This window comes from Sinohyriopsis cumingii, chromosome 17 (assembly GCF_028554795.1).
Source record: "Sinohyriopsis cumingii isolate HCF-2022 chromosome 17, ASM2855479v2, whole genome shotgun sequence".
Lineage (NCBI taxonomy): Eukaryota > Metazoa > Mollusca > Bivalvia > Unionida > Unionidae > Sinohyriopsis > Sinohyriopsis cumingii.
The window spans coordinates 71,259,751-71,331,839 of record NC_142977.1 but is presented as its reverse complement, the minus strand read 5'-3'; the positions used below and the strand labels follow the sequence as shown (position 1 = coordinate 71,331,839).

Here is a 72,089-nt window from a genome sequence, read left to right as displayed (position 1 = left end):
ATGAAAGTGCTGGTATCTTTTTTCAGCCACTCCCCCACTTATCTCGACATGTGCTTATGTTGACAATATTTCATTGGGCACAAGGATGTCGACATAAACGGGTAGGACTGTTAACAAAATTCCATTACTCTTGCATGTAATAAAAATAAAAAGATTTAAAAACTTACAAACAATTAAATTAAATTAAATATAAATTAAATATGCATAACACTTCCACCATAAAGAAAAAGAAAGATTTATATGAGTAAGCTACCTTTTTACCTTAGATTAACTGTACATGATGTTATAAAGAACTCTTATAAATTATATAAAGTGTACATGAAATAATACATTTCTGTATCCATTTATTCTTGACTTGTAGTGCATGTTCTTAAAAGCAGTCTCTTTTTTAAATCATAATGTTTGCAATTTTATATCTGGTCATGTGGATCAATATTGATTTAAATGACTAAACAAGTTAATAGGACGGAATCTGTGAAATAATTGGAACTTTAAAACTTATATATTTGATGCAAGGAAAGTTAAAGAGAATTAAACTAATTTTAATAAGGCTGTTCTATATGAATTTGCTGGTGGTAATCAGGAATGTTGTCTAAAGAACTCAACAAATTTGAGAGTTATTACGTGTCAGCATAAACAAAGAAAAATCATGCTGAAAGTTATTGCATGTACCGTTTGATACTTAATGTTTCAAAAGATAAAAGAAAATGAAAAAAAAAATCCACACAAAAAACGTCATTGGGCATGTTATTTAATCTGAATATTGTATGATATTTACAACCAAATATGAATAAATATTCCGTCTGCATTAATTACACTCCTTTATCTTTATGATAGCTTATGTAATTATTGCTTTGTTAAGTTCCTTTGAATACATTAAAATACTGTGTTCCATTTTTATTATAAAAAATCTTTTCTGTTTTAAAATATTCAGCATTACAAATCAGCTGACGTATCGAATTCGTGTTATAGTTTTCTTATCGAACTTGTGTTATAACTTTCTTGACTCGTGTTATAAACAAAATATTAGTCTTGCGAAAGTAAGTGAGAAAGAAGGATATATCAACATATGAAAAATGCAAATTGTTGAGATTGTTTTCGTTAAAGTTATATCGCCAAAATTGTGCAATAAATGTTTAAACTCGGAGAGCAAAGTAAAATATTCCTACAAATGTATCTGAAATTATGGATAATGAATATATAATATCATGTATGGACAGAGTATTTAATTTAATTATTTGATATAATTTAAGTATGGAAAGTAAATATTATTTAATTATCTGATATAATGTACTTATGGACACTGAATCTAATTATCTGATTTAATGTGTATATTTATTCTCCTAGTATGAACTAAAGATGTTTGACATATGTAATTGATTCATTGGTTTAAGCATAAATGATCTGTAGTACAGTTAAGATTCCTTCCTTTGTTGATCTATGTTTCGCTAACCAAGTGTAGAACGATGAACTATCCAGAACTGAATTTGTTTTGTGGGCATGCGCATTGGAGCTAAGGAAGGTAATTTTAGACGCTACGATCAGTAGCTCCGTTGCAACCATGAAACCCCCTATACTTATAGTTCTTTTATTTATCTTTATTTTTTTATATATTTATTTTTGATTATTGTATCTTTGATACTAGTATCTTTTTTATTGTTTTAATTCTAGATATTCATCATTTTCAAGAAAATATTTCTGCATCGTCCTATTGTCTTCTGCGTCTTTTTTCCTCTTTTCCTGAGTTTTTCTTTTCCTCTTCTTCTCTTCTTTTCCCTTTAGTGCTGTGTTCTCTATTTCTCTCCATTCTATTTGTGGTGTTCTCGTTCCTTGAGTGGTTTCTTCTAGCGGTTTCGATTCTTCGTTATTTTTGTTTTTCTTGGTTGTTCTTGATGGTGGCATTGGTTTCTCGATCATCTGCAATACTGTTTTTGTGTAAGATTCTCTTCTTGTTTGTCGTGGTGTCATTATTGTTGATGTTGTTGGTGATGGTGTTTTGTTCAACTCTGTAATCGATTCTACTCTTGTTTGCGGTGTTATCATTTTTGTTGTTGGTAGTGGTGGTGGTGTTCTATTTAACATTTCCTGTACTTGTGTTGTTATTATGGCCTCTGTAGCTGTTTCTTGTACCTCTTGTGTTCTCAGTTTCGGCGAAGTCCTTGTTGCTGTTGTTGTCATTGGTGCTTCCTTTAACTCTTGCTCTAATTCTGGTGCTTTTATTCTTGTACCTTTTGCCTTTTTTTTTTCTTCTCTTGTATGCTAGTTTGTCTAGTTGTTGAGCTTGTTGCTTTCTTGCTGTTTTAATTTGTCCCACTTGTCTCTGATTGAAGATTCTGCTGTACTTGCTGCTGTTTTACTTGTGATTTTTGTTTTTGTTGATCTCTTTGTCTTTGATTTGAATAGTTCGTTGGGCAGTTGTGTGGTGTGTGACCTGTGTTCCCACATCTATTGCATTTCCTCTGGTATATGCAGCCTTTATACCACGACTTGGCGAGGAAGCCAAGTAGGAAAATGCTGGTTTGATCTTCGTTATGTCCTTCTTTTCTATCTTTAAGATTCTCATACCGTTTTTGATGGGAGTGTGGGGGATGATGTCCATTTTTGCGTTCATCACCTTTACTTTCATCTTTTCTTCTAAACGTTTAATCGTAACCTCCAAGGGGATCTGCATAGTGATATCAGATAGATGTAGTTCTATTGTCCTCTTTTTAATCTTTCTTAGTACTGGTTCCGGTTCTTCTATGAGCACCTTCTCTCCTCCTATTTCCATTTCGAAAAATGGTAGTATGGGTCTGTTTACCTTGGGTCGTAGAATCCATCCTTTAAAACCTTTTATATTCAGGGAGTCTGCTAATTCTACGAAGTCTTTGTTGAACAGTTGAAGTGCTACCGAGATACGTGACATACTAGGTCTGTTTTTAATGGGAATTTTGGATACATCAATCTCCTGCGTACCTTCTTTGCATTCATACTTTAAGAAATCTCGATTGTCTATCTCTATCCGCTTTGTATTGAACTATTTTTCAAGTTCTGGAATTTCCTTGTTGGACGCTATTTTTCTCGTGCAGTGCTTGCTGCTCGTGCAACTCATTAAGATGTTTTACAAACCTGTTGCAAAAAGTGTAATTCTATTTGACTATTTGTAGATTGTCTTTGTAAGTTTTGTAGAGTAAGTCTTCAGTTTTCAAATATTCATTCTGGTTCTTTTTACGTATATCTTCACTTCTTGGGTAGGGTGGACTTTCTTGCTGTTTGCTTTGTACGTGCCATTGGAGATGATAACGGAACGGAAGATAATGGAGGACAATACTTTTCAAGAAGGAGGATCATAATTGCATCATAGAAGGAACCCCATAGTGCCGAAAGTTCAAGGATTGTATGTGTTGTTTGTATTAAGTTTATTAGAATTTCATTTTTAATTAATTTTGATCTAGGGTTTATACACCACCCTACTCTAGTGTACAGAATATCTTTGCCCCTGGCTGGTCTTAGAGCAGTATTTACAGAGATCGATCCTTGCCAAGAGCAGCAGAAAGGGTGAACAGACTACTTGCTGGAAGGTCCATGTTTGAAAAAAAAACTTCTTACGTAAATACAAAAATAAGGTCGATAACGCCAAACCGAAGCCTGTAACTAAAACCGAGAGTTTCTCTAATTGGGTTAGTTTATTTTATTGCTTTATCTTTGTCGTTTGCGTTTTTCAAAATTTGTATCTGCTCTGTTTACCCACCCTGACACTCATTTGTGGTCGAAACCTCTCTGCTGCTGTATTGTATGAGTAATTAAATCATTATTATATCAATCTCTAAACCAAAGATTTTATCAAGACCTATACGATATCGTGATCGAGGATCATGTACAGTTATCGTGATAAATCCACGTGGGGTAGATTGTGCTTTTGAAAAGAAGTTTTTGAACTTAATCATGTCCATATCTCCTGAACACCAATTCTGACGAATATTTCGCATAGTATGTGTACCAACTCAATCAAACACAACTAAAATAATGCAGTTTTTTCTGGTCACTTTAGGTATTTGTGTATATCGCTGAGTAACATAAATCACGTCTGTGTTTTTATGCCTGCCTCGAGAAAATATTCGAGCTGGATTTGATTTTTTTGTCCAGCATCACATCATTGTATGCTAAGAGATTATTAATAAATCCACTGAGATCATCTACAGATGGGGCTTCATCAATATCGGTGATAAAATCAATAATATCATAGCCGTCCTCGTGCAACGATCATGCGTTTTCATTAAAGTCTTTAAGTACATCGCAAAAATCTCTGATCATCAACTGACGGAGCTAGTAAATACAACTTATCCCATTTCAGCCATCTCATTATCAGATTAAGCAACAACTGCGTCTAACCAGACCCAGATGGACCTATGATAATTGCATAAGATTTTGAATGTTGGCCACACATGAGATTTACCGTCGTTACTAAATTCTTTCCTGGCGTCATGAATACTCTTAATCAATGTTTTATTCGTCGGATCAGCCAGAGCTCGCATCGGTAAGTCAAAGGATATTGTCAAGATTAAATTTATCTTTAGAAGGTTTAATCTTAATCGTGGATAATATCTCAAACTCATTCATCTTATCATTAAGACAAATATGTAAATTGAAATATTATATATATATATATATATATATATATATATATATATATATATATATATATATATATATATATATATATATATATCGAACTATCTTGTAACAAGGCCTGCGTAAATGAATTCTGTGGATATCATTACAAAGTGTACGAAGAGGGAGTTTAGGACCAAAACTATGTTTGAAGTGTGGTGTTGGAGTTAGAGATGAAACGCAGATGTGTGTGCAATGTGGTGGACAGAGAACTAAAAAGATACTATGATAAAAAAATAACACCGACAATGATAAAGTTATAAGAAACGCTGAATTTCAAAATAATAATTTAGACAAATAATTATTTACACAATTAATATTATATATAATTGAACAAAATTAATTTATGAAACATCCTGTCATCAAAGATTATGAAGCATCTCGTGATAGTATCATCAGACACTGCCAACTAAAAGACTTTAGTCGTTTATGTTAATAATTTTGCTTATCTAAGATTTACTGCGGGGAAATAAAGATATTTCTGACATAAATTTATTTACGAGAGTTTCCATGGATTAATCGAAAAAGGTCTTCTGATCGATCTTATTAATTCAAATAAGATAAATAATTAGTTGGATAATTTACGAGTTGTCACAGAAAGTCAGAATTGTTAATTTGGAACTGCTAGTTATCATGATAAGAGCGCAAGATCGTTGTATGTGTAAATACAGAGACTGGCGAAAAAATAATATTTTCATCAATATATACAGCCGGCAAATATTTTGATGTTTACACGAGTTCAATACATTCTGTCATAAATAATATAACCAAATCTGCTTTTTCTAAGAAATATAAATAAGAAATTACATTTCATTATTCTGTAAGGGAGATAACTCTGTCAAGCTAAGCTACCTCCAGTAGAGTAATTAAACAGTTACCTCGCTTGTTACTGCGAATGGCCTCAAGAAGGGAGTTAATGCTGTTACTTATCTTTCTTCGGTATCTTTTTTGTCATTGTAACTAAACATTAACCATGTGCGTGATAATTAATATCAGTGGAGTAATATAATTTTGTAATAGTTCAAATTAGAAGAAGGATATTTGCACTTTCTAACATATCGACAAAATCAAAGCTCAAAACAGTGGTCACACGCCCGCTTATATGCGCAATACAGTTCCAGACACTTATACTTACCTTGTCAAGTGTAGAAATATATATATGTTTCGAAACAGAAAAAGAACACACCGTGGTTATTATAATCATCATTTGTAGGAATCCGTCATACCATCATAAGTAACTTTATAATAATTTCTGAAACGTATGTCTGTAAGATGTGTGCAATGCTAGCGCGTTGAATTGTCATACTCGAAGTTTGGCGTTCAAATCCTGTGACTGACATAGTGTCCACGGCGGCCTTAATTGCGATTTTTCTAAAAAAAAATATAGGGGCTTCAGCAGGAAGGTATTTCATGCACACCTCCTCACCACGTCGAACAACGTGGTGAGCGCCGTTTAGCATTCTACCCGGGGTTTGATATTGGGTGTGTGTGCATGAAATCGAAAGGCAAAGTCAACCCTCTGAATCTTTTAAACTTTGTTTCGTTTAGGGATTCGCTGGGGGTGGGGGTGTGGGTGGGGTGTGTGTTTATGCAAGAAATTATTGAGCCTCCTAAAATAAACAGTAGCGTGATGTGAGCACGGATGGGTTCCGCAATATAATGAACTACGAAAATATTAATGCTATTATTTCTGCAATTAAATAATTAAAATGTAAAGGTTTAAAATGTTTGATGAACTTAATCAAAAAAAAAAAAAAAAATTGTGATTTTAAATCATTATAAACACGACAAGTCGACTATACACACTACCAGCAGAATATAATTCAACAAGTTGTGTTCCAATCCTTGGCTGCGGTCAAGGATGAAAGATATAGAAGTTGAAAAATTCGTCTTGTTTTCATGCTCGATCAAAAAAAAAAATTAGATTAGAATTGTCTCACGAATACGAAACAAACAAAAATTATGTGCACATGTGTGAGACAATTAAGAAATATTATGTCAGATCGTGTAAATGACAGTAGTGACAAAATTTCTAAAGACGATAATTAAAGTGAAAGTGAATAATTATCCTTAACTTTGTTAAGGGATTTATTTTTGTATTCTGTCTAGGAAATCTCGACGAGAATCAGTACAAAAATAATTTCTGTCAGGGATTATTATATAACTTTTTCTCGATGAAATTGTTTAATAATTTGAAAAAGTATGATAATATACCAGAAACCGTTAAGAGGTTTTTATTCAAATTTCATATCTTAAATCAAGCAAATGTTCGGATTGGTCAGTAAGTTTGAAATGTATTCTTGATAATAACGGATTATGTCCTCGCAGATAAACATGATTAATCGGTTCTTGTACAATCAAATATCCAGGAAGCACTTGCGTTGTAAATGAATATAAAATATATCCTTGTTGAGCTTGATTTGATTTTTCAAGATATGTTTGAAAACTGACATTAATTGCATCACATCCAAGGTTAACTGCGATCATTGAAGTTACATTTAAAATTCCTGTTGAAACATGACGACGTTCACCGTACGGATGATTGTTATGTCTGAGAATATATGCCAGTGGATTTATTTTTCTCCATGACTCAATGATTTTAGGAAGATTTTCATTGATTAGATCGCTGACTTATTTTTTAGTTCGTCAGTTTTAAATTATGGTATTAAAATGTTGGTAATTCCGATTAGGTTATTTTATAATAATTGAGGAATTCGTTTTAATGTAGTTATTCTTTCAACCATCTGTTGATCTTGTTCGGTGACATTTTCAATAAATATTTTATTAAGGCAATCGAGACCTGATACGAGCTGATTTGAATGTTGTATTGTTTCAATGATCTGTTGTTTTATATCGTCATTATAATAAAGTGTAATACTAGAAAATAAATTTTGTAGTTTATTAGTTGATTGTTTATGATCGGATTTGATCGGGTCGGAATATTTTTTAATCTCTTTTTCGTTGACGATCCAACCACTAAGAGAATCAAAAGTATACATCTTTATAACTATCCATCGAAATTTTGTATCATCAGATTTAATAAAATATAAATCTATTTCATCAGTAATTGGATTACCGATTTTATCTCTTATTGGTTCAACCTTCCTTCGAAAATTATTTCGATATGATGCAAGTTTTATAAATATTTTATATCTGTAGTAAAATCATTAAGTTTTGGTTCTGGAGGTCCTTTATATTCTGGTGGAATTTCCGGCCATCCTAAAACACTTTGGATTGATGAATAATATATATCAACGACGTAATCTTGCGAATTTATTTCTATCGCAGCTGATAATGATGGTTCGTGAACAGTTATAGCTAATTTTGATTCACTTTCTCTTACAGATTTGATTCTGTGCTGAAATTCATCATACATTTGTTCAATCTGATAATTGCCTCCGGGAATACCAATAACTTGCCAATCGGAAGTTACATCTGGTTTATTTTTATACGAAAATACAAGCGAATTACTTGCTGGTAATCCACCAAATGATTTTGATCTAATATTTGGCCAACTGCGATATACTCATGATTGTGCTAGCGCTATTTCTTTTACTGGAATTGCAGTTGGAAAATTAACGTTAAATTCAGTATTAGTCCAATTTGCTGATACACATCGTTGTTTTAGACGGAGTTGTATTAGCGACAATCTGTTGTAGTAATTCGTTCGACATTGACATTATTATTATTATTTCCTAAATTAGACGTAGATTCTATCACAGTCATTACCTCTTTGTAAATTTTAGTCATCTCCATGAACTCAAAATCTGATATTTTTCCATCACTAAGGTTTGATGATATCAATGAGGATAATTAAAAGTATGTTAGCGTTGATGCGTGTAACTTTATTATATACTCATGCAATTTCGCATTTGTGTATGTACGTATTTTTTTCTCGATGATATTAAGAACACCGGCAATTGTTGTTGCAACTGAAACACAGATTGTTACAGCTGCTGGTGATGTCATTATTATTGCAGATACTAATACAAAGGTTCTAGCAATAACGGCAGACGCCGAATACACAATTATGTCTTCAACAATTTTACGTCTGCCATGTTTTATTTTTACTTTTACTGTATACTCGTTAACGATATTTTTCATATTTGTTTGCCACTCACATGCTTGATTGTATATAAAACGCTGAAGGCTCATTATATTTTAATTACTAAGTAATCAATTGACCTGTTTCAGCAACAAACTCCAGACACCACCAGTAAGACGGTACGGTTAATTTTTTATCAGATGGTTCCTGCATAAATATTTCTTCGTTTCTTTTATTTAACACAATAGACAATGTTCCAGAAAAATTATCGGTTGAATGACGCCAGGGATACATAGTAACTATACTAAATTTTGCACCGCTGAACAAAGACAGCCTGTACACACCAGTTACGTCCGCGGTATGTTAAATAGTGTTATTTTGCTGTGACCACGTTGATGATTCTGATGATACTGTGTATACCACGTTGAAGATCTGGCTGTCAGGAATTTTAATCAGATTAATTTTTTTCAACAATATCAAGGATTCCACTGATAACATCTTCTAGGTTTTTTTCTTTTTAATATAATCGATATTACTCTGCGCTATCGTGATTAACTCTGAAAATGATTTAGGATCTCTCATAACACCTGATCGTTTATTAATCGTTTCAATGTCTGAAATAGCTGTTTTAATATTGCCTAGTTTTGTGATAATTTCAGAGCGTTTTACGTCAGCAAGTAACGGACTTCCAAAGAAATCATCTGCGATTTTAATGAGTTTTTACAAAGATTTGAAAACATTTACGTGAACGTCATACTCAGCTCGCAGCGTGGTTAATTTGGTATATACTGTAGTATAGTTGTTGTCTACATATTTTTGTGTTGCGGCATCTTCATCAGATGTTGGATCTCTTAAAACAAACTATTCTATTTCCATTCATGCTAAGTTCACCTCTCATTGTATCACCGGTTGATCGTAAACGATTAACAACACTTTTTGCAATCTAATGTGTAATAGTTGCGATTCATATACTTGAATCTCTGATTCTACCCCAGTCAGGAAATACTGGAATGTTATCCGCATCAGCACCAAGAACTCTACGAACTATGTCATTCCATTTAATGCTACTCGTCTTTAAAACACCGTATTTATCCTGAAAATAACAACCTCATCTTGAACAACACTAGAGAGGTTCATGATATCAGCAAGTTCATCTTCAGTTTCGTAATTCGACAAATCAATATCTTTTCTTTTCTTCCCTCCAGTGATAACACTGGTAGAAGATTTTCCGTAAATATCAACCATTATATTTTCAGATCTGTTTAAAACGGCTACTTGTATACTCATGCACCACTTTATTAGGTGGTCCTGTTGATGCAGATACAGCGTCAAGTACAGAAAATGCTTCACGGCCACATATTGGCGAATCTGTTATTGTTTGTGTTGGTAATGTTGATTACCAGACTAGAGTTTGAAGTCCGCCAACATTTTTTGAAAATTCCTTTGGTGGTGCCAACCCATACGAATTCAAAATAAATCCAGGTGGATCAATCGCCTATGCAACCCAACGATTTCCTGGACCAGAATTGTTATCAAGATTAATAATACCGGCTTCAATATTGTTTGGTTGTTTTGGTAATTGGTCACGCATAAAAACACCTCTGAAACTTTTTATATTTAATTTTTAGCAGCATTAAGTAAATCAAAATTGGACATAGGAAGAATCAGTGAAGTATTCCTGGAAGTCTCTGACCTTTCTCGTACCAATGAGGAATTCCTGGTAATCTTAGACCCCTTCCCTTTTTTAAAAAGTTTTGAATCACTGTCCTGTTGCTTTCTTTAATGCCATTCCAGCAGCCGTTCCAACAGCACCAAGTGCAGCTGCTTTTGCAACAGCTGGGGCTTCAGCGGCTGTTAAAGCTGGTATAGCTGCAATAATCGGAAATAGACCACCCGTTTTAATTGAGTCATTAATGGCACCCGCAGAAAGATTACGTTTAACACCGGTTTTTGATTGTTTGGCTTTATTGAAGTGTTTAATTTAACGTTCAGTCAGTAATAATTTATTCGGACCACCTGGGATTTGTTCTAATTTTAGTGATATTTTTATCCCACAGTTCTTTGCTGAATTTGATTGTAGCATTTTAATCTGACGAGGAGTCAGACTGACACTAACATGATGATATGACATTATAATATCATGAGAGATTTAGTTACATGTTTTCCACTGTGGCATCAATAACTCTCATTCGTCCACGAACACCTTCAAATAACATTGTTTTGTCGCTAAGTATAAAGGCAATTTCTCTATAATTAGGAATAGCTCCCTTATTCACATGAGCTCGAAAATGAATATCAACGACAGATTGTCTAACTAAATCTAAATGTCCTAGTGAAAAGTAATAAATAAATTTGTAAAATCTAATTGTGATATTTGTAAACCAGTATCTATATTTTGATCACGTCCCATGAATGTCATCAGACGACGATATGCACGCACTGCATGACTGAGATCAAAATTCAATAATATATCTTCAGATCGTTCTTGAAGTCCGTTGATTCCTAAAGAAACTTCACTAACCCCAAGTTTATAAAACATCATTTGACTATTTATTTGTGAGTTTATATATGTCGTGCTGCAGAAACACCTTGCTGTGATCTATATGCCATGTAAATAAACCAATTACATTACTTTGAACACTATATCTAGTCATTTTTAGCCATGATAATAACGATTTACCACCTGAATTCATAAAAGAAAGTTTTTGTTCTTCGGCAATCGTTGGAGTCATTACTGGCATCCACAGTGTCACTTGTATCAGTCTTACTTTTCCATAAAGTGCTATGGTTGCGTTATCATCAGCTCCTACAAGATGCCAGATCACATCATCATCAGTAGCTTTTCTTACAAATACAACTATATGTTTAGCCCCAAAAATAATCTTTCTAACATTTCTGCAAAATCCAAAGATGTGGGATAGTGGAATTGCACACCTAAATCTGCAATTATCTTTTAGCATTGTTCGACGTGTTGCAAATCCTAAATTGTAAGTTGCATTAAGTGATATTATTGCAGGTGTTTCTGCAGCTCCTGCAGATTTTCTTACATTACCCACGACTTCCCTGACGTGCTCGGGATGATCAGTGATATATTTTGCAAACATCATTGACGGACCAGCTGATCTTGTGTAATCATCACTATATCGAATAAGGCCAATTACCGTTGTGGCAATGGCAACATCTTTTTGAACTGATTCAATATTTCTTCCATCCATAATGTATGTGGCACTGTCAAATAATGGCATGATACCATTATAAACAAAATCAAATTTAATATCATTACGGTATACTGAATCATCACTTCGGAATTTCTCTTTCTACTTCAATAAATGCTACAGCGGGTAAGAAATATCTACTGGTATCCTGAACTTGAAGTTCGATTCTTCCTTGCCGATTGGTTCTCTTCCATCGTAAGAATAATATTGATAATCACGTATCGATTAATCTTTGAATATGGGTGCGTCCATGTTAAATGCTGGATCGGATATACGTTTAAACATTTTACTATAATTGTTATCGTCTACAACGAAGACCACTTCCTGCTATTAGACTAGCAGTTATATTTTTTCTGCTTCACCAGCCATCTCTGCTAGTTTTTGTTCTGCAGCTTGATGCATTATTTTACTGACATTTGCACGCATAACTTCAGTGCTGGGTAATTTTACTGGCTGAGGTTTTCTTCGTATTAATCGTGCTAGTCTATCCTTCATTGCTGAAAATGCTTCACCAGCAACATTACCAACAGCACCAATACCTTTATCAATCAATAGATTTCATTCCTAGTTGTTTTGCAATAGGTATTGCTTTTGGGGCTATCCTTCTAAATAGACCCTGAACAACATCGTCGAGTCCATCTCCGTAGGTAACTTTATATGTTGGTAATCGCGAATGTATTACTCTCACCATAATCGGTGGATGTTGAGCATTATGTATGGTCATTTTATTTTATTGTCAATGATTTTTATTACTGTGATAATCATCAACAATTTCATCAATGAGAGACCAATAAACATGATTGTCTCTCATACCGCCTGTAAATAATCTTCGACAAATATCAGAGATTTCATTAATAATTTCTAGAGAATTTTTTCCAGCACGTTTTCCTCTAATCAGAATTTCTAATCTATTTACTTCAGAAATGATGTTTTCAGAACAAGTAATAAAACCACTTCCCTGTGCAGAAAAAATTTCTTCCTGTGGTTTCTTTTTTGTCTGATGAAGGATTTAGAAGTTTTATTTGTGCTGCTTTTTTTCTTGTCTCCTATTTCTCCCTCTTTAAGTTTCTCTACTCGCCTTTTGCATATTTTTAAATCACGTTTAAATTCAATAAAACTCTGATCATGACATTCGGCAAAGTTATTTTACTATATATAGAATATATATATCCCTAGCCCAATCCCTTTTGCCTTCCACGTAATCAGCAAGATATTCAGGTTTTCCATGTTTTATTAATTCAAATTCACTATATGTGGCAACATCTAATAATCGTCTCTGGTTTAAATTAGTAATTTTTTCGATACGTTTAGGCTTAAATTTATTTTTAATATCAATTAATTCTGACTCTTCTTCTTCTTCATGCTGAGAAGATTGTTGTCTAGGTTATGTAAAAGGTCTTGGTAGGGATTGAGGAAGTTGTGGTTGTTGTTTTTATCGTTCAGTTTGTTGCTGCGGTGGAGGAAGTGAGAGGCACGTTCTTGCTGGGGAGGTTGTGCTTTTTGTTTTTGGGGAGGTTGTAGTTTTCGTTGTTGAAGTTGTGACTCCAAATAAAATCTATTTATGTCGTCAGTATATTTATTATATACTTCATCACATCTAGCCTGGCCCTTGTTATAATATACACGATATAACCATTTAAAATAACTCAGCATTTATGTTAACATACTTAGGTTTTAAAGTTTCAGATCTTCAAAATAACTATCCTTTGTAACACGAGCAATATCTTTCTCTTCCTCTTTTTCTTTAAGTTCTTCAACATCACCTTCTATGAACATTTTAATAAATTCAATATTTTCTTTTCTTACTTTAGGTTTGGGTGCATTTTTTCTTTTTTATTTCACCTATTTCACCAGCTTCAGCAATATCTTTAAGTAGTTCTTCTTTTCTACCAGGAGACTGAGCAGCAGCTATTTCAGTTGGAAGTTCTCGTAGAATCTTTTTTGCTCTTTAAGTTCTTTCTGCTATTTTCTAGTATCCATAGCAGTTTGTTCTGATGTTGGAGGAAGACCTTCTGTAGCTTCCTCAACGCTTTCGGTAACTCTTTTCACAGGTTTAAATAACTGTTTTGATCCTTCTGCAAATTCAACTTGAGATTGGTGACGTTCTTGTAATTTTCGTCTGACAGAATCACGGACGGGAAGGTATTTTTGATTGCTTCTAATCGCTCTCTAGCTAATCTAGCTGTATAAGACTATAGCTGCCGCCATTCTTGATATAATAATGATTTAATTACTCACACACTACACAGCAGCAGGGTGGGTGCGACCTCAGTGAAGCGTCCGGCGGAAGAACAAAACGCGCATACAAATTTTGAAAAGCACTAACGACAAAAATAACGTAACAAAATAAACTATCCCAATTAGATAAACTCTCGGTTTTAGTTAGAGTCTTTGGTTTGGTGTTATTGACCTTATTTTTTTATTTTTGTAGGAAGATTTATTTTTCATAAATGGACCTTCCAGCAAGTGGTCTGTTCACCCTCTCTGATGCTCCAGGGATCAGTGTTGTCCAATGTTTGCTATATGTATGTGCTATTTGTTTGCAAGTTATCCTGTGATTTTGTATGGACTGGCTATTATACATTAAATTCTTTCAGTTGTTATTTACTAAATGGTTCCGTTATTACTCGGGAAGTTCGGCGTTGACGTGTGGTAATTGCATATAGCTCTTTATGTCGGTATCGTGCTTCCGGGTATTTTGGAACCTATAGTATAGTTTAGTATAATTTAGTGTATGCGCTTATGTAAAGGAAAGAAAGGTAGAAAAAGATTGAATTTAGTATTTGCGTGTTAGGTGTGTGCATGTTGTGTGTATTTGTATCTAGTATTGTTTACTGGTTTATTCCCGTGTTTCTGTTTTCGTAATGTTCTTGTTGCTGGCCTTGCTTTTGGAGAGATCTGGTACGAGCGTGAGTCACGTAGCATAGGCATCGTACCGTCAAATGCTCCTTAGTCAGCAAGGCCATAGCCCTGTCCCACTGTATGTGTAATTGTTGATCCTATTAGTGGTAAATAACGTGATAATTATACGAGGTATTTTTTAAAATAGTTTGTTAGTTAAGTACAAGGACCTCTAAGGTTCAATATTATTAAAGATTGCTTTGAAAGTATATATTATTTTATAAGTCTTCTCTAACTACTTTCATTATGGAATTAATATAGGTTATTAATTCATTATAAATCTTTCTATCGTTGATATTGTTTGTAAATAGTAGTTGCTTATCTTCTAATACTAAAACAGTACACTATATTTGTTTATACTTTTATTTTTTAACTCTTATCTTTCTTTATCTAATTTACATCTGAGTATTAGGTGATCCTTTGAATTGCCGCATAAGGACTCACGGTACTAATTCAGGTCCCATAGTAAACCTATGGAAACACCATGATGTTAAAAATTCAATAACTTACAATTTCTCAGTGCTCAAACCTATATTTGTCAGTATAGATGAAATCTGGATGTCAGCTTCTGTGTAGAAGAAAGGATATTAACCGCGGCATTTTCTGGATCTGCATGTATTTAAAACACATGTTTTCAATTCCGCCTCAAAGAATCAGGTGCTAATTTTATAATGAGTCTTCCAACTCATGCCATTTATGGGACTGAAATTCCACCAATAAAACAATGTTTCTATTTTTTCAATTACAACTAGGATAATCTCTTAAAAGTTTCTTTTTCCTAAAATATAACTTACATTATTAACCAATCCTGGTCAATCCTGGTCATCCAAACCCACATATACTCTTTTTTATGTTCACCCATTTCTAGGCTGGTTCCCATTTTTCCATATCATTAGTACCGTGTGTCCATAACCTACAACGCGGTATAGAACTTACAATGTGCCTCTTGAAGGCATCCTCGCCCGTCTACGTACAAATTCATGTTACTTTGATGTTGTATTCCGGCGACGCTATCGGCCATCGTACCTGTCAGCCACTTTTCGTGCAGGCATAGGAAGAGCTTACTTTGTATGTAGGCTGATCCTATACCTGCCCAATTTTTACATATGGCCGACCAGTTTAGACTTGGATAACGAAATTCTATCTCTTGTTTTCCTTGGGAGGTCACACAATTTAATGCAGTATAAATATTCTTCTTTCCATCCCATATTTCTAGGTTATCCCTGTATTTAAATATTAGTTCACTGATTCTCCCGGTGGTTCTAATAATTTAATTAATGTATTATTCTTGTAGATAGCAGTGTTAAAACGACATAAGCAACCATATATATAAATGTAAATTTCTTCCCATGGTAATTTGGGAGAGTTATTCCGCTGTTTAAATCTATTTAAGATATTGGATTTTTGTTTTCTGCTTAAGTTAGATATGGCTAGCCCTCCTTTTTCTTTCGGTCTGCATATGTGTTTTCTCTTTAGGTAGTAGATTTTGTTGTTCTAAATAAAGCTCAATAGTTTCCTTTTAATGTTACTAATCATGGCTTCTGTAAGTTGCATCGTGTTCATTATATAATTCAATTGGCTATACATGTACGTTTTATTAAGTTGACCATCGTGTGCGCCCAAGTTTATATTTGCGCTTCTATCTTAATTAGTAATTCACGATAGTTCTTGTGAGTTGAGTTCTTCCCATATGTTATTCCTAATGCTTTTACTTGTTCCTTAATCAGATTAGGGGGTAACCAAGGTGGTTACCTCTCCAGTTGCCTATTAGCAAAATTTCTGTCTTGTCATGGGATTGTGCTGAGCCAGAGGCTTTTCTAAATTGTGTGAATTTATGTTGTAGACGTTTAAAGGATGATCCATCTCTGGTAAAGTTTGTGCAGTCATCTGCATGTAACATAGTTTTGAAATCTTGTTTCAAATCTGGTATTTGTATTCCCTGAATGTTAGTATCTTAACATTTATATTCATGGATTTTATCGCTATCACATATAGCAGCATATACAGAGGGCAGCTGTCTATTACCAATCGTTGAATCTTTATTTCTCCTGTGAGAGCTCCATTAACAATTATTTTAGAAGTAGTATTATTATACATAGCCGTAATCCAGTTAACAAAGTTTAAGCCAAAACCGCACATTTCCTAGGTTTAAAAAATGAAGTCATGCTCTCTCCGATCAAAAGCATTTTCTTGATGGAATATAAACATGACTCCTTTCTAGTCTTTAATATTTAAGAAATCAATTATGGCAGATATTGATATAGTGTTATTTATAATATTCCTCCCTATCCACCACAGCTTTGATTTATATAAATTATTGTTATCTAAACAATTTCTTATTCTGTTGGTTATTATTTTACTTAAAATGTTATAGTCGGTATTTAGTAATGTTATAGGTCTCCAATTTTTTAAAATTCTTTCTTATTCCCTTTCCCTTTATAAATTAGAGTGATAATCCCTTCTCTTAAGCTTTTTGATATTTCCCCAGTTAAACATGTATTATTAAGTAATTCTAGTAAGTCCACTAAATCATGTTGAAACTTGATATAAAAATTTTATACACTATAGTATATCCTTTTTATCCTTATAAGCTGTATCATTTGATTGAATTGTCTTTATTTTTTATGTTCCTCTCTTTTAATGTCCATTCTTGTATAGATCCCCCTACTCTTTTTATATAGATACCCATAGTTCCCTGCCGTAATCTTTATGCCCTTAGTAGTTTCCTTTTCTATTTCGTCCCATTTTTTAATTAGACTATCTTCCAGTTTTTTTAGTGCTCCATTTTTGGTTCTAAGATCGAAAAATGTCTCTTGAAACCACTGTTTATGAAGTCTTTAGCTTTACTAAAGTACTACGTTATACGTTTGATCTCCTTTTTGATTAATTCCTAGTTGCTCATAGTGTCTTCAGCCGGTTTTGCTTTTAAGTTATTTAGGTGAATGCGATCATTGCCGACATACTCGCTGTCGAGCATGAGAGCACTGTTCATTTTATACACACCCGTCCCCACTTAATTGTGTGTATGAGTAACAAGTCGAGTGAGACCAGATTGTGATCAAAGATTGGTTCCTGTAAAATAGCGCATTTTTTAACTGCATTAATTTGTCCTCCTGATATGTAAAATGTGTCTAAGGGATTTTCTTTGTTATTATCGTATGTATACGTATATTCCCTGCACTTCTCATTCAGTTGTTTATAGGCATCTATATTAAGTTGTTAGTTTTTATAAATATTTGGATCCATTTGTGCAATTTTTTATCAGACTCCGTGAGTTTCTCGCTTTTATCTAGTTCTGTCAGTATCCAGTTAAATTCGCCTTCTATTATGCAGGGGTCTAAGACATTTTGTTGGATATTGTGATTTGCGTTGGTAATGAAATTAGTTTTTTCTGGGATTTATCCCTCCTGTAAGTATATAAATACATACATATATATATATATATATATATATATATATATATATATATATATATATATATATATATATATATATATATATATATAGAACTACCGCCAAGTTTCTAATCTCCCATTCATATAAAAAATCTTAGAAAAGGTTGTTCTATCCCAGCTTGTATCTCATCTGAATTCAAACACTATTTTTATCAATGTACAATCTGCATATCGCCCTTGCCACAGTACTGAAACTACTCTTCTAAAAGTAGTTAATGACATTCTCTCTGCTGTGGGTAGCGGAAAAATTACAGTCCTAACCCTCCTTGATTTGTCTGCAGCATTTGACACAATAGACCATGATATATTACTTCACCGTCTCCAGCATGTATTTGGCAATCATGATACAGCCTTACTGTGGTTCAAGTCCTACTTGGTCAACAGGACACAAATTATGTATGCAAATGGAATACACTCCAGACCAGTTGGTGTCCCACAGGGGTCTGTTCTTGGACCTGTTCTCTTTATTATATACACTCAGCCACCCACAAGTGTCATATATCATCATCCAGTGTCTCACCAATTATACGCTGATGACACTCAAATATACAAATCTAGCCAACCAACTGAAGTTGATGGTACCATCCATGGTGTAGAGAGGTGTATTTCTAATGTGAGATCATGGATGACATGTAAGAAGCTGCAGATGAATGATGATAAAACTGAGATCATTCTAATCACAACACAAATACTTTCTCATTCACATCCTTTACATCAAACAATAAATATCAGCAACACCAACATTAAATTCACACAATCAGTACGAAACCTAGGTGTTACTATGGACAGTACTCTCACATTGCACCAACATGTCATGAACATATGCAAGGCTGCATATCTTGAGCTGAGACGCATCAGCTCCATCCGCATATATCTTTCAGTTGATGCCACTAAAACACTTGTGTGTTCATTGGTACTCTCAAGACGACTATTGTAACTCAGTTCTGCCTGGTTCATCTCAATATCTTCTCCAGAAACTTCAAAAAGTTCAAAACACAGCTGCTCGGATCATACGTAGAGTACCACGATCAGAGCACACATTCCCGCTTCTCTGTACTCTACACTGGCTATCCATTCGATCCAAAATCAAACACAAAATTTGTTCTCTGTGCTACGTTTCACTGACAGACTCTAGTCCAACATACCTATCCGACCTCACCCATGTGTACACACCAGCAAGATACTTATGCTCCTCTTCCGACAATCGTATACTCATTATTCCCACTATGAAAACAAAGTCATATGGACAGCGTTCTTTTGCATACCAGGGCCCAGCAACGTGGAATTAATACCCACTGAACTTAGACACAAAGACACAGTGATCCCATTCAAGAGTGCTTTCAAAACTCACTGATTTCGACTGCAAGAACAAGCTTAAAGACCTAACAATGTTCCCTACCTTAAATATTCTCAGCATGTTTTTTTATGTTTCCTAATTTCATGGTGTTTGTTTTTGTAATCATATCATTATATATGTTTTTTATGTATAGGTGTTGTCTAATGTTGAAAAGCTCTCAGAACTTTGAAAGATTAGGCGCTATACATAGTCCTCATTATTATTATTATTATTATTATCTATATATGTATATTATTTAATATATATATATATATATATATATATATATATATATATATATATATATATATATATATATATATATATATATATATATATTAAATAAGTTCCATCTATTTAGTTTTATATGGACTAAGCTTCCTTGTAGTTCATTTGGTACTTTGTAGCTTTCAAGGTTTAAGTCCTTGGCGGTATGCCGAACAATTGTAGCCACCCCAGCTTTAATTTATGTTGGGTAGTTACTGGTGAAGACTAAAGTTTGAAGATCTTTTAGTTTCCTCGCTACATGCGATGTAATTCTATGTGTTTCTTGTATTAGAATTATGTCATAGTTTTTAGATTGTACTATAATTGTATCCACTTTGTAATACCATTAATGTTCATAGTCAAGATTTGCAGGTTTAATCCCTCCATCCTGGCTTTGTATTGGTATTAAACTTTATTTAAGGTAATTAGACATTGTGTAAATCTGCAGGTATTTGAAAAGTTAATAATTGGCAATTTGTAGTGGGCAGGTCTCTTTGCTCTATATTCATCTACACCGATGATCCTTCTTTTGTCACCCCTAGTCAAAGAGACAGCACGTCTAATTTGTTCCTTCCTTAGATTCCCGGCGAGGATTGTAGTCACTCTGTATCGCATTTGATTAGTTTTTACAATACGAGGCATAATCCTCCAGTTAGAAGTAGGCAATTATCAAATGTGTATGTGTGCTATTAATAATAATTGCTGTCATTGCAAGAATTAAAATAAATGAACAAATTGGTCGTTGTATTGTAATTTGCTTTAGATTGGAAAATGAGCCTAGAGGGAGTAGTTTGAACGGATACATTCGGGATCTGCGAGAGACTGTGACGGGAATTATCTTTGCTAGGTGAAGGAATGATGTTGATGATCAAGTTAAGTGGTCCTTTTTCTTCCTGTAGTGTCAGATGTAATCGGCCCCTAGTTTTATGATGCGCGTCAAATCTAAACAGGCCTCAAATATATTCAGGCCATAGTTTCATAAAGCGTGTGAAATCTACTCAAGTCAAAGTTTCACTAAGCATGCGAATTCTTATCAGGCCATAGTTTCACCAAGCGTGTGAAATCTAATCAGACCCTGGTTTCATCAAGCGTGTGAAATCTAATCAGGTCCTAGTTTCACCAAGTATGTGAAATCTAATCAGGTCCTAGTTTCATCAAGCTTGTGAACTCTAATCAGGTCCTAGTTTCACCCAGCGTGTGAAATCTAATCAGGCCCTGGTTTCATCAAGCGTGTGAACTCTAATCAGGTCCTAGTTTCACCCAGTGTGTGAACTCTAATCAGGCCATAGTTTCACCAAGCGTGTGAACTCTAATCAGGTCCTAGTTTCACCCAGCGTGTGAAATCTAATCAGATCTTAGTTTCATCCAGCGTGTGAAATCTAATTAGGCCATAGTTTCAACAAACGTGTGAAATCTAATCAGGTCCTAGTTTCACCCAGCGTGTGAAATCTAATCAGATCTTAGTTTCACCCAGCGTGTGAAATCTAATTAGGCCATAGTTTCAACAAGCGTGTGAAATCTAATCAGGCCCTAGTTTCATGAAGCGTGTGAACTCTAATCAGGTCCTAGTTTCACCAAGCGTGTGAACTCAGTCAGGTCATAGTTTCACCCAGCGTGTGAAATCTAATCAAGTCTTAGTTTCAACAAGCGCGTGAAATCTAATTATGCCATAGTTTCAACAAGCGTGTGAAATCTAATCAGGCCCTGGTTTCATCAAGCATGTGAACTCTAATCAGGTCCTAGTTTCACCAAGGGTGTCAATCTAAACAGGCCAGAGTTTCATCAAGAGTGTCAAATTTTCACCCTCAGATTAAGGCGAATCTGTACGTTTCTAACACTTCTTGGCTTGGAGCTTGGAGCTTTGCCATTAACTTTAAACAGGCATCAAAAATTAAAATAGTCAGAATGACTTGAAGTTTCTTGTTTATTACTGATACAAAATCGAGGCTTTTGTATTAAAGAATATTTCCAGAAATATGGTGAAAATGAGATAGGGTCATATTCTATGTGATTTTTAAAATATTAGTTTGCTCATGATCTGAAAGAAAACGCACACGCGCACGCGCGCGCACACACACACAAAGAAACAAGTAATATCAATGAAAATGTCAGGTGTCTCAAAACAATTGGACTTCTAAAATGAAAAGAAAATATGGCTAACACACAAAAGCGTGACGGTCATAACTGTTTGCAACAAATCGAGCTACAAAATGTCCGAAATCGGAGAGGACAATGTGGACTCGCTTGAGGTGATAAGTAATAAAGTTCTGAAATAAATGCTACCATGGGCAGATTCTTTACACACTATGGTGGTCATTTTGCACATGTTGGTAACAAAAGTGGAATATATTACACTTTTAACATAAAAATATAATAAAACTTATATTGTAACGTTGTTAGTTCAATAGTTTGTTTAAACAATTACATGAAAAACACGAAGTCATTTTATAATATATGTACACTGTATAGTATTGTAAGAACACAACCTATGCCAACGTTTCTCCAAACTTTATATCATGTCTAATGTACCAATTTTACTTTACGGATGAAATTCTTTCTAAGCATAATGGAATACTTAAATTGCGTTGTCTCTTGATCATAACCAAAGTCATACAAGATCTTTATAACATAACACATTTACCAAGTTTATAAGAATCAGATGTGAACTACAATCTAAAGATCACATACCAATTCATCTAATTAAAATGCATGGATATCACATATTATTAAACTCGTGCATGATTTCTATCAAATCAGTCTAAATTTGACCTCTAATCAGAATCATTGTTGTTGTTGTTATAGGCTTTAACGCCATTTTTCAGCACAAGATAGGCTATACATGGCGGCCAGTATTAATGGTGAAGGAAGAACCCTGGAAAAGCCCGGAAAGAACCACCGACCCACGAGAAGCTACCGGCAAGCTTTCTCACATATCCACATTGACCGAGCCCGAGACTCGAACCCACGCAGACAGAGGTAAGATGGCAGTGATCCGTGACGGAGAGCGCTTGAGACCACTCAACCACTCGGGGCCTCCTGATCAGTCACATAAACATATACGGATCCCAGAGTGGTTAAAAGCTTAGTCAATTCGATGCAAGGTCATATCATTAGCATACATGGTCCTTACTAATTACAGAAAACAATAACATATGTTGTACATGTAGACCAATATTCCAAGCCTGAACAAAATCGCACCAGAATTATGGAATCTATACTTGTTAAAAGATTAATCCGTTCCGTGGCTGTTTCATCAATAAACGTGGATTTTGGTCTTTATAAATTATTGTCCAAAAGTTTGATGATAGTAGCCTGTATTTTTATGCCGGATTAAAATCGGATTATAAACATGGCGTCAAGATGATAAGAAACGTTGCCAAATGGATGCGAGATTACCTTATTATTACATCTGATTCTTAATGAGTATCGTAGCCATCCATGATCGAATAAACGATTCTATCAAACTGGTGTCATCACAGGGAAATAGACAACACACGTGGATTTATATCCCCAACATTTCTTCAATGTTTTTCAAACACAAAAGTCAAAACACAAACGTATATGGAATAAGATCGACAACTCAATGGGAAAAGACTCATTTGCGAATTAAAAAATTACCAGCATTGAATGTTCTTTCTCTTACGTTTTGCGATTTTGAAAATATCGCCATGATTTTTTTTTATTGTTCTTTGTAACAATAAAATTATGATGAACAATACAATCATCGAAGACCATACTCACGTGGTTTTGCTTGTACCTAAATTCATTTCCTAAGTATATACGCCACGCGTGTAGAAAAGTATGGATTGCATTAAAGTGTTTTACAAATGGTTGATCAGGATCAGAATTATAGTACACGATGAATGAAACAAAATAGAGAAAGATTAGAACAATCTTGGAACTTTAGAACTGCGCTATGCAAGATAAAGATTAGAACAATCTTGGAACTTTAGAACTGCGCTATGCAAGATAAAGATTAGAACAATCCTGGAACTTTAGAACTGCGCTATGCGCTGTAAATACTTATAATGGCACTAGTTTAATGCTTCAGTTTATACCTGCCATTGCAACAAGAAGATATAGTCATAACAAAAACTGTTTCATAAAAATAATGAATTTCGATATTTTAAAACGTTTATATTCTAATTTTAATGACAAATAGTACGAAATCCAGAGGAAGGAACATCTTAAATATTAGTATATTTTTTATAAACAAAGAAAACCATTAGCTGCACGAGATAATTGGTCGCTTCGTGTCTAATCAAGCTTGTCTGAGGGTCGTTTAGTATCTGCTTTCCTTTGTAATGGTTCGCTTCGTCCCTTAGTGTTGGTTAAACTCATATGTTAAGTGAAAATCAGGCTTGCCATTGACGGCTTCGACTCCATTAGTCTTGTTACCAGAAAGTATTATATTTTTCCCATTTTGTTCGAGTAAAATGCACTTTTTCATTCAAGCTTTTGATTCACCTGACTTTGAATTTGTCAGTTTATCCATTCCTGTCAATTTATCTATTCCTGTCAATTTATCCATTCCTGTCAGTATATCCATTCGTATACTCAGACAAGTATCAACATTGGGGGGGGGGGGGGGGCTTGATTAAATAGCTTGTGGCTTACTGCATTCTGAAAACGTATGTACACATAGATTTACATGGTTATTACACAACAATTGAGAGAAGTCTTGTCAAAAGCTGGATACTGAAAATTCTTATGGAATTGCGTACTTAAAGTTTGTTAGATTTTGTAATCACATTTAGTTTGTAGATTTGATGGCTTACGGTAAATCATGTCATCATTGTTGGGAGATAAATCAGTAGTAGGATGAGTATACATGGATTTTATTGACTGTTCAATACATTTAAATTGGCTTTAGCTAGTTAATTGGTAAATGTCCCACATCACCATGCATATTTATTATGTGTCATGCGACGACAAATCCATACTTACATACAATAAATGCCATTATTTGAAGTTTGCTCCAAAATGAAGATCTAAGTTTCTTTTGAAGAAATAAAAGTGTATTAGGATCTAAGGACTTGTTAATTAGCAGTGGCCATTATGATATATACCACAGGATATGGATCATGATAATGTCATACCTAAGTAAATGCATAGATATATATGTGTATGGATCAAGATAATGTCATACCTAAGTAAATGCATAAGTATATATGTGTATGGATCAATATAATGTCATACCTAAGTAAATGCATATGTATATATGTGAATGGATCAATATAATGTCATACCTAAGTAACTGCATATGTATGTATGTGTATGGATCAATATAATGTCATACCTAAGTAAATGCATAGGTATATATGTGAATGGATCAATATAATGTCATACCTAAGTAACTGCATAGGTATATATGTGTATGGATCAATATAATGTCATACCTAAGTAAATGCATAGGTATATATGTGAATGGATCAATGTAATGTCATACCTAAGTAAATGCATAGGTATATATGTGAATGGATCAATATAATGTCATACCTAAGTAAATGCATAGGTATATATGTGTATGGATCAATATAATGTCATACCTAAGTAAATGCATAGGTATATATGTGTATGGATCAATATAATGTCATACCTAAGTAAATGCATAGGTATATATGTGTATGGATCAATATAATGTCATACCTAAGTAAATGCATAGGTATATATGTGAATGGATCAATATAATGTCATACCTAAGTAACTGCATAGGTATGTATGTGAATTGATCAATATAATGTCATACCTACGTAAACGCATAAGTATATATGTGAATGGATCAATATAATGTCATATGTAAGTAAATGCATATGTATGTATGTGAATGGATCAATATAATGTCATACCTAAGCAAGTGCATAGGTATGTATGTGAATGGATCAATATAATGTCATACCTAAGTAACTGCATAGGTGAATATGTGAATGGATCAAGATAATGTCATACCAAAGTAACTGCATAGGTATATATGTGAATGGATCAAGATAATGTCATGCCTAAGTAACTGCATAGGTATATATGTGAATGGATCAAAATAATGTCATACCTAAGTAACTGCATAGGTATATATGTGAATGGATCAGTATAATGTCATACCTAAGTAAATGCATAGGTATATATGTGTATGGATCAATATAATGTCATACCTAAGTAACTGCATAGGTATATATGTGAATGGATCAATATAATGTCATACTTAAGTAAATGCATAGGTATATATGTGAATGGATCAGTATAATGTCATACCTAAGTAACTGCATAGGTATGTATGTGAATTGATCAATATAATGTCATACCTACGTAAACGCATAAGTATATATGTGAATGGATCAATATAATGTCATACCTAAGTAACTGCATAGGTATATATGTGAATGGATCAATATAATGTCATATGTAAGTAAATGCATATGTATGTATGTGAATGGATCAATATAATGTCATACCTAAGCAAGTGCATAGGTATGTATGTGAATGGATCAATATAATGTCATACCTAAGTAAATGCATATGTATATATGTGTATGGATCAATATAATGTCATACCTAAGTAACTGCATAGGTATATATGTGAATGGATCAATATAATGTCATATGTAAGTAAATGCATATGTATGTATGTGAATGGATCAATATAATGTCATACCTAAGCAAGTGCATAGGTATGTATGTGAATGGATCAATATAATGTCATACCTAAGTAACTGCATAGATGAATATGTGAATGGATCAAGATAATGTCATACCAAAGTAACTGCATAGGTATATATGTGAATGGATCAAGAAAAATATCATGCCTAAGTAACTGCATAGGTATATATGTGAATGGATCAAAATAATGTCATACCTAAGTAACTGCATAGGTATATATGTGAATGGATCAGTATAATGTCATACCTAAGTAACTGCATAAGTATATATGTGAATGGATCAATGTAATGTCATACCTAAGTAAATGCATAGGTATATATGTGAATGGATCAATGTAATGTCATACCTAAGTAAATGCATAGGTATATATGTGAATGGATCAATATAATGTCATACCTAAGTAAATGCATAGGTATATATGTGTATGGATCAATATAATGTCATGCCTAAGTAAATGCATAGGTATATATGTGTATGGATCAATATAATGTCATACCTAAGTAAATGCATAGGTATATATGTGAATGGATCAATATAATGTCATACCTAAGTAACTGCATAGGTATGTATGTGAATTCATCAATATAATGTCATACCTACGTAAACGCATAAGTATATATGTGAATGGATCAATATAATATCATATCTAAGTAAATGCATATGTATGTATGTGAATGGATCAATATAATGTCATACCTAAGCAACTGCATAGGTATGTATGTGAATGGATCAATATAATGTCATACCTAAGTAACTGCATAGGTGAATATGTGAATGGATCAAGATAATGTCATACCTAAGTAACTGCATAGGTATATATGTGAATGGATCAAGATAATGTCATGCCTAAGTAAATTTATAGGTATATATGTGAATGGATCAAAATAATGTCACACCTAAGTAACTGCATAGGTATATATGTGAATGGATCAATATAATGTCATACCTAAGTAAATGCATAGGTATATATGTGAATGGATCAATATAATGTCATACCTAAGTAAATGCATAGGTATATATGTGAATGGATCAATGTAATGTCATACCTAAGTAAATGCATAGGTATATATGTGAATGGATTAATATAATGTCATACCTAAGTAACTGCATAGGTATGTATGTGAAGTGATCAATATAATGTCATACCTAAGTAACTGCATAGGTATATATGTGAATGGATCAAGATAATGCCATACCTAAGAAAATGCATACGCATATGTATGGATCAAGATAATGCCATACCTAAGTAAATGCATACGCATATGTATGGATCAAGATAATGCCATACCTAAGTAAATGCATACGCATATCTATGGATCAAGAGGTCATACCCTAAGTAAATGCATAAGTATATATGTGTATGGATCACGATAATGTCATACTTAAGTAAATGCATAGGCATATATGTGAATGCATCAAGATAATGCCATATCTAAGTAAATGCATAGGCATATGTATGGAACAAGAGGTCATACCCTAAGTAAATGCATATGTATATATGTGTATGGATCACGATAATGTCATACTTAAGTAAATGCATAGGTATATATGTGAATGCATCAAGATAATGCCATACCTAAATAAATGCATAGGTATATGTATGGAACAAGAGGTCATACCCTAAGTAAATGCATAGGTATATATGTGAATGGATCAAGATAATGTCATACCTAAGTAAATGCACAAGTATATATGCGTATGGATCAAGATAATGTCATACCTAAGTAAATGCAAAGGTAAGATAATGTCATGCCTAAGTAAATGCATGCGTATATATATATGTATGAATCAAGAGGTCATACCTAAATAAATGCATAGGTATATATGTGTATGGATCAAGATAATGTCATACCTAAGTAAATGCATAGGTATGTATATGAATGGATCAAGATCATGTCATACCTAAGTAAATTCATAAGTATATATGTGAATATATAGGCATATCACTGATTATACTACTTTTTTCTTCAATGACTTTTATGATTTATGTTTTGTATTATACACATGTGATAAATCAATACCTTGATAATACGATAACTTTGTCAACGTTTATTGCATTTTCTATGTTAGACCAACAAATTCAAAGGATATATCAGTGCATCACGTGCTGTTTAATAAATAGATTTACTGAAATTTAAGTGTTCTAATCATACGCTGATCTACAAGGTCATAATGAAATCTAAAGACTATTCATCCGCTTCTAAAGATTCGAGATAATCACATTTGTAATCGTTTCATAAATTATTAAACGCAAATTATTGCTACACAGGATAATAATTCGTTGATGTGTGCAACATCAGATTCGATTTGTTTTAAGAATGATGTGTATTGTTATCGGTTTAAAGCTTTTGCAATGTTTAGAACCACATCTTTGTTTTCACATGAATATGAAATGTACCTCTACGTGGAAGGAGTATGGGGATCAGCCACCAACTTGCGAGGTATCATGTCTGGCAGGTTGGCTGCAAATTTCCCGACAACAAGTAGGCCTGAAGGTAACCCACAGGTGAGACGTTTCATACTTTGCTTGATACATTTTTAACTTTTTTTTTTATCTCACGCAGATTTTTTCTCTCACTGTTATTTAGTTTCCTGTCTATAATACTATTTCAAAATGATCACGATTAAATGGTAGTACTTTCCGGTTAGTTGATATGTTATTTACATCATGAAGACTGCCACAGTCATCAAGTATAAACAAAATATGTGTAATTTGGCAAATATGAAACAATAGCTATAACCACATCGCCAGACTCCCTTACTATTGGACTTGCATTCCTGAATAACCGCTTTATATTGATTATATGCAATCAGTAAAGTCCATGTATCAGCTCTCTATTGCATGAGCCAAACCTATTCTTTCCAAATCAGTCAATTCAAAGGTTGTCATATTATAATGTTCCTTCAAAAAAGATGATTTGGCGTAAGTAAATATTTTGCAGTTATTAAAATACATTTATAGAGGCTTGAAAAATTGTTGTCTCCGGTAGATTATTTGGAAGGTTCACCTGGGCTACATACACAAAATAAATAGACACTTTGTAATCCTTTGCATTTTCATTTCTGTTCATTTCAAAGATAATAATTGTTGAATGTTAGTATGACCACTACCATCAATTCTTATATGAATTGTACATATAAAATTAACCATATGCAGAGTTGATCAAAATTAAAAGAATTCTCAACACTATTGTCACTGAGTATAATAATTGTTGACACTAGTGACAATGAGTATAAAATTTGTTGACACTAGTGACAATGAGTATGAAAGTTGTTAACACTAGTGTCAACCATTATGAGAATTGTCAATGAGTGTGTGCTTTTGCTGTTCAACGATGAAATACTTTCTAGATTATTCAAACTATTGTTTCACACTAACACACATTATATCAAATCACAGGATTGGCTCATTTCCGAAACATCAAGTTTGAACTTCATTAAAGCTGCATTGGCTGGTATGTCAATGCTTTTCCCCCTGGTGGCGTAGTCATCAAATAAATCAATGTCAGCTGTCTAATTGTAATATGCCATTTGCAAAATTTATTAAGCAATGATGTTGTAGTAGTCTAGGCAAGTATTTTCAAGTTAGTAATCATGGCCACCACCTTCTATCACTTTAGAGGCATTTGGAAGTGGTATGACAAATATGAACGTCCGATAAAAGGCCGCAGGGATACTGTGGACAATGACCTGTTAGAATCAGAGAGCCTAATGTATTCTCACTCCCGACTTTAATGCTGCGAGACCTGGACTGTATACCGAAGACACATAAAGCAGCTGAAGAAATTCAATGTGGGCACTCCACTGTATCCTTGGGATCCGTTGGCAAGATAAGGCTACCAACTTCGAAATTATGGATGAAACGAAGACACTACTAAGGAGGCAATACTGATCAAAGCCCAATTTTACTGGTCAGGTTATGTCATCATAATGGATGGCACCGCTTTGCCAATCAGATATTCTTTGGGAAATGGTACATGTTTATGCAAGTCAAGACTGTGATCGCAGAGCCATCTTGAAATTTTCTTCGCCCCACCTTCTGGCACTTTTCGTTTTTAACTATTACTATCAACATTTAGCTTGCAAGTTTAGATTTGATTGTTCAAAGGATATTGGAAAAAGTTACGTCTGTCGGTGTATGGCCCAATTTACCCCAAAGAGCCTTGTCAAATCTAATGATATCGGTCAGTGGGTACAGGGCTAGTGGGTATCTTTAACATGGGACCCACACTATGACAAGTCTGGTTCAAACGTTAACGTAAAGGAGTAAATAAACAGACTTTTGTTAAGAGAAAAAGGTGGACATCAACCGGTCTCCCAACTGGCATAAAATTATCCAATCTTAGCATTTTTACGCCGTACTATAACTCCAACGCGCTCATGCGTTTTATTATGAGATGCGGTTCCGACTCTAATAAAATTTGTCTATGTATACTATTCGAATCAAATAATGCAAATAGCTGAACACAAATGCATCAGGGTAAATCCGGAATTTCTGCGTCCAGTAATAATCTCCTCACATGAATATCCAACAAACGAAATGCTTAATTGTAAACCTTACATACTTTACGAGGATACATCGTAAACATTGTCTAAAATTAATGTATACCACTCTTCTAACCTAATAAGAGACTAACTATGTGTATACCACTATATTAACCTAATATGAGACTAACTATGTAACATTAATATATACCACTCTTCTAACCTAATATGAGACTAACTATGTAACATTAATATATACCACTCTTCTAACCTAATATGAGACTAACTATGTGTATACCACTCTACTAACCTAATATGAGACTAACTATGTAACATCTTGGGAATTTATATTGTTGATCTAGTGTTGAAAAATGATTATTAATTCAACTAGCGTCTGTGACTATGTTTACCGCGCCAGAGATTTTAATATTTTGGATTGGTCTCTGGATGGACGAAGCACTCTGTTAGATCCAACTGAAAGTAAATATGATAACGTTGACTATGTGGATGAGTTGACTGAGTCACACACTAAACTTTATGACAACAAATATGAAACATGAGGCATTGAAATTAACATTCTGAGCATTGAAACATTTATGTAGCAGACATGTTCATAACGACTGGCAAATCGAATGGTTCGGAGTATGAGTTGTGCTCCCTAAAGTGCATACAAATGTATTAAGGCCATGTGGTATCCGGTCTCTATGACAGACGTCCCACACGTCAGTCCATGGAATCGGTAAAAAAAGAAAAGCGTTTCATAAAAAGCGAGAGAGTGCCACGTGGGGGGCAGTTAGATGTAACCTACTTCCCGGTGTGTCTGCACTTACCGCACAGGCAGGTTCTCTGTCTGTCTGTCTCTATCTCTCTCTCATTATATATATATATATATATATATATATATATATATATATATATATATATATATATATATATCACGTGTTTTTACTCGAAAAACAGTAACACAAGAAAGAGTGAAATCAACAACCTTTGAAAAAATACAATAATTTATTTCCCAGGAAAAATTCTGTAAAAGTGAAGAAAAAAATATGAACTCACGGTCTTATAGAATCAAATCCAAAAATAATCCAAGAATTATCCACGAATAAAATTTTTGTAGTCATAATAACAAAATGTTCTACTGATTTCAAGTTCGAATCCCGACGAAGAATCCAAGATGGAAGACAATGACGTATGCTGAAATCTGTAGTGTTGAAGTCTACACTTCCTTGTAGAAACAAGAATTATCACTCCGGTTTTGGAAATCAAAATACATTTCTTATAAGAACTGTCTTTGATTAATCACATGAGCACATGTATTTTCCAGAAAAAAAACAACAGAATTAATCCTTTTGAATCCAAGGAATTTGAAATAACTTCAAACAGCACACAATACAACCTCCAGTTTAACAGCCAGCTTCTACTGAGAATAACTCTAAAACATAGGTTATATGTCTAAACGTAAACAAGGGGCCACGTGATCATGTTCTGGAAGTTTATAGAAATTTAAGTATTTGTTAAACGTCACGTACACCTAGTGTGACCCTGATGAAAACCAATCACTTTACTCTAAGATATAAAAAAATAAATTGTTTACATCTTAAACACGAAGTCTCATCATGACCTCGACCACAACCACTCATTTTAAAATAAAGATAGAACATGTTTACGTGGCTGCAACACATTTGAAACAAGGTCAGGATTTAGATCAAAACCTGATGTTTATAAAACAAACAGTCAAGGTCAAACTATTTGCTGAAAAAGTATCATCTCTAGAGAATAAATTTACATTACAACAGTATGTTATAAAAAATATTAAAAAAGTTTAAAACTAACAAAAAATTAAATTGAAATAAATATATATTAAATCAAATATAATTAAATCAAATATACATAAGAATATATATGTGTGCGTTTGTGTGTGTGCGCGGGCGTGTTGAGCTAGAATTCTAAATTAATTTTGTTTTAAAATTGTTTGACAGAGACCAGGCCTCAAAATTCCTTTAGAAAATTACTTGGCTACTGGAAATAAAGTGTCAGATTTTACTTGCCGATTCATCATTCTACGTTTCCAACATACGCGTCTTGAAACAAATAAACGGCATAAAATCTGCCCTTTCAAGTCAACTATAAAAAAATTGATAATAACATAAATAAATTTTGTACGTAGATTTATTTGTACAGCTGTAAAGATGGAAGATATCTAGCGCATTTCATTTTTTTTACTAGATAAGTCTCTCTTCATTTGATATGATCTATCGCAATTGATTATTATTAAAACAAAATTAAAAATATATACGTGAGCTTGTTGATCCATGTTAATTTTATAAACAAATAAACGTCTCTGATTGATTTCTACATTTACAATTAAAAAATTCAATATAAAAGTAAAATGCGATAGTCAATGCTATTCTTAATTAGAACAGAAACATCTTTGAATGATTTCTGTGACTTTCTTATAATTAATCTTGTTAGACAATTCTATACAAACTTAGTCCATTTGTTATACATTCTGTGGACAAAAGTTGCTGCGCATTGATGTACACTCTTGGCAAACTAAATTCGTAAACGTCCACACAAAGTGAAAAACGAGACATTCATTGTTGTCTGCGAGAGCGGAATTTTTCTCTTGCCTCAAAGCGAGTAACTTAATGCTCTTGTCGCATTTATGAAGAGTCATCTATCGCATCCGCTATTGCATCCACAGCCAGGCCAGCTGCTTTTCCGAGAATTTTCTTAGCACGCTCTATTGCTCCTGGTGTATTTGTCGCCTCCTCTTTTCTTTTATTGATTATCTCCCTTTCTTCTTCATTTTTTGCAATACGCGCCCTGCAAGCCTCTTCAGCTTCTTTCATCATCTCTTCCCTGTAACAATTTCCGATGTTCCCGTCTACCACCTCCTCAACAACTTTAAGCAACTTCGTTGCTTCCTTCTTTACATGTTTCATTTCCCCTTCTGCCTCTATTGCAATGTAGCGTCCTTTGTATTTGTGCAATTTTGCACTAAAATCATCGGGAAGTTTCCGAAGGCAATCATCGACCGTTTTGTTGTTTCTGTCTAAGGCTGATTTGTGGGTAAATACAACAATAAGATGGCTGTATAATGCCTCACCAAATAAATCGGTGAATATCTTCACTGCTTTAGCTTCTTCTTCTGTAAATTTGGTATCTGCTCTTATCGTAAGTAAAAAGACATGTGGACCGGGCTTAAGATACTTGAAGGTACACTTGGATAGTTCTTCCTGGAAGTTTTCTTGCACCTTACTCGTTCCCATAACCCCTGGAGTGTCGAGAACGGATATCTTCTTGTCACGGGCTTCAGCTGTACCAACTTCACACGTGATTGTTGTGGACTCTATTTGTAGTCCTTCAGTCCTAAATTTTTTTGTACCCAAAATTGCATTACCGATTGTGCTTTTTCCTGTTCCCGTCTTCCCTATGAGGGCAATCCGTATTTCAGAAAACGGTTGGGAACGGGTGGGATTACCTGCAATTAAAGCATTAAAAAAAAAAAAGAAATATATGGTACAGTCAGAAATAAGGTATACAGTCAACGAAATTAGTCTTTACATAACACGACTCAAACGATAATCACATATAATTACTTTTAGTTAAAAATTTGGTTAAAATATCTTTTTATTAAAAGATTACTATATATATATATATATATATATATATATATATATATATATATATATATATATATATATATATATATATATATATATATATGCACACCAACTCATTATTTTTCCAGAAATAGTTCTAAGATGACAATTTAAAACAGGAACAATCTTATCAGCTATCAAATTCATATAAAAAGGATAAATACAACATGTCATCTCACTATATCTCTTATTAGCAACAGCTGGAAAGACACAATTTTAACCTTGTTATACATCTTGTGCATTTACAAAACAACGAAGTAGACGACAGCTACTACTTTCGTCAACGTTCGAGTCGCGACCGCTAAAGTACAACACTGAACAAAAGTGGTTCTTTCGTCCCTACTTAATGAAATATATTATCATCCCACTAAACAATGTGCAAAAAATGATAAATCTAAAAATTAATAAAGTACGAACTTTGCATGTAGTTTACTAAAATGATGACATTGCTCTTCAAATATTATCTTTCTTTTGTTTTTCGTTTCTTTGATAGAGATCCGTTGCTCTGAGACAAAACTTATCTCAATCTCATTGTCTTCGTGGACAAGCTGTGCGTGTGTAAGTTTATGGCCTGATTATTAAGAATACATTGGTGCAGTAATTTTAAAAGATGTTGGGTACAAGCACGGCAGCTGTTTACAAACATTCGTAGATCTCTACCATGATGTTCATCTTGCATAGTTTAACGAATCGCCTCGGGAAGGCGATCAGTTTATATACAGTTTATATACAGCAACAAGGGACCATTGAAATAAAATTCATTGGAAAATTGTTAGATTAACAGTCGAATCGTCATTTTTTAAACTGGTTCGTTTGTATTCAGCAATATGTAATACTGCTTATTCGTGATTATATTCAATAATCTGTTTGATATTGTTCGGAAAACGAAAATACTGAATGCCAAACTAAGGCCTACCTTGCGTTTCTTCATGTCCATGACACAGTCGATAGATATATGTCTATGTTTAAATTTAAATTTAAAGTAGAAGAAACTCATGTGTATGGGGCAGGATATATAGAGAATAGACTATTTTGTAACCATATAAATTGAGCTTAACGGGGACGTATAAAAATAAATCAGAAAGGGAAGGGTTTAAATGTGAGTAGTAAGGTGGGGTACATTAGCGACAATGAGAATTAGCATTACAGAGACCCCTGGGTCAGATTAGCGACAAGGGAAATTTAACATGGCGAAAAATCGTGGGTCAGATTAGCGACAAGGGAAATTAACATGGAGAAAAATCGTGGGTCACTCTAGCGACAAGGGGAATTTAACATGGAACTATAGTGTGGGTCTGTCTAGCGACAAGGGGAATTGAATATGGGATTTTTTTAAAAAATTTTTTTAAATTTAAATTTAAATTTAAATTTAAATTTAAAAAAAGGGTAGGCAATGGAAAGGCTATCTCTTTTCGAGAAATATGGCTGGCCCTGAAAAGGGCCTTTGGGTTTCTTCTTCTTCTTCTAACTCCTTAACTTCTTCCACCAAGTCCTCACTTTTTCCATTATTCCTTTCTTCTTCTTTTTCTCCTCTGGCATCCAGTCTGGATGGCCCAAGGCTCTAAACTTTTCCTGGACTTTGATCCAATTCTCATTCATCCTCTCAAACTCTGTCTGTTTCTTTTTGCTTTCCACATCTTTTCTTTCTTCCCTCCATTTCACTTTAATCTTCTCTACTTCTTCCTCCATTACTTTTCTCATCAGATCTTCCCCTTTCTTCACCTTTTCCAATCCCCATTTTACATTTCTCCACTCTGTCCAGTACAATATTTTTTCTAGGAAGCACCGGACTTGGATGACATGATCCAGTGCTTCCTTCAAACTTCCCACTCTGAAGTAAGGTGGGTTAATGAAGCCTCTTGACTTACTGACTTCTTCTTCAATCATCCCTGCTATGATATCTCTTGCTGTCTTTAGGCCTTGAACTTGACTCGTTACAAAGTCTTTCATATCTCCATGCCTCCATTCCTCTTCTATTCTTCCTAAAACATATTCTACATCCATTATCCAGAAATAGATGTCTCTCAATAAATTAAATAGAACTGATACTTGAGTCATTTTTGTCTCAGTTATTCCTTAGAATGGTTCCAACATCAAACTTTGTGGGTTCTTATAGTGAAAGCGCGGACGTGATGGAAAACATCCCCTAAAAAACATAAAATTGATCTTACCTAGATCATGACCAAACAACGCGCGGACGTGAAGGAAAACGTCCCCTACTTTCTCATTTCATATAATAGAACCAAAACTATACTCTCCACATACGCTAAGAAACAATAAACAAAATCCATAATCTACTATCCACACAATCGTACGTGAGCGCTTACAAAACCCTAACTATACTCTTCACCTACGCTAAGAAACAATAAAGAAACCCATAATCTACTATTCACACAAACATACCTTAGCTCTTACAAGCACCAACACACAAACACATACCCTCACACTATCTTAAAAAAGAGTTAGTGTTTATATTCACACTACTCTACCTACACATTGGTAAATTGATGGTTATTTCTTTTCTAGAGTATTGGGTAGCCCTGAAGAGGGCTGTTTTTTGTTTGGAACTTCATGGACACCTGGTTAATGGTGGCACCTTCCAGGCCTGGCGCCGCATACACATCTTATCCCCCAGTTACTTTTTACCTTTTGGGGGAGAGAGCCGAGGCAGGATATGTCGCTTCAGAATCCCAATTTTCGCTCTCTGGGATTCTGAAATTTCTTCTTCTTCTCTCCTTTTCCTCCTCCTCCTCCTCCTCTTCTTTGTATCTTCTCTCCTCCTCCTTGTATCTTCTTTCCTCTTCTTCTTTATATCTTCTCTCCTCCTCTTCTTTGTTTCTTCTTTCCTCCTCCTCTCTTATCCTTCCCTCCTCCACAATGGCTTCCGCGGCCAGTTCATTTAATATGCGCCTGGCATATTCCAGATGCACATGAAGTTCCAACAGTTTCTCCAGTCTCGTGTTCATTTTTGGTGTTGATCAATCAACAAGGGTAGTTGGACTGCCGAACGAGTTTCAATTTATAGTGAAAGCGCGGACGTGAAGGAAAACATCCCCTAAAAACATAAAATTGATCTTACCTAGATCATGACCAAAAAACAACAACGCTCGGACCTAAAAGAAACACTCACTCACTTTTTTATGCTACCCATCACTATTTTAAATTTTTTTATAAATCACTTCAATAGACTATCCACATACGCAAAGCAATCCAATCTAACCCCAAATATACACCTCAAACACCAAAAAAGACATCATTTTAATCTACTATCCATACCAACTTACTTAACCACTTACAAACACAAACACACAAACACATACCCTCACATCTTTTTAAAAAAGAGTTAGTGTTTATTTTCACACTACTCTACCTACACACATTGGCAAATCGATCGTTATTTCTTTTCTAGAGTATTTGGGTAGCCCTGAAAAGGGCTGTTTTTTTGTTTGCTATGGCATTCTTTTTAGTTTCTAAGAATGCGATGTCCTCTGAGGATAGACTTTCTGGCGATAGGTCTGCTTCTTCGGAAAGAGAAGAAGAACTCTTTGGTGTCGATACGACAATCGACAAAGCCTCTGTCAGCTTCAGGTTGCTGCTGCTGCTCTTGTTGTTGTTGTTGTTGCTGCTGTCTCTGAAGTCTGTACTTCTCTGTCCATTCTTCTTTTTCCCTATTCATTTCTTCTCCGAAGAGCTCTTCTATCAGGTCTTCAGTGATTTTTAACATTCTCACATTCTCTATTTCTTCTGGCTTCGGTATCAGACTGTGTCTGACCCTATGCAAATTCACGTAGGCTTCGTTGAGTTTAGCTAGTTTGGAGCACATCTTCGTAGGAGGATGAGTCGACAATGGATGGTTAGACTGGAAACAACCCGGTTCTTAAAGTCAAAGCGCGGACGTGAAGGAAAACATCCCCCACACGGTTTTTGAGTCGCAACGTTTAGTGAGTGTCATGAGAGGGATAGTAAGAAATGAAAGAGCATCAATCCAACATTCTTATAGCTAAACAAAAGACAAAGGCATTTTTTTCAAAACACAACATTTTTTATTCAAAAATCACTTAACACTAAACAACAACTCTAACATTTTTAACAATAATCCAACAATATAACATCAAACAATTTTTTTCAAAACACAACATTTTTTATTCAAAAATCACTTAACACTAAACAACAACTCTAACATTTTTAACAATAATCCAACAATATAACATCAAACAATTTTTTTCAAAACACAGCATTTTTTATTCAAAAATCACTTAACACTAATCAACAACAACTCAAACATTTTTAACAATAATCCAACACTAAAAGTTTCTCCACTAGGTAAAGAGGGATATCAGTCTTCCATGGTTTCTAGTAATCTAGGATGACTTCTCTCAAACTGTTGATTTCTATGGTATTATCGAATTCTGCATGCAGGATGACGTTCACCGTTTCATCAGGGTCTCGGTCTTTAAACTGAATTTCCACACGAATCTGGCCGGATTTTATAGGGTGGAAATGTCCCTCGTCGCTGCCTTGGTCTGGAGTGAAATCGAAAGCCCACAAAGCGTAGCCTCCTGCATAATCCTCGTACGTAATACCGTGACTGGTATTGGTTCCTAACTGTCCGGTGGCTTCGTACAGGGACAAGTACGATCTCAAGTAATTCTTCTTGGTAAAGTCAGGTTCGAAAGGTCGGGTACACAAGGTCTTGCCATCGCGACTGACTTCGATTTTGGACACGCCAAAGTGTTGAAAGTAGAAAGGATTTTTTTCGGCAGCTCCGTTGAAGGCTGTATTCTCGACGATACCAACGATCAAACGTTTGGGTAACTGTCCTTGGAACAGATGATCTTCGATCATGGATCGCTGTCCCTTGGGAATGGTGAAGGTTTTCACTTCCACGCGTCGTATGGGATACTTGGCAGTCGTTCTGCTCAACGTCTGACTGATGTCGTTTCCTACTTTAGGTAACACTTCCACACGGCGTACGTAGAGTCTGGCTTCTAGGATTTTGGTTTTGTAACCGTCACTATCAGCCATCAAATGGAAAGCGGCACTGCTACGATTCAGTCGCAGGCGGACATCCACCCCGTTCAGCAAATACTTTTCTTGCAACCACATGTCCAAATGCAAACGATCCATCAGTTCTAAACTTGTGTCGGCTCCCGTGATTCTCTTTCTTCGTTCTACAAATCCATCATTGTTGTCTTTCTTTTCATCAGTTTCCAATATTTCAAACTTGGTAGGTTCGTCAGCTTCCCATACCACACAGGCATTGAGATGAGTGTTCTTGGTATCTATTCCGTACGTCAAGAGATTTTCCAGGTAGGCACGATAAGGGTAAGTATCCATGCTGCTACTGACCAGTTTGTTATTCAAGTACAAGTCCACTCCACTGAACAAGGAATGCATGAAATTGTTGACGGGAGCTACTGCTTCATCGTCTATAGCACCTCCAGTCTTATCTAGAATTTTGACTTTCAGGTACAAGTAACTGCTATTCAGATCGATGTAATCTTCGGGCTGTCCTTTGATTTCAAACTCGATGGGAGCGGAATCGGTCAGTGAGGAGACGGGGTGAAATTCCACCCACTGGGATTCTTGCATCGTCATCATCGTGGGGGGCATGGCAAACAGATCCAGTTCCGTCTTGGAACAAGCGCAAGATTCTCGGTGCATCATTTTTTTGTCTCTTTTCTCAATAATCGAAAACGTCTAAGTCTCGAACGGTTCTTCTTTTCTTGGCCTTTCTCGCTTGAAGTCTGGTGAAAGGGTGTTTTCTTCGTCGTCTCTTTCTGCCTTGTCCTTGCTGAATGCCTGACTCGGTAGCGTGCAGGGCATTTATAGGTGTTTCTCGTTGGCCTAAAATGTCTTTACCCGTTTGCAGCAAGACATTTTTGCCTGCCCTCATGAAGGCTTCTTTAGGGTTTTGTTTGTCGATGATGACATTTTGGAGAAATTCTTTGCCTTGCGTCAGTGCCGCATCTTTCAAGGCGTGCAATCCGCGTGTCACCATCGGTTTCAACACCGGGGCCACCGAACGAAAGGCCGATTTTAACATGTCTCCTAAACCGTGTCCTCGCTGTCGAGCAACCCCTCGGTACACTGGATACATGACTTACTTACGAGTCGTGAGAGAACCGTTTTCGAAAATGGAGTTTCACCGTGACTTTTCCTTTGGTGAATGGAATATTTTGTCCCAGATCTCCTTTTATAGCAATGTTGACCGTGTCCAAATACGACTTACTGACAGGTAAATAGTGAGGATGGACAAATTCGCGGTGGACGTGGTAAGTGTTTCCACCTTCCTCGTCAGCGTTCGTGGCAGAATCCACTTTGAAAGGAATGACACGCAGTAACGGTACGGAGGTGTGTCCCACCACGTTGTACTCCACCACATCGGAATACACGAACATCAAATTCAGTCCTTGGTTCAGTTCTACCGGGGCACGAAATAACTTGCTAAAAGACTCGTTGTCGTAAACGATGGGTAATTCGTTTTTCTTGAGCATGGCCTTTCTCATGTCCATGTCTCCGTCCAACATGTCAAACAATTCAGGACAAAATAAAATGGACGCGATTTTACTTCGTTCAAATTTCATCAAGAAGCGACGAGCTGCTTTGTGGTACTCCATGGTGACATTTTTGTTGACATGCTCCAAAGCTTTCAGAAACACGACATTAAACCTGGAGGTTATGGTGCTGACCAAATGTTGACCACTAAAATAATAGCCTGGGGGAATGAACAAGTGATAGGTGGTGTACTTTTGTGTACGGGTTTTCTTGTCATATTTGACATTGCTATCCATCCACTGTTGCATTTGCTCGTCATGAACTTCCACATCAAAAAAATTTTGATTGGGAAGGACATTGAGGACTTGGGTCGGGTGAATCATTTCTACTAAAGCCACTTCCCAATGGGCTTCGTGATCTAACTGGATGGCCTGAGGTAATTTGGCCGTGTAACAGCACAACGTGTTCTTGGGAAACACCTCCATGGAACTGTCACTGCGTAAAGTTAAGTAAAATTGGTTTTGGTGACTCATAATTCCAGAGTTCTGTGGCTGTCCGAGGGGTTACTGGACGTCAGAGGCGTGTCTCCGTCTAAAATGGGGTTCTGGTGGTGATTGAAGTGGTGACTGGCACTGGCACTGGACACAAGGTTCCCGGGGTTCCCGTTCGAGGTGAATTTCAGGGAGGGATTAGGAAGCAGGTAACCGATGCAACTGCTCAATAAAATGGTCCACAATTGTTTGTCTCCTTGTTGCAAACTCAAATTGGCGATGGCTGCCCCGATGACACAATACACCACGAAGATTTGGCAGAAAAAGACGATTTGCGTTTTAGGCACACGTTCTCCACACCACACCCACAAGGGTTGTTTTTGTAAATCTTGCACAGAAGAACTAGGGGAAGGAGGAGTGGTCGACGTAGCTGCGTCTGCTGTGTGAAAAGGCATGATGGTCACTTCTTTTTATAGTCGATGACTTGCGAAGCGTCGATCCAAGAATCAAAACTGGGCGGATATCCTTTCCAACGTACTTTGACTTCTTTGACACGTCGTTTGCCCACTTTACGGGTTCTGCGTTCGAGAATGCTTCCGATGTCGTATACGTCGTCTTCTTCTTTGGTCACACGTTGTAACTCGGGCAAATAAAACGTTCCTTTGAGCACTTCTCCGTTGATGTCTTCCAATTTATAGACGGCAGGATGACGACCATGCACTCGTCCAGTGACGCGAAACAATTCGGTCGTCCAGTTAGGTAAGTAACCTTTGTCGAAAGTGCGTTTGGTTTTGCCAATGCGCACCCAATCTCCTACGGCCAAGTCTCCACTTTTCTTGGGGACAGTCCTCGTCGGGGACGTACCAAACAGGCGCCCAAACACCAACACTTCGTTGTCGGGAGTCACGTCTTGCGGGGCACGTCCAATGCTTCGATGGTAAGATTGGTTGTACGCTTGCACCAGGTGCGGTAAGATGTCGATGTACTTCAGAGTGTGGTGATGCGTAAAATATTTCCACATGCGTTCTTTCAAAGTGCGTTGAAAACGTTCCACGATGCTGGCTTTGGTTTCGGGATTCTCGGTGGTAAAAAAATGAATGTCACGTTTCTTTAATTCTTTTTGGAAAGCTTGGTTCAGAAATTCGGTGCCTTTGTCCGTTTGCCATCGAAGAGGGTGACGACCGCTTTGTTTCAGCACTCGTTGCAGGGCTCGCACTAACTCGCTGCTCGATTTGGAAGTCAAGGGTACGACCCAAGAAAATTTGGAAAAGACGTCGATGACACAAAACAAATATTTGTAGCCACGATTGTAGCTGGCCAAATGAGAGACATCGGCTAAATCGGCTTGCCATTGATGATCGATGCCTTCCACTCGGGTGCGACTTCTGGCAAACTTGCGTCGAATGGGTTTGTGTAAAGTGTAGGTAGCTTGTTCTTGTAACCATCGTTGCACTTGAGGTAAACGGAGACTTTTCAGTCGCGTTTTGGCAGCACGATACAATTTTTGAACTCCTGCGTAACCTGCAGGATGGGAGGGATCGTAGTAAATGCTGGCTAAGACTTTTTCCATTTTTTTTGTGTTGGTTGGTGTGTTAATAAGGCACCCACTCTTGGAGGATGCTACTCTTTTTCTCTTTGCGTGTGCGACCGGCAATAGGTGTCGAAGAGGAGGAGGATGTCTGAGCGGGGGATATCGGTTCTTGTTTCACTTCTGTCTTCACTTCTGTCTTCACTTTCTTTTTCTCTTGTGATGAAGAAGGGGTGGCCATCATCTTTTTAATCCATCCAATTCTGGAGGTAGGTGGTGTTGTTAACTTGCGTACTTTTTCTGGTGGAGTTTGAAACCCTTCTTCTTCTTCTTCTTTTCCTTTTTCTGTCTTGGTCACTGGTACTGGTACTGGTGATGGTGCTGGACTTTTCATCAAGGTCTTAAAATCTTTCAGAGTGGGTAGAGCTGTTTCGTCTAAAGCTTTCTGGTGAAAGAGTTGCAGTCGTTGCAAGAGTTGACCGTACTTTTGCGATTTTTCTGTTTCGGACAAATCTTGGCGATCCATCAAGGACTGCAATTCGTGTTGTAACTGGGACATCTCGCTCAAATGGGGATTGGGAGGTAAATGCGGGGTGTGTTGTTCTTGCCACCGATGGTATTCCATCCATCGATTGTAAGGCACTAAAGCTAGTTGTCGTCCTTCCATGGGGTTGTCAGGGTTCGATTCTGAGATCTTGGAACTTCCGAGGCCTTTTTATCTTGCTCCCACCAGTCCTCCCAACATGGTTCCCAAGACTCCTTTCAGTATGGGGCCTAACAAGAGAGGTAAAATACCTCCACGTTGCACTAACATCTTCTTTTTTTGACGAATGGGAATTTTCTTTTGAACCATTTGGCGAAGAACGTGATGATGTTTGCCTAAGCATTGTTTCTGGTGTTTGGACAAAGGGATCGTGCCTTTCAAAACGTTCAAACAACATTCGCACACGGTATCGATGACCTCTTTGGAGGCTGTTTGAATGAGTTTTTTTCGTAGGGGTGCAGAAGCTTTGGACAGGACAGATAACATGTCCCCATGTTTGGCTAAACGTGGTGGCAGTCCTTTCCTTTTCTTTCCTTGGGGTTTTCTGGAGGGTGACATCTTTGAGATTTCACGAGCACCAAAAAACACTGATACCCGACTTGGTCACAGGCCTTTTTTATACTGGAACACGTCGCCACTGATTGTCTTTAAGTCGTATTAGTTTGAGGACAGGCATGACACGTCGTGCAGGGGTACGTAACGGACTAAATCGAGCCAGTTCTTGCTTGGACAAATCCAGTAAACTTTGTAACATGCCCAATCTTTCTTGAACTTTGATTTTGGGAGAAGGTACTTTGTGAGCAGCAGCCACTGCCACTAAATTGGAAGGTCCTGCCACTGGGGAAGTTCTTTTGGGGGTCATCAACGGAGAAGTTCTTGGTGTGATCAACGTCTCCAAGTACTCTTCAGTTCTGGGTGTCATTAACGGAGAAGTGGACAAACGTGAAGCTGCCGGAGACGCAGTCACCGCCGTGGCAGGTCGTGGTTTGCGAGTGTAAGGTTGCGTCCTGGCCGAAGTGCCTCTCTTGCGACTAGTTTTCTGTGGACTTTTCTTTTTCTGGGGGCTTCTTTTCTTTTTCCGGGGTGGTGGTGGTGTCTGGTCAGAGGAGGGTCCTGCCACTGGAGAAGTTCTCCTTGGGGACCTGGTCTTTTTCTTCTTGGGGCTTCGTTGGACTTTTGTCTTGGGGATAACTTTGGGGGCATTAGGATCCCATCTTAAGAGTGAGCGAATGATGACCCCTCCTAGAGTACCGCTCCCTCCAGGTTTCAAAATGATTTGTTTTTTGGTTTGAGTGTCGATGCGGGGATCGGCCAGTTGGACCAAAGCGACTTTGTTTCGATCGAAAAAGCGTTTGGTTTGATGAGGAATCTGAATGATTCCTTGGAGTAATTGACGTGCCGTCACCGTGAACCATCGTAAGACTTCTTTGAGACTAGCTTCTAAGACACGAGCTCGTGTTTGTGGATTTTTTTCTCGACTGATGCCATACAAGGCACGAATCAATTTGACGGGAAGATGCGACTGAAGGGACGTCATGTTCGCACTGAGAGTGAGACAGACGAAAAAGGGTCTGAGGTTTTTATAGATTTTTTTATGGGGAGTGAAATGAAGTCGGGGACGGAGAGGTGTACAGGACAGGCCCTCCGTCTTGGCAACAGTGGTGAAACAAGTGGGTACGAAATCGCAAATCCTCGGGAGTCGTAGGTTTCAAATCGACGAGTAAATAGGCGTGTGGAGTTTGAGTGGCATCGTCGTACGCCTGAGTCAACCAAGGCGTTCTTAACTGTTTGGCTAATACTTGCACTTGCGATTTATTTCGAGGGCTTTTAAACAAGACCACGTAATGCACATTGAGACTGATGGTGCGATGGGCTTTACTTTGTTGAAACAAATTTTGGGTGATGTAAACGACACTGGCATTACGGTGATGCCCTTTGCGCGTGAACCACAGTTTAATTTCTTCTTCGTCTTCTCCTAACATGTCGTCGAAAATGACCAAATGGGTTAGACGGGAGTCAGAGACGATGCCATCGTCTTCTTTAGGAATGCCTTCCACAAACACGATGGAATCACCTTGACTTTCTCGCAAGAGGCTGTACGCCGATTGCCACTCTTTGTAACACCACACGATTCGTTGAGGGGGTCGATCGATCAAATGATGTTTATGTTCGATCAAACGTTTGACGAATTGCCTGAACCGCTAGGTCCAGCAATGAGCATGTTAAAGGGAGGGCGAAGATACAAAGCCTCCCAACTGGCACGATCTAAGTGTTCGTCGATGACTTTGACAGTAGAGGAAGAGGGAGCAGAGACAGCAGAGGTAGCCATGGTGTGAGAAATGTCACTTGTGACACGAAAAACAAACATGACAAGAGTTTATATACTTTTTCAGAACACGTTTATTGAATGTTTTTTCAAACATGAATACGAAAGACAAAAAATACATAAAAGCCAAAGGCTTAAGTACAAGAATAAAAGGCACATGATAACCATGAACGTGGAATAAACACAAGTGTCTGTACAACATGTTTTGGGTAAAGTTCTAACCAGTTCTATAGTAGGGGTAAGGTCACACAAGTGTCCTCCCGAAAGGGTCTTTCAGGCCTGTCCACGACAGTCCTGTCCTGGGTGACGGGTTCTTCTGTCACCGTCACTAACACAGGTTGAAAAGTAACTTTTTTCCTTGAATAACTCTCGTGCATACTGGGCCACCTCTTGTGTCCAAGCCTCAAAACCCTGGTCTCGGTGATGTCCAACATTTGACTCCTAACCAATCTGGTTTCTTCTTCGTCAACGACATGGTAAGTTACTTCAATGAACAATGAACTATCGATCTTGCCTAGGGTTCCTTTTTATATACAGACCAATACCGACGTGACCGTACGGTAAGGTGAAGTGATTGGGAAGTCGCACTCGCTTCTGGTATACAATTTGATAGACTTTTTCCAAGGGTCGACTGACGATGTGGTGAGTGGGTAAACGTACAATCTTGTTCGGTTGATAGGTGGTCACTTTAAAGTTTCCATCCTCTCCAGATTGCAAGGCTTCTTTCAATACCCCAAAGTTGACCACTCGACTGGTACGATGATTCAGAGTCAGTCCTTTCACTTTGCACGTCGTGTGCACTTCTCCTTGTTTGTCCCGGTATTCGTAGCCGTAATTTTTGGGACCACCATTGACGAAACTTAGAATCTTGTCGTCGGGATGCTCGTCTGTCCAGGCTCCTAAACGGTCTCCTTCGATGTCAGGGTGCTGTTGAATCGGGTGATGGATGTAAATGCAACTGTCCGTGTCAAAGTACAGGACGCGTTCTTCTAACAGTTCTAAAGCTTCGTACAATTTTAAGCGAGCATGAGCTGTCACGTAAGCCGCAATGATGACTTTTCCAAAAGGGTCGTCTTGTACAAAGTCCAGATCTTCTTCGTAATTGATCAAGATCAAATCCTCTCGAACGACGTCCACGTGTTTCATGTATTTGGTTTTGTCGTGAATCATCTGGAAGTAGCGGGAAGGTTCTGTCAAATATTCCGTCTTGGGTAAACACGGTCGTTGTGCCATTTTACCCCACAAGCAATTTAACATCACTTTGGCAAACGATCGCCTGCCTTCGTTTTTTTCGATGTGGTCTAAAGAGATGCCTTCTTGTGCATAGTATTTCTCTTTGAATTGTATTTGGTCTTCGGGAGTGTGACACCAGGAAGGATAGCCGCTGGCTTCTTGTTTCAGTTTCAAAAAGGCATCCACGTAGTCGGCGAAAATGCCTTTCTGAGTAGGGTCACCCTTGTGGTATTGTTGTGTCTTGGGAAAGTGGCAAATTTCGTACACTTCTAACAGTTGGTATCCCATGTCCAGAGCTTTGAACAATTCCACGCTGACCCAGGTTCCCGTCAAGGCACGTTCTTCCTGGCTGTGATGGCAAGGTTGGTCCTGGTTGCACGTTTCGGCACAAGTACGGCACAAGGGAAACATCAGTTTGCCTTGACAATGGTGAGGTAAGACGGGATGGTATAGGTTCGTGGGAGGCAAAACTTTACACTTGATCAAGCCTTCGTATTGTCGAATGTTTTTCAGGTCGATGTGTTCCGTTAACAATTGCGGGTGCCCTACAGGAAAGCGACAATATTTGCACACGTAGGGATACAGCGAACACACGTCCAAGTATTTGATTTCTTCTCCTTTCTCTTCGTCGGCTTGGTACAGCAAACAGGTGGCATTGGTCCTTCCTCCGTACAAACTATCCCTCGGGTTCAGCGGGTCCATGAACTGGTAACTTTCCACGAGGCGTTTAAACTCGGGATCGGTTTTCAAACGGTGATCGTACTCGTGTTCCCACATTTCCACCACTTGGTATCCTTGCTGTTCTAACTTTAGGCGTCGCTGACAAGTGTCCTGGTACAAGTCTTCCATGGTTCATCGCAAAAACTGATTTTTAGTGTCACGGTCAGGGTAGCAGACGGGACATTCGTGAAATAAGCAACCGTTAAACTCGTACACGATCTTGGTGTTTTCTAAGTCCCAGCCATCGACCGAATACGTTCCGATGGTCTTTTCGCCTCCTCCGTTGCGGGCATGCTGAATCCATTTGTCTTCCTTGTCGCACAAGTAATGTAACCAACGTAGGGCTTTGACCGAGTATTGACGGTTGACATAGTGGGTCGTTTGAGGACTGATGACAGCCACGGTGTTTTCAGGCATGAATCGTTGGCGGTACACTAAGGAACACGCTTTGGCAATGGTGCAAGCTTCTTTCAAAGGATCGACCCCTCCGTGTTCCATGAACAGTTCTCGAAATTTTCCACAGCAACGCCGTAAAATGTCCACGTCGGAACGACAATACTTTAACATTTCTTCCTGAAAGTCGAAGGGGTCAGAGGCATGAGCCTGGTACCAAGCGTAGAAAGCTTCTCGTTGTTCGGTACGCATGTTGTCGGGGTCGTAATAGTGAGCCTCAGGCAAATGGGGTAGAACGGCATGTTGATTGGCTTCCGTATTGAAAAAGTGTGGAAAGTACCCTTTAGCCATTTCTGTCATTCCAAACGTTTTAGGCATTCGGCTCAAAGGCATGGCCAAGTAACTCATCGAATCTTTAAACTGTACTTGTCCCACTTGCATGAAAATGATTTTGGCTCCGTTCAAAGTCACTTTAGGACGTTCGGTGCCTTGTTCCGTATATTATCTGAGAAGAAACTGTCCGTCGTATCCGGAGAAATTGTGAGCCATCACCGTGGCATGACGATGACAATCTCCGTAACGTTCGATGTCCTCTTGGCTCCACGTCTTGTCGATGGGGTCTAAGACCCATTGGGCAAAATCGGCTAACGTGTTTGGTCCCCGAAAGATTTTTTCACGTCCTCCAGGAATCTTGCTGCAGTGAGGGCAATGACTGAAGATAGGTTCTTGAATGTACTTCTCGCACGCTCGATGAGCCACGCAGAAATTAGGAATGTGAATGACAGTCTCTTGCATGCATTCGAAATCGAAAAAGATGAAATTGCCTTTCTTCTTGTGACCGTCCTCTTTCTCTGGTGGGGGTTGGTATTTTTGCACGTAGCATTGGTGTTCCAAGTCCACGATGTGGTGACAAATGTGACATTTTTTCTTTCCTCGACATACGTGTGCCTTGGCATTATTGGTAAGTATGCCTTGTCCACACGTAGGGCACAATCTCAGGAGTTGACAAGCACATTTCTTCTGTGAACCTTGTGTTTTCAAATGTTGTTGGTAACAGGTAGGACTGACAAACGTGCGCAAACAAGTCGAACAAGGCACTGGTCCTTCGCTCAGACAGGGTGGAGAGGCCAAACATCCTGGGCATTTCATTCCACAATGCTTGTGTTGCTCTCGATTGTTATAACCATAGTCACATTTCTCACAATAATAACTGTATCCCAGGAATCCAGTGATACTGGTAATGGTATCGAAATGGTCATCGTGATGATAGACATGAATGTATTTTCCGTCCTTAAAATCTTGGCCTCGAAACAACAGAGTTCCACGCATTTCTTGAGGGTGCACTTTCAAGGTGTAGCGTGGAGCTAGGGCATCTTGCAATTTTTGCATCTCAGGAATGCCACAGGGTGTGTCTTTGGACAGTCCGGCTTGTTGCAACAGGAGTTCTGCTTCATTTCGTTGTTTAGCTCGATCGCATCGTTGAATAGTTTTCCAGGTTCTTTTCCGTTCTACCGTGTCGTTCTTGTTGGCATAGGTTCGTCCCACCACGATGGCACGGGCTAAACACATCTGGTCTTGAGGGTTGTTAATTCGGACGAGACTCTTTTTGGTGTTGCGAAGGTCGTCCACCAATAACATCTTTTTGCATCCAGTTCCTTGAGGAGGAGAGACGTGGGCCATTTTCAGTGTGGCTTTACCATCGGTGATGTCAAACTGGTCATTAGATTGTTGCACCTGTTGTATCTTGTCCATGACTTTGGAAGGGGTCAGTTCTGCGGGTCTGCTAAACTCGATCCAAACAGGGGATTTCAAACCGTCGTGATCTATGGATAGTGTCAAGCGATCGTCTTCTTTGGCTTGACATTGTCGCTTGAGTGCGGTGAGCAAAGAATCCCACATCTCGATGATAAACCCTTCTGCTTTCTCCAAGGGTACGTCGGCCTTGAAATCTTTAAACTTCACCGTGTAGGTGTAAGCCGTGGTTCTAAATTTTCTAGAGGAGCGCTTTTCCGTCTCTCGAATGGAATAGTATTTTTCAGGGTTGACTAAGGGTGGTGAACTTGGTTTAGAGGGTTCGGATTCTGGTTCACTCATGTCCTCTTCAAAATCACTGGCATGAATTTGTGCCAAGATTTCAGCCCTGGTACGAGGCGATAGATCACGTTTCTGCCTCTTACTTTCTTCTTCTTCTTTCTTCTCGAATGAATGGGATCGTTTCATCTTGAGTGCAAAACGTCAAATGACTCAAGTTTAAACACCATAGACTAATTTATAGTCTTGGCAAACCAGCGTATATAAAAAGGGTGTGTGTCTTGTCCTTTCACTATTCATTTCACTCTCAAGCCGATCACAACAATGGAAGAGACTACCCAGATGGAACGTTTCGTCAGAGCTTTGCGAGGGGTCATTAGAAAATTCTCTTCAGACCAGCCGACGGACTACTCTCCTTCCTTTCGAGATAAAAGTCAAGATACTTGCTATATCTGTCAGAAGAAAGGGCATTGGTCTTCAGAGTGTCCAGACCGTCAAAAAAAAAAAAAAAACCAGGGGCTAAAAAAGACAAAAGTCAAGATACCTGTTATTATTGTAAAGAAAAAGGACATTGGTCTCCAGATTGCCCAAAAAAGAAACAAGAGGAGTCAGAAGAAAAGAAGGATTCTTCAGAAGAAGAGAGGGATTCTTCGGAAGAAGAGAGGGATTCTTCAGAGGAAGAAGAGGAAGAAAGAAGACAATTCTATTTAAAAGAAGCAAAGAAACAGGAGAAGAAAAGAAGAAGGGAAGAAAATGAGGAAAAAACGGTGAAGAAATTAAAAAAACAGAGAGACTAAACAAGGAGAAAGAAGAAGTCAATGAACTTTTAATTAAAGTGTTCTGTGGTGAATTGTGAATTGGATTGTAAAAAAATGGATAAAAGAATACATGAATGATATAAGGTAAGTGTCTTTGAGTTTTGATTTTAAAATAAGAAGCTACCCTCACGCACTCATACACAGACACGTACCATAAGGTAAAATGGGTGGGGTTTATTTTTGAGTTATTGGCAAATTGAAATTGTATTTCTTTTCGAGAAATGTGGGTGACCCTGAAAAGGGCCTTTTTATTTTGGTGTAGGGGTGAGTTTAACCAATCAACTTTAATTGCCTTAAGCCTTTGCCACGGCCAAGGCCTACTTCTGATGATTGGGTTGAAATCAGTAAGGGTGGTACGACAGGCTTAGTCACAGGGTTGGCGTGTTTAGCTCGGGAAGGTCGTATTCTCTTCGGTCGTGATAAAGAAGTCTGATACATTTGTTTCAGACTTCTTAACTCCGCTAAAATGTCCAACAGTACCGTAGCCGTTTGATTTTCACCCTCTTGTTTCTTTGCTGCTACTTCTTCTTGCTGTTGTTGCTGTTGTTTTTTTCTTACCTCTTCTTGTTGCTGTTGCTGTTGCTGTAGGAGAAAAGCTTGTTCCGCTTCCTTTTGTCGTTGCATAAATTTCTCCAATTCTTCTTTCTGTCTCTGTCTAAAATTCTCCACTTGCGGTAATGAAGAAGGTAACGAAGGTTCCGGAACAAATTCTTGCGAGGTAAGAAAATCCACAAAATCCCAATTCACCTCTTCTGAAAGTAAGTCCGGGTTCCCTTGGGCAGTCTCCCCTGCTGGTGCACCCCAATGGATCGTTTTCTGAGTTTCCGTCATGTTGAATCACTGTCGCATAGATTGACTGCACACAAGCGCTAACGAATCTATATAGACCACGTGACGTCACAGACTGCTCTCTTCGGATTGGATGCGAGCTGACTGAATTTTGTAACGCGTGTTCGGATTGGTGAATGAATTCAATCCGTTTCAATCCTTCCTGTACCTATAAATAAGCGCAGTTCACTGCATTGATTCACTTGTTCTCGTCGCTTCAAGATGTGGACCGATGTGCAATCTTCTACGCTTGTGTCTTCCATGATGTTCCGGACGGACATGCTCATGTATGTCCGATCCAAGTGGACCGTTGTCCACAGGACAAACACCAGCCTGTGGATACGTAGGATCTACGTTGAAAGACAAGGATGCCTGAAAAGAGTGCTGATTTACGGACCAACAGTGAGACGTAGCCTAAGGACAAGAAGAAGACCAATGCGGTACCATTTATGTTAATGAATACATTAACATAAACCCAAAGGCCCTTTTCAGGGCCAGCCATATTTCTCGAAAAGAGATAGCCTTTCCATTGCCTACCCTTTTTTAAATTTAAATTTAAATTTAAATTTAAAAAAAAAAAAAAAAAAAAATCCCATATTCAATTTCCCTTGTCGCTAGACAGACCCACACTATAGTTCCATGTTAAATTCCCCTTGTCGCTAGAGTGACCCACGATTTTTCTCCATGTTAATTTCCCTTGTCGCTAATCTGACCCACGATTTTTCGCCATGTTAAATTTCCCTTGTCGCTAATCTGACCCAGGGGTCTCTGTAATGCTAATTCCCATTGTCGCTAATGTACCCCACCTTACTACTAATGTGGATTTATATTAGAATATTACGATCGCTTCGTTCTTGCATAGTTTTTCACTTCATCTTGCTGTCGTTTATTACTGAAAATCTAAATCAGAAATTGCGCTAATGAGAAACTAAGCTGTTTTAAGTTGTTCTAACACGTCAATTAGTTACAGAGTAATTTGTGCAAGATGCTGTTTTAGACGTATCATATTGGATTATTTGCTTCCATCTGTTCTTTAACCTTGTCATATTTTCAGTCTACCTGATCTGATGCGAGTTCAGTCATACTTCCTTACATTGTCAAAGAGGTGTTGCGAAGTGGGTTTAAATCGTTTAAATAACCGTGAATTAATTAATCAATTAATAATCACAATAATGATAACTATAATAATATATGAGCAATTTAAATGTTGTAAAATTGATGTGTTATTATTATTATTATTATTACTGAATGATTGACCTTGGACAGTAATTGACTTTAGGGACTACCTGACAAAAATCTTTTTATTTTGTAAACAGCATATTATATATATAATATTTCTCTGTTATTCAAGTTAACATATCGCCTCATTCCAGGCTGTTGGTACACCAGCACATTCAAAACAGGAATTCATTCGCATCACCACTGGAATTCATTAGGAACTCGATATTTTTAGACTTGTGATAGAACGTTTAGATCATATGTGATCATGTTCACACTAATGTTTTTTTTTTATTATATTGTTTTCACTTCGTATTCACGGGAAATAAATTGTCCTTCGTGTGTTACAAAACTTCTAAGTGTCTGCTCCATAGTATAAGTCTTAGAGTCCTAACATATGAATAGTTGGTATTCTAAATTAGCCTTCATTCTGAAGCAGAATGTTTAAAATAGCTTCTTTAAGTCCGACAGTTTCTACAAAATGTCTTTTAAGTTACACGATCTACTTCAAACCATCCACGAGGACTCATAGAACGTTTATATTAAGAACAGAGGTGATATTTTATTTTAAATAAAGTTGATGGCAATCAGTATCGTATGGCTAATCGTGTTCTTCCAAGGCATCAACTATAAAGAGGGAACACTTACAGTCCCCTAGTTTTATACCTGTTGCCGAACTTGATGCTCCAGATGCTCCATTACCCATGTTCAACAATGGAAGATGCTGAAATGTTAAACAAACATGACAAGAGAAAATAAATACTCCATGGAAACTTTCATATACTAGAGACTATGGAATTATTTAAAACCTGCCTAAAGTACCATGCAATCGGATTAAAATAGACACCTACTTAAATACGTAGATTATATAGACACACAAGCTGACTGAAATCGAGATATACGTAGATCAGATAGACACAGTCTTATTCAAATAGAGACCTACTTAAAGACGTAGATCAGCTAGACACACAATCTTACTGAAATAGAGGTCTACTTAAAGTCTTAGATCAGATAGACACACAAACTTATTCAAATAGAGGTCTACTTAAAGACGTAGATCAGATAGACACACACTCTTAGTCAAATTCGGTCTACCTAAAGACTTAGGTTAGATAGACACACAATCTTATTCAAACAGAGGTATATTTAAAGAAGTAGGTCAGATTTAGATCGATCTAGATTCATATTGTCGTGACCTTAGTAGACTGATAATGAGCACTTTACAACCACACCATGGACCACCACCCTGTGACACCACCATGGCTAGACACATTATATTTCAATCGCATTGCCAAGACTAGCCCAGGTCAGTAGCTAAAACATACAAGCGGGATAAGGGAAGTTGGCGAGGTTTTCGGATCACCCCTGCCCCCCAGCTTCTAATAGTTTTTCATGATGCAGTGTGATATTAACCATACGAACAATGTATATTTACTGCTTGGGTCTTACTGGAGTAGATAGCGTTTCCTGGGGTTTGTTTGACGTTCAATACCACCAGCCATCATTTTAAGTTTTCAAAATGAGCAGGAAAATTGAGCATGGGAAGCTTTGAGGGTGGTGCCCCTTCCCAAGGTCGTTTTAAAAAGCAATACTAACAATAAGTCGGCTGCGCAGTAGAAGTCAATCGTGGGGCTTGCTATTTAGCTCGACGTCATCTTAGCTAACTCTCTTACCTTAGCACAGCAAAAATCGCATACACATCTTACAGCGAATCCCCAGTGAGGTTTAAGCTTCATTTCGTTTCTGTTCTTCTGACAGCTATCAGCTCGGTTATTGGTTTTGCTTTGCCGATGAAGACCGAAGTGTGTGCCATTTTATCCGCTGTCCGCTTTTTATTCTTCACGGTTGTTTATTTGTCAGCTTCATTCTAGGATAACAGTGTACTCATCTTCGGAAGCTGCGTTGTCAGGTGGTTCCTTATATATTTGGCATGCCATTGTGCCGAGTTTTGTTTAACCACAATGAGTATTTCATCATGATTTTGTAACCATTGTGGTCATTCCCTGGCCGATGTAAGTCCCAGCTACTGAAAGCAAGCCATAACTCACCTGTTATCCCAGGGGCAATTGTAATCCGAGCAGCAACAATTGTTGTCAGCATGCCAATCCCTGCTATGCAGGTGCCCAGACACACGACCTTTAATGTTGTCAACATCTACCACATTTATTGTTTGATTGTAGTATTTGTATCAAGACCACAACTGTTCAACTTTTTCCATAGGCAGGCTTCAACCTCGCAGACATTTTAAGGTCAACATCTTATTGGCTTTGTTGTTTCGGGCATAATTGTAATTGTTTGGTGGCGGGTGGGAGGTAACTCACAGGCGGACATGCTCCTCGAACTGATCGTCGTAGCTTGCTGGTAATATGGCGATTATGTCAAAGAAGGGGTTGGGTTTTGCATGATGTCATTAGGTCTGGAAATAACACGGCATTCTAATCGTCCGTATATGTGCTTCTCGGAAGTCACATATACCTACGATGTAGACGAGCGTTCTTCGAAAAGAACTTTATTTTTTTGCTAGTGAGAGGAGAGGTATAATGTCCCAAATATTACGATGGAAGAGTTATGTGCAAGAAAACCATGTCGGCATTCTAGTGGCAATTGCACTCGATACTCCTCAATGACAGTTTAGTAACTTCGTAACGCTCATGCCGTGCTTGATTCAATGCAATCTACTCTTAACGAAGTTTTTAACTAATACATCACGTCTGTATAGTGATGGATCAAAACTCCAGTAAGGAAAAATCAAAATTTGGAAATGAAAGATAAAAACTTGTATCAATGGTAAGGTAGTAACAAACGTTAAGGGTCAAACATCCAGGTACTAAACGAATATAGTATTAAACGACTCTGCGACGAACTGAATCTGATACAAAACGTCCCGTTACCATAATTTAGTGCCTTTACTGGATTTGATACAAAACGTCCCGTTACCATAATGTAGTGCCTTTACTGGATTTGATATTAAAAAATCCCTTTACCATGATGCACTGCCTTTACTGGATTTGAGATAAAACGTCATTTTGCCATGATGTAGTGCCTTTACTGGATTTGATACAAAACGTCCCGTTACCATGATGTAGTGCCTTTACTGGATTTGATACAAAACGTCCCGTTACCATGATGTAGTGGCTTTACTGGATTTGATACAAAACGTCCCGTTACCGTGATGTAGTGCCTTTGGTTTTACACATCATTGTAAAGTTTTGGATTTAAAATAATTTTAAATAACAGTTTTAATGGTAAAAGCTCCTGAATCAAACCACAACCGCTTTCAGTGTATTTACCTCAAACAATATCAACTAGTAGGGACAGAGCTTGGCAGGGTCTGGTGAACTTCTTTTTTAATATCACTTTGTAGATTTAATGTATAAAGGTGTATTCTGTAAAGGATGGTATAGTACTATGCTTTAATTTTAATCTGAGTCCATCTTAGAATAATATCATTGTTTAGTTTTGATGTGCAAAGCCCAACCTCACCCACACCCCTAGAAACGCCCAAACACAAAAGACTTTTGTGCTTGTATGATAATAAATAGTGTATTGATACTTACAACATATCTGTTTTAATTCCCTTCAAAATGCAATCTCTCTAACTATCCGGTTGTTAACTTCCACACCTTCAAAATGCAATCTCTCTAACTATTCGGCTTGTTAACTTCCACACCAAGTACATTTGTTTATTTACCTGCGGAAAGTACTGTTGCTATATACAAAACCACCAATAACTACAGGAACTTTTTGAACCGTATAGCAAAGAACTAGGTTATGAGCCGTTGATCTTACCTGAATGAATTGTTGCTACAGACAATCACTGCCCTGATTTTTGAGACAGCTCAAATAACTTCAATTATATTATGTATATCCTGTTCGCGGTGTTTATTCAAGGAAAGTAAGGTAAATTAAAATAATGGGTAAGGATGAATGAGGATTAAATTAAAACAGCAAATTCCGATGTTTTCATGTAGCACAAGAATGCAGTCTAAATGAAATTCCTTGAATTTAATCACACACACACACGCACGCACGCGCACACACACACAAACACCTACCTTGGCTTCGACCACACCTAGTTAAATAAATTCATGGATACATTTATTTAGAAATTCAGATATATTTTATCAAGTACTCTAAAAGTATTCTGGACCAGTTAGATTCGAAGTATTGTTGCAAAAAATATAAATAACTAGACCAAGCAGACAATAGGAGCCAATAATGTATTATGCAGCCATACTGTGTGCTTCAGGAACAGTATTAATCATTTTCTTTGCAATAGTGTGTGCTACCGCAACAGTAAACGTCAGATTTTGTTACTGAAATGTGCGTTATGTATACAGTAAAAGACAATTTTAACTGTTAAATTTGGTATTGCAGAATATTACGACATCATAATTGTAATTATTTGTAGAATGTACATTTAATTACTATGATAGTTTAGCATGTAGAATTACCTTTGTAGTGTTTCATTTACATGTGTATTTAAGAAATGGACTTGAGCCTTACGTAGAGAATTATTTGTTGGGAGGTAGAATTATATAGATTGTTAGCTAGTGGAAAGAATTAATTTTGTTATTTGCTGTTAGGATACTTTGTAGTAAACTAGTGTATTTATTAATGGGTTATGTTAGAATTTACATATGCTTGAATTGTGAATTTGGAAAATGGCTGAAGCATGTAAGATTAGTTACTATGGACGCATGCATATATGAGAGCATGGCTATTTGAATTTTTGCGTACTTTGTATGAGTTGCATGGTAAAGAAATGCGTCTGACTATTGTGATATTGTTTAGAATAACAGGATTAGAAATATGTACTGATGAGACGGATTGTATTGATGTATGCATATATGTAATTGATACGGTACTGTATTATGACGTTGGTAGTACCATACAAGAACGTATGGGTATCTGGATGTGAACGAATGCGTGACCGAAGGAATTTAATAGCCGTTAACTGATGATAGGCTGTGTGTAGTGTGAGACGAGAGGGCTAAGGAATACGATTGTATCGTCCTTGTGTTTTTGCAGGAAGCTTTTTATGGGACTGAGGACTTCCGGTACAATTGGGTCCCAAGTCTTCAAGAGTTGGAGACGGAATTGAGACTATAGCCGAGACAGTCGAAGTCGACAGAAATGTAGTCGTGGGGGAGAAAGTGGAGGAGGAGGAGCAGGAGTCTAGATAAATTCGAGGAGGAGGAGGACAAGGAATTTGGAGAAAGGTCGGGGTGGAAAAGGAGAAGAAATTGGGAGAAATAAAAGAAAGAAAGGATTCAAAAGATGAGTAGAAATACAAGGACATGTGGAAATCAAGCTTACACTGCTAATCAGGTGATGCAATAGGCTTATTAAAGGGATTAAGCGGAAGGAGTGCAAAAGCTAATTTGAGTCATTTGATTATTGAATTGTTATTAAATTGTTATTCATCGAATTTCAACCTTTTCTGTATATTTAATCACCTAACCGTCGGCATTGATGACTGGGGGCTCGGGGCTTTAAATCTATCTTTCACTAAATTTAACATCAAACAAAATAGAGCCTGGATGGGACTTCTATAATAGTTTGATAAAATATTGGGAGCATCTCACCCAATCCATATAGTTCGTCACAACCAATTTCATCACTAAATTGTGTGCTACTAGAAGAGTTAAATCTTTTTGTTTTTGTTTCTTGCTGAAATGTGCGCTGCTGCATAATTCCAATTAGTAAATACATGTGAAGTTTGGAAAATTGATACATTTGAAATAACGTATTTCATGCTTTTTTCGTACCTTTAATTTTCGTACATAATCCAGTTATCAAGCTAATCACTATTTAAATGTATCATATTTTTTGTACATATCACTTTGCATTTATCAAAAAAGCCTTTAAATTATCAGACATAACATTACTAAGAAAATTGACGTTGGCAAAAAACGATCGAAGACACCGTATAGCCATTTTGTTTTTACAAAAATTAATAATCAGTTATTGGTTAAACTAGGCTCCCTTAAAATACAAAGCCTCTGCTTCAAATACATGCATGATGCATGGTTGACGGGAGCGGTTGCAGTGCGACGGCATATGGTCCGAGTACCGCCAAATTGTCCACTGTGTAAAAAAGCTATTTTTAGCAAACATCATGTTATCACTCAGTGCGAGAAAAGAAAAGTAGAAAGACTTAGAGTTATAGAGAAAATTAGTAAGAACGACAGATATAGAAAAGAAAACTTACTATACTTAGATGGGAGATTTGACAAAGAAACACTATATAAAATAACTGACTATATTGTATGCACAATGGAAGCCTGTGGCCAGATCATAGTGATATAGAAAAAAAAAAATAAATTTAAAAAAAACAATTTTTTTAATTTCAATCGCAATTTCTATTTCAAACATTTAACAAGTAAATATACAAATCTCCCAGTCATATAACTTCCTAAAACTGAATATCTGTAGAAATATCCCAGACATAAATTCTTATATCGACTCTCAAATCTTCCAGTCATATAACTTCCTAAACCTAAGGAAAACTTCATTTTTTTTTCTTTCATCTTTTTCTCATTCTTAATGGGTATAGGAAATAAGAAAAACAGGGATGGATAGGGATACCTAATGGGGAAGTACGAGATAATGACGTCACAGGGATACGTCACATAGCGCTACGCGAAGTGAACAGGCCCGTGAAAGAATTTTGGAAATCACCCCAGGTGGGAAACTCAGGCGTACAACACAAAGAAATAACTACTCGTATATACTCTCGACCTAATACACTCTGTCTCTGTTACACAGCTCTCGTACTGTGTATCTGTCCCCATTTAGCGGGAAATAGATAAAAAAAATTACCGTCTTTGTTGCAATGAGAATAATTAGCAAAGTTGCAGAAAGTCTGTTTTATTATGATAAGTAAAGAAAAAAACTGAATAAAAATAAATTAAGAAGCAGATTAAAATATATATAATAAGAGGAAAAAATCATATTAATTTACTTATATTACATCTGTAAATGATTGAGTCTATTATTATTATTTCAATTATTATTATTATTATTATTATTATTATTAAGTTTTGATATTACCACTTAAAAATGTACAAATTTGGGAATTTTAAATATAACAAATTGTAATTGATGGAAATTAAATAATCTGCACTATTAGATTAACTGAGGTCATTTTTAGCCTAAAATTATTTCTTGTACATTTGATATAAGAAATTGTTTAAAATTTATTTGCAATTAATATGCATATACCATGCAATGAACAAATATTCTCTAAGAAATTTAGTTTGGAAATATTTGGAAGCTTGCGCTTTTCATAAGCTTGCGAATTGTGCAAGCTTGCATGAAGTGCAAGCTTCCATATGCTGGTAAGATATGGTGACATTCTTGCGGAAGCGAACAAATATTTATTTGCAACCCTATTTTGATGATACAGGCTTGCCGCAGCCTCGCGGCAGGCTTGCGGCGAGCTAACCGCAATGATGCATGTAGGTTTGGGTACAGATGAAACAACAGACAACTTGTTTTACATTTCACATCATTCTGCATTTTTCAAATATGTCAAATCACATAATTACCAAATGATTCAATGTGTCATATATTATTCAAAAATGCCTACTTAATAGCAAAATAACTTAGCTTGTCCAAGCTAAAATAATACTCAAATACTCTAAATTATGAAATACAATTTTTCTAATGTCTTTTAAACATAGTACACTAGCAGATAGAAAATTCTTTCATCCTCTACTTTGTTATCAAAAAATCACCCCTTGGGATAATAGGTGTTTAATAACTGTCAATTTGAATTTTACCATAGGTGTAAATCTCTGGAACAACAGTTGTGAAATTAGAAATTTTATAGTTCAATTGTTTTTTTTTTAAAATTTAAAAACAGTGCATTATGCATGGAATATTTAGGCCTTGATACTTATTATTTAATTAGCAGAGAGAATGTCCAAAATTATCTTTGGAGTTAGAAAATAGTTGGAATTGGAATCCATAAACAAGAACATTGTTATGCATATTTAATTTGCATTGTTTTTGACTTTTCCGCATGATTATATGTTATGTATATCTATATCATGTGATTGACCTTGGTCAGTGAATGTGTTAAGGGTCTACCTGACAAGTGAAATTTATTTTATAAAGAACATAAAACATATCTACTTCTCTATGATTTTAGCTTTCTCACATACCCACACTGGATATATATATATATATATATATATATATATATATATATATATATATATATATATATATATATATATATATATGAATTTAGTACCATGAAAATTGAGTTGATTAAGGGCAATATTAAAAGAAGAAAATTCATTTTATTTTAAGTTCACTATTTTGTTGTAATGTATTTTATACAAACAGCTTTTGAAAATGTTATTTATGTGAGGGCTATAAACCGATGACTGTTTCATGTTTAGTAAATGAAAGTATTGAGGAAAAGAAAAATGATTAAATGTTCATATTTACTTCATTTGCACCAAAACAAAATGTTTGTGTCATGCAAAGAAAAAATAAGGTTGCAAACCTGAAACAGATATCTGTTTTGACTCTTACAATGGCATAGATAACAATGTTATAGAAACAAGATAAATCAGGGCATTTAATAAGCTGGTTTTTCCAAAGTCACTGGCTTTCTAGCATCAATAAATACATGGTAAAAACATGTTTTAGTGATTAAAGTGCCTCTATGTTGTTTCCGATAAATTGGACTTAAGTTTTAAGTCATTGAATAACATATTTCCAAGAACACAATGTTTATGCAACTAATGTACTACGTTAATTGTTTGATTTTAGCTGAGCTAATTTTGAGACTTCATTAATATTGCCAAGCTATAAAACGTTTTTCAATATCAGATCATTGCGACCTGAGGCATGATTCCAGTGTGACTTATGATTTGAATTATTTGATTGTTTGGGAAATTTATAAAATATACAAGTAGTATTAATTGAATCCCTTCAATGATTTCACCCATACAATGTACACTGATTGCACCCACCCATTTTATTTTACCTGAAAAATACATGATACTATAGTTTTGACTTGACCTGTTTACCGACATGTGTAGTAAGAGCGATTTGACAGCCCCCCACAATTGCTTGTATCACAAAAGCTGATACAATAACATAGGACCTCGATGCATCAGTGCATGTGCAAAACATTGTGAAAGGACTATATTGCTGTTAGAAAACTTTCTTGCAAACAATAAATAATATAATATGTCTACTACTTAAATTACTATATCTGATAATAATAATAATAATAATAGCCGCCTTTTAATCTTTCTTTGGCAGACAGTTGAAAGCCAGCAAAGCAACACATTTATTTAAGAATACATTATGTCAGAAAGATTTTTAAATTCTTTTTGACTAATCTTGCTAAAATATTTTCTTCTAAACATATGCGTGTGATATTGATTTTTAATGTAGCTGCAAAACGTTTTTAATCATATCACTATGATGTCTGCAGTGTAGCCGTTTATAATGGTGTCTGTCACTGGTGCATCATGCCACAGACAGGTAGCATGACATCCTACCTAGTCACATTATCCTGACACCAGGCTGACCAGTCCTAACACTAACCTCTTAATGCTGATCGCCTAGCGAGGCAGCTGTTAGTACCATTTTTAGAAGTCTTTGGTATGACTCGGCCAGGGTTCGAACCCACGACCTTCCGCAATCGGGGCAGACAATCTAACCACTAGGCCACCGGAGCGGTTGGTTAGTACAGTGTAATTCCAACTATTAACTGCGATTTATTAGGTTATATGATTTAATGCACAAAACGTTATTTTTTACATGGGCCGGCCATACATTTTTCTTTACTAGGAATGTTTATTGTTGTCATTTGAATGTATTGTTTATTAGTATCCTACTTTGTAACTATGGGTATAACCGAAACCACGTCTGGAAACATGTTGAAATCATTATGATCGTATGTACTTTAATGTATAGTGTTTATGACGTTCAACTGATTTGATATATTCAGCGAGCTTAGTTGAAAGAGTGTAGGACTCTTAAACTTGTGCTGGTTTTTCATAGGAAAAAGCAATTAGCTCCAATATTTTCAGCATGATATAGTCAATAATGCGTTGAAAGTAAAGAAAGTTGATACTGGGAAATGTGAAAAAGTCTGATGTAATGATGTTTGCTGCGACTTGGCTTTAGGAAGAAATCTTAACTATTTCTTTTTAATAGATTTTAATTGAAAATGTTATCTTTCCTGTTTAACAGAAAATAACTATTTTGAGATTATTAATTTGTAAATAAACAGGAATGGTCCCGGACCTGGCTGGTTACATTTAATACATACAAGACTGAATTAATGTTAATATAAGAAAGGACAACCAAACCATCCAGTATGTATACATAGCAGAAACAAATATACAAAAAGTTATTTACTCATTAAAAACATTCGGGTATTAGCTTGGCTAGTGATTCCTCATAGTACACACATATTCAATATGTATGTTTTTCTTATAAAACCTGGGAGGATTTTAAAAAATTTAAAAAGTTTAAAATTAAAACCATATTGACTGTCTTTGGAAAAATGGTTACAATTGTTATATTTTAGTCGTTTTCGGCGAAATGCAGTCTCATTTTGTTGAACTTTGGACTTGTAATGACTTGATGGACACAATGATTACTATTTTAAAATACAGATGTACAAATCTGTTTAAAGAATGAAATAAATGTTCTTCCTTAGAAGATATGGATATTTTAACACCAATTTATCAGTGTGTGGCAGTGATACCTATTTTCTTGTTTCATCTTTTTCTTTTTATTTGCACCCAGTATACAGAATGCTTCACTCAGCATACATTCCATGAATTCTGTATTATTCATAAGCAAATGTAAGCTATCTATGTAAACTTTAATAAAGTTTATGGCCATGCATGTGTATCCTTTTTGAGATACGATTAGAGTGACATTTGTATGATTGCATATAACACTCTAGGGCTGCATCGGTTATTAAACCCCTTAAATGGTGAACCATAATACATTGGCCGAACCTAAATTGTTAGATTTGAATATTTCTGTTTAAAACCGTATATGTTTCACATATCTGTAAACCACATATTTAAACATATTTATACAGTGGCATCAGATTGAATTTATTGTTATATATTTCATATAATTTGTACAAAATTAATACATTTTGATAGAGAGGTGATCAATGATTTATGTACACAAGTGATAAGACACCATTTTAAATCAGGTGTTTTTCCAGTAGTTTCTGACATCAGCACTATTTGTGGGAAAATATGTTTTATTTATAAAACCAAACCAATCAAAAGTACTATATAATATAATGATTTATTAATGAGAAACATTAGTTTGTATGCTGAGAGCAGACTGCAGAAACAGTCATAGATTTAACAAGGGTTTTGAAAAAATAATAGCTACAGTATTATAGATTTAGAGTACTATTTTTATCTGTTTTATTATATACTGGAAGCTCAGTATACGTCCGTAAGAGAGAGAGAGAGAGAGAGAGGGTACACAACTTGTAGGGCAGAATGTTTGCAGCTTAAAAATACTTCTAATAATCATTTCAGAATATACACAGTTCTAGATGTAAATGGTTATGCTTGATGTACTTCCTTGAAAACAATTCAAGTAATATGGTTTTGAATATAAGAGATTTTTCTCCTTTTTTCTTGAGTGCTTTTCCTAAACTGCTAATTCCATTCTGTTAAGTATTGCACAGTAAACAAGGTGTAGGGGAGGCATTCACATGAAACTATTGATTATATTTACACATTTTATTTGTATGTTCTCTAAACTATCCCTGGCTTAGAACTATAAGCTCTAATATTTGAAGGCCGTGTAACTAAGGCACGTGCTCTGCTAATCAACAGAGATTGATGTATCAGTGGACAACCAGGACCAACAAATCTGTTCACTAACACAGATACGAGATATCACCGATTGATTGTAATTAAGACGGGCTCTAGAGAACCTGCACTAAGAGCTGAAGTAAAACAACTGCATATCAATTCTATCTTTACTAATTAATTCCCATGGGTCAGTGTTGAACAGAATCAGTGTTGGAATCTTGCTACATGAAAAGTTAACCACTTCCTTTTGGAGTATCACTCTGAATGTAGAATGAAAATGGTCAGTTTTCTATGCAGTGTATTAATTGTAATGAATGACAAAATTATGGCATAACACTCAACTGGTAATTGATGCTGATGCAACAAATTAATCAAACAATATAAATATGTGTTATTTTACATGGGCCAGAGAATAATAGCTGAAACAGCAAATCTATAAGAAAAGTGGTCTCTAGAAGCTATTGTGAAAAAGAATTATCAAGCAGAAAATAAATTCAGATATAAGTGATCTTGACAATAAAATGCTGGCCACAGTGATAAGACATAGCATAAAAGAACTGGCTTTTCTATGATATCAAAGTAGGTACTATAATGAGTTGATGAAAACCAGAGGTAAATTTTGCTTTCCTTGTGTTTTAAGTAACTGTTCTTAAAGTCTGCTTAAGTAGCTATTCTATTATCGACCGCTAGAAGCCAGATTTTAGCGGATGATTTTATTCGTTGTTTTTGTCGGTTTTGTGAGCACTTTTTAACCCATTATTGGTTATATTATGTCAAGGAAATGTGAGTGAAATACGTTTCCCAGGGACACACCAAAAAGTGATTTCCCCAGTTCTGGCCTTGGTAAGTATCAAAGTGTGAATATTACGATTAAGAGTATGATTCCGTGTCATCTTAGCTACGGCAACTTGCCTTTACTGGGTTAAAGTACATACATACATGTATGCACACGTACACACATACACACATACACACGTACACACATGTCCATGCACAGTTAAAACAAACATAGACTGTCAATAATGATGTCGATAGAATATTGTAAATTTTTTGGGCTTGGACTTTTAGACTAGCAAGTTCAAGTACAAAATGTTAACAAATGTGTAAAATAAATGGAAAGAGGTTATAATAGAATGAACATTTAATTGGGTCGATTATATATATATATATATATATATATATATATATATATATATATATATATATATATATATATTTATGTTTTATTTGTCTTCCCCAACTATGTTTGCTTAATTTTGATAAGATTGTTTTCTCAAAAAATGTCTGAAACGTTTACACCCAAGTGACCTGCACATTTATACAGGAACAACTGCATAATCACAGAGCAACACATTTCTCTTTGTAGCAATTATAGTCAGTTGGATTCCAGCAAACTGATACTGATAGTGTTGAAATATGATAACCTTCATGTCCTAGAGTCCGACAATTGGGTCCCTCATAAAGGCAAACTGATATCAGTTGTCTAGTCATTTCTGAAACTTCATCCTCAGAAAATTTAGAATGTTGGGCAAAATGAAGCCCAAACATAAGTGGGAGATAAAAGACAATGTTTTTGTTTCCAAAGACATATTTGTTTTGATGACAGAAAAGAAGACACTACAGATATCTGCAGCATCAGTCGGACAACATGTGAAGGTATATTGTTCATGGTATGATATTTGAATCTATTGATTTAAAGGTTTATTTTAATTTTGAGAGCTAGGTTTTGGGTTTTTTTGTTTTAATAATCTTAATATTAATTAATTTACAAAAATACAATTATAATCTTACAGATTAACATGTAATTAATGCATTACGTTCTTTTAAATGGGGATGAATATTTTACATGTATTAGAGTTTCCAAGTCATATTCATTAAACATAATTCTAAACAGAATATTTGATTCGCGATATAAATTATGTATGTAAAATGTACTGACTATAAATGGGCATCAAATTTTGCATAAAATCAATGATGCCCTTGTAGGCAAAAATAAATATGCTTTCAGCATTTAAAATATGAATTTGCTGTATTGTGACAGCAGTAACACAATAAGAGGCCAAAGTTGATCCCTACCACTCATTTGTCTTACTTTAGTCTAAAAGACAAATAATAGCATATTCTGGGCAATGTGACTTGAATGATATTATCCATTGGATTATTATGAAAGCCACACAGGTGTAAGAGTTGTATTTAGAAGCTCAATCTTGGTAGAACATTCATTGTACATCCAATGTGAAACACTCCTACCACATTTTGTTTTCACACTGGAATTATTTCCTGAGAATTAAGTAAAAATAACCTCTTACACATGCTAGGAATACTGGATATTGGTAGAGAGATTACACGGGCACAACTTTTATAGAAATTGTTCTTAAGTAAATTCCTGTTAAACTGGTGGATTAGTGTTAGAAATATCACAATTAAATTTTCCATCAGGTTGCTATATAAAGCAGAAACCAATGTGTTTCCAACTCTTATAATCCCGTTGACTATACATGCTATTATTCAATCTCGACAAATGTATTCTGTTAAGAATATGTCTATAAACGATATAGATGTGTAAGTTGTTCACTTGTACTTTTTATATATTACAGACTCCACATATGTATTATTAAACTATGTTTTAAGGGACCATTTATCCTGTCCTATATGCTATATAAAGTGTATGTTTCTCAGAAGTCACATGCTTAGCAGTTGGTATGAAGCTGGTTTTCATATTATTAGCAACCAATTAAATTTTATTTTCTGTTTCATTGCAGGAAGGAGAGGGATCAAGAGCTAGCTCTGGTCGAATATACCAACAAAACATTTTATCTGGGCATTTTTTCCACAAGAAACCAGCTACACATTATATGAAGCACCAACAGGAAAAGTGCAAAACAATGACTTGATATACAACACCAGTGAAATGGGAATGAAACATTATACAAATGACAAAAATATATACATATAGGTTATCTGTTACATATATGTTCTGGACATGTTACAATAGGTACAATTTCTATGAAAAATATTTAACATAGAGAAAGTGAAAACTGAAATAAGAACTTATTTAATATGAGGCTAACAGTCTTGTGACTTGTCCCATAAATGACCATTTAGATGTGACACAAAACTCTGAAAAATGGCTATAACCATATGACACAAAGCAAATTAGATTTGTAAGATTTGCATGGTTAACTTTCCATTCGAAAGTTTGATTCTTGCAAGGCATCACAGTTTCGAGCAAAATTTAAAAACTTGATTTAATCTTTAATGCTAAAATTTAAAAGATCGACATAATCTATATAGGAATTTTTTATATTTTGTCAAGACAGCATTTCAACACTTGCTGTAGTTTGCTTCTTTGCAAACATTGGATCTCACTATGGTAACCATTACTGTCAACAGCAATGTACATTATTCAGTTTAAAGTGCCACAATGTTTAGGTATCCCTCTGTGTATTGATCATGCAAAGAAGGCTTATCGTGGTCTTGAGGATGACAAGCTTGATGTACGAATGACATTTGTCTTGCATGCAGATGTGATATACATATAGATAGATAGATAGATAGATAGATAGATAGATAGATAGATAGTAATTTAACTACTACAAAATGTGTTTGACTCTCTCTATAGAGGGGTTACACATGAGCTAGAATATGAATGAAACACTGTACAGGACTATGATGATTTCCGATCTATGTTAGGCTGATCCCAGCAGTAGAGTGTATTCTGGGATGATCCCAGCTTATCTATGCCATGCTGATCCCAGCATGAAGAAAGTAATCTGATTTTAAATTACATGGATCCTAATCATCTGAGCTGACCCCAACTAGGCAATATAATATTCTCACATTCATCCCGTATGGTTGCATTTTCCACTTTAGAAAACCAGTACAAGATTGCTTGCTTATACTTTACACCTAACCTTTATCATGACTTGTGAATATATTGACAATTTACTGGGATCATATATCAAACATTTCCTTGTTTGCGTTATCAATTGAATTTGTTTTCCCAATAATCAAATTAAACATTATTTGTGACATATTTACTTATAAAATTGAGCAATGGTTTAAGTCCCACAAGCATGTTTCGCATTGATCAACCTAGCTACGTAAACAGATTCTATAGTCCAATTCTGAGTTGAAAAAGCTGTTGTTGTAATTGATTTTTGTTTAAAAAGTGTATGTTCTCAGAGTTTGGTCTGAAGTTTAAATCAATCCATGCTCAAAGTTGAATCGCGAGCTATGTTGTTATTACTTGTCTGTCTTGATTAATCTTATCAATAAAAGTGGACATCATCTTGTGATCTGTTGATATATGTATTATTATACAAGCTATATTTAGGATACAATTCAGGCACTATATATTGCAATTATTATAGCCATTTTAACAAAGGTACTGTTCTTCGAAAGCTGAAATGTTTTTAAATATCGCTGAATGTTTATACTGAATATTTCAGTGTAAATCAAACCTTTTATGCTCTTTGTTATGGTAAGGAAATTTTCAGTGGTTGTTTTGCAACTTGAAAAGTACAGAAGTATTCACAGTATGCCTTTCTGACCTAGAAATGTGAGAAAAAGAATCCATCATTTTGCTTTAGTGTAGGATCAAACCGTCCATCCTTGGGATAAACTCTCAGCATATCTTTGTGTATGACTTAAAATTCTAAGCTTCGAATGGAATTTTCCAATTCTACACAAAGTCATATGATGGGAACTATCATTACTACACTGATCATGGAGATTGGCAATGTTGACTTGGGAAGGTAGTCACAGTTGATAATCAGTAGAGTAATCTTACAATATGTGAGTGTGATTTAGATTTTTAATGTTGATTTAACAACTTTTCAGTCATATCGGTATGATGTATGTGTGACAGTTTATAGTAATGTCTAGCACTGGGGTATCATGCCGCAGACATGTAGCATTATCTCCCACCCATTCACACTATCCTGACACCGTGTCGACCAGTCTTAACACTAACCTCTTAATGCTGAGTGCTTAGCGAGGCAGCTGTTAATACCAATTTTATAAGTCTTTCATATGACTCAGACGGTTTGAACCTTTGATTTCCCACATCTGAGATGGACAGTCTATCCACTTAGTCCACCAGAATCGTAATACTTTTATGAAGAAGGGATTTGCAAATAGTAAGAATATTTAATATTAAATACAAAGGTAAATGTCCTATAACAAAGACAACACGGGGTTTTCTTTTAAATTCTGGAGGCAGTGTGAGGCATAGCTGTAATAATCTTACTACATCATATTTTTTAAATGACAAAATGAATGTTAGACTGTTACCATGGAAATAGAGCAATGTTACTACATTGGTTTGCGGGATAGCAAGAGAGCTATGTAGTATTGTTACTACATCAGTTGTAGTAGTGTCACTACATAAGGTCTTGGAGATCACAAAGTCAGTGCCTGGAGATAGGGTAATGTTACTACATATACATGGGTTGGTAGGTTCGCTATGTAGTATTGTTACTACATCAGGATTTGGAGCTCACAATATCAGTGCCTGGAAATAGGGTAATATTACTACATGGTTTGAGGGATAGCTATGTAGTATGGTTAATACGTCAGGTTTGGGCGATCACAAAATCAGTGCTTGGAAATAGGGTACTGTTACAACATGGGTTTTGTGGTATGGCTATGATGGATATGTATCATTGGTACTACATCAAATTTTGGAGATCATAAGTCAGTGCCTGGAAATAGGATAATGTGACTATATGGGTTTGGAGGATAGCATTTGAGCTATGCAGTATTGTTACTTGTATCAGTTGTATTATTGTTACTTGCATCAGTTGTATTATTGTTACCATGTCAGGTTTTGGAGATTACAAAATCAGTGCCTGGAGATAGGGTAATGTTACTACGTGTGTTGGAGAATTAACAATGTAGTATTGTTACCATCGTTGTTGTTGTTGTTGTAGGGTTTAACGCCATTTTTCAGCACAAGATAGGCTATACATGGCGGCCAGTATTAATGGTGGAGGAAGAACCCAGGAAATCCCCGGAAAAAACCACCGACCCTCGAGAAGCTACTGGCTTGCTTTCTCACATACCCACACTGGCTGAATCCGAGACTCGAACCTACGCAGACAGAGGTGAGATGGCAGTGATCCGTAACGGAGAGCGCTTTAGACCACTCGGCCACTCGGGGCCCCGTTGCCATCGTAATATTCCTTTAAAAAGGACAAGCAAGCAATTCCTTTTTTATTCTGACAGCCATTCATACACAATTTGGTTTAATATGTGCATGTGCATTGTCGACATTTGACACTGAAATCATTTCAACCCCCTGTGTATAGTTAAAGCGATAAAATCTAAAGTTTCGACCTTGAACATGGAACATTAAGGACAAGTAATTTGATTGAAAGTGGAAGACTGGACATTTGACACTGACAGTAATTGTTTGCAACAACAATAATCAACCAGGTAAGATCAATTGTTTATAACCTAGCTCGTTACTATATGGTTCTAAAAATTTCTGGAGTGTCTGGTGGGTTTGTTTATAGCAACAGGAGGTTACGCATGGAAATCAAAAATATACCAGGCTTGTATGCAAACATACTTGATTATTTTGGATCCGCCATTTTAAGAGATTTAAAACAGACATTTTTGTAAGTATGAATCTGTTATATATTTATGGAACCAATTCATAAGTTACTTTGACAATGTAAACGTAAAATACAGGTTCAAATTACGTGTCACAATTGCAGGAATTCCAATCAAGTCAATTTAAAATATGTCATCCCAATTACAACATGGGTCCATATCATTTATGAAATCATCAGAATTTGTACTTTATTTTGATGTATTTACCACATTTTATCACATAGTATGTATAGTTTACCTATAGTATGTGCAATTTCATATTTTTGATATTACCACACGTTAAAATATCACTTTACGTGGTTCTGATTGGTCCAATCAAGCCTATGAAATTAT

General features: G+C 36.1%; 2 protein-coding genes across 3 annotated transcripts in view; one reads left to right on the top strand and one right to left on the bottom strand.

Annotated features, from left to right (window-relative positions):
* Nucleotides 1-33,162: 33,162 nt before the first annotated feature.
* Nucleotides 33,163-56,972, bottom strand: LOC149779210 (GTPase IMAP family member 4-like). The gene is made up of 3 exons (XM_089938588.1): nt 56,862-56,972; nt 53,971-54,028; nt 33,163-34,495 (listed from the first exon to the last, which is right to left on the bottom strand). Exons 2-3 carry the CDS (start codon nt 54,008-54,010, stop codon nt 33,675-33,677), a joined length of 861 nt encoding a protein of 286 aa, XP_089794714.1. The 5' UTR covers nt 54,011-54,028; nt 56,862-56,972; the 3' UTR covers nt 33,163-33,674.
* A 14,562-nt stretch (nt 56,973-71,534) lies between these two features.
* Nucleotides 71,535-72,089, top strand: part of LOC149779209 (uncharacterized) — a 7,822-nt gene continuing 7,267 nt past the window's right edge. Inside the window, exon 1 of one of the 2 annotated variants that reach the window (XM_089938586.1) lies at nt 71,535-71,576. The gene's annotated coding sequence lies outside the window, so the exon portion shown is untranslated. Of the gene's footprint in view, nt 71,577-71,653; nt 71,762-72,089 lie in introns of those variants that run through there. The other variant, XM_089938585.1, reaches the window with a different exon arrangement.

Excerpts from the sequence above, each read along its gene's own strand:
- LOC149779210 (XM_089938588.1), bottom strand. The coding sequence starts at position 54,010 with ATGGGTAATGGAGCATCTGGAGCATCAAGTTCGGCAACAG. Across the intron at positions 34,496-53,970 it reads AGCATCAAGTTCGGCAACAG|GTAATCCCACCCGTTCCCAA; the intron begins GTATAAAACTAG and ends CTTTAATTGCAG.